This window comes from Saccostrea cucullata, unplaced genomic scaffold (assembly GCF_032062105.1).
Source record: "Saccostrea cucullata isolate Sc308-1 unplaced genomic scaffold, CSIRO_AGI_Scuc_v1 ctg142, whole genome shotgun sequence".
Taxonomy (NCBI): domain Eukaryota; kingdom Metazoa; phylum Mollusca; class Bivalvia; order Ostreida; family Ostreidae; genus Saccostrea; species Saccostrea cuccullata.
Window position 1 is genome coordinate 44,948 of NW_026939327.1, and position 72,089 is coordinate 117,036.

Sequence of the window (72,089 nt, forward strand, 5' to 3'; positions counted from 1 at the left end):
CAGTTGTCCTCCCTTTGATCTTCCATGACCATTTTGAAAATCTCTTTGAACTGTACCGTACCAAAAATGAATATCCACCACTTCTCCTCTTCCTGAACAATTTCTTTGTGGCACAGAATGGTCTCTACAAAAATTTCAAAAGTAAAAATAAAATAAATTCTTTAAATTCTATGAGTTATAAAAGTTACTTAGGTATAATCAGCAAACAAATGTATGCCCAATTCACTGACACAGATACAATACAAGATAAAACTAACGTTATATATATTATACTAGGTGTTTTGAGGAATCGTATGATGTAATTTGCAAAACAATTACACTATTGAAAGATATGCTTCATAATAAAATCATAAAAAGCAATTTTTTTGTTATTTTGACAATTAAATTTGGAATGTTCAAACAATATATATTAATTCAGATTGGCAAAAAATTAAGAAGATTCTGATACAAATACATGTATATTGTTTTTGGACAAAAATACTACAGACAAGTAAACAGGCAGAAAACAGACATTGCGATTCCAAAGATATCCCAAACTTTTGGGAAGACTATAAAAAAGTTTATTTAACAGTGTGTAGTTACCTTAACTTTGAAGCAAGCCTTGGATCTTGGGATTTGTTCTTTATCTTATGAGAGGCTGACTGTATATTGAACCTGTAAGACAAATACTCACAGTCTCACACAGTAGATATTTTCTAAGAATACATTTTATTCAAACTTAAACGATTAAAAACAGAGAGTACAAGTTTGTAGGTTCTCTATAGTCTTAAATATATCTAACATTTAACCCGAAACTATAGGCACGTGCACCATTCACTAGTGTTGGAGGGAAAAATAATTGTCAGTCAATGAATACATAGATGTAAATATTCAATGGATTAGCTAGCTGATGTTCTTTCAACACACATGCACATGCCTATTTAATTATACCGTCACTGTTATAAATTTTTAGTTGAAATTCAAAAATCCAATTTATCCCCCCTCTCCCAAAAAGTTATTGTATACTATATAGTTTCATAGCCTTTACAGCCAGCAAAATCTATTCATACTTTGCATATTTTAAGTGCACTGGATTAAAATTATAATGTAGAGTATTGAGTTGAGTTGAATTTATTTTTGATGAATTAAGCCATGCAAACAATTTAGAATTATAACAGAACAAAAAAAAAAAATAATAATAAAGAAATATTTTGTCATAAAGAGAATTACAGATACTTTGATTTTTTATTGCAAGTATTTATTTTTACCTTCAATATTGTGATGATGCAATCGTCTGTCAATCAGCTTCAGGATCAATCGTCAGTCTTATCAGCTTCGGGCTCTTTGGACTGAAAAAAAAAACAGCACTGTGACACTGAACTCAAGTTGCCGAATGCATCTATAGGCCATATAAACAAACATTTGTCATTAAGTTGTAGAAGGAATCCAGACTTGATAACGATCTCGACATACATAACGCCAACTGACATACAAGGTTTCTACTTTCACTTTCATATCAATACGTAACAAAACGAAAACAAATTTTAGTTTTAAAAAGTAGTAATGCCTTTAGTCTAACATGTAATGTTTACATTCATTCAGAAACAAATTTTATCCAAACTTACTTACAGATCACGAACGTTAGGTTTACGAAATGCATGCAAGTATTGAAGTAATAAGAATATTATATGGAAAGTTCATACGCACCATAATGAAATGATATTGAAACAATATGAATCAAAAGTCTTTAAAATAATATTGTTAGGAGATCACTTGCCTTTTCCAAACACCCAACACGTCTGCTGCAGCAGTGACGTCAAAAATGACGTATATTTTCATCCGATAAAAGACAAAACCGGCCCGGAGAAAAATACGGAATTATTTTAATTGTACTTAGCCGAACCCAAAAGATTTAAAATGAAAAGCAAATTAATTTATTCTTTATCTATTTTGTCTGGGAAATGCATTATAACAGAAAAAAAATTGTGAAAGGTTTTTTTTAGAAGGAAAAGGGGGGGGGGTGGGTAGGGTAAACAGAGTAGAACTTTACATATAATTAATTACTAACAAATTCTTTTGAATTAATGTACATTTAAATTTAGCTTTTGATATATATTATTGAAATTGCAATTTTACTTCAGTATAACAAGGACAGATAAGTGAACACTGTTTCATATGATTCTCATATGATCAGTTTCATATGATTCTCATATGATTATTGTCAGAATATTCATATGATTCTCATATGCAGGATCTTTCATATGAGAATCATATGTATATTACTTCATATGATTTACATATTGTAATCATATGATTCTGATATGATTTGCCACATATGATTCTCATATGATTGTATATACATATGATTCTCATATGATCCACATATGAGCCTCATATGAAAGGTAACATATGTGGATCATATGTGGCTAAATTGCCTATGTACAAACAAAAAGATAACAGAAAAAAACAGACAGACTGGGCAAAAATAATATATGCCCTGATCATCGTTCCGGGCGTATAAAGGAGAAAAAATATAGAACATGATTATTATATGCCTATTAAACTTATCTTTGTTGCAATTTGCATGTGTTGAATGTTCATACGCACGAGCATATGAGTGATTCTGTAAGTGCTGCCAACGATGACTTGAAATAAATGCACGTGGTTAAATTTATGTGTATAACATCTGAGGGTAGAAGAGAATTGTGAATAAATTTGACAACATGTATCTGCGAAGTTTATTGGGCTCTAAATTTCTCTTTATGTGAAAATTTACCCAATTAGGTAAATAACAGGCACGTACCATCGTTTTTGAAAGTTGGGGGGAGGCAACCAGAGAACATTTTTTTACTTACCTGAAAAAGTTGACAATCAAAAAAAAAAAAATAAATAAATAAAAATAAAAAAAAATTAAAAAATAAAATTTAAAGAATGTAAGGTTGCCCGAACTCGAAAATCCTATTTTGTGTGAGTGTGTGAGTGGGGGGGGGGGGCAACCCTATACTCTGGTAACGAGTGGAGAGAGGGAGGGGGCAACCATCCTTTCAATGAACATTTACTTTAGTAAAGGTAATGTTTGGGAAAATTGGAGGGCCCCTGACCCTCCCTGTTGCTACGTCCCTGAATAATCATTTTGAAAAAAGTATGTAATTTAATAAACCTTAATCATTCATGCATTTTGTGATAAAGTGGGCACTTAGCATGTGTATATGAGCGCACAACTATATGTACATATCTTAAAGTTTACATGTTAAATTTAGAATTTAGCGTATGAACAAAAACAAAATGTGTACAAATATGTTATGATCACAGCAGATGTCTCACATTTTATGACATTATCTAAATTCATATATATATGATTTAAAAATGGTCTAGAAATCATATCCTTTAAATGTCGTTTACATGAATTCAAAATAAACCATAATGTATTCAAGCATTTGTTGAGTATATTATTTTTCAACAAAGCTATACATTCTTCGTATTTAGCGAGTAACATATATAATTGCAATAATATCAGTGATGTTCGATTTTCTATGCACTTAATATTTATGACACTTTTGAACGACTTTTTTTCTGATATCTAAAAGAGGGAAATAAACCAGCGAAGCAAATCATCAGTGTATTATGTTGGACATTCAAAATGTCTCAGAGTGTAAAAAGCAGGACATACAATGTATCAAGTTACAAAAAATAACTTTTAAGCAGAATATCTAGCACAACCTGTATTTAAACGTTGCACCTAACCCAGCAGGCACAAAACGTTGTTAAACGTTGAATATTAGTTGAAGTTGGGTTTAGACGTTGATAAATCTAGATACAATATTGATTCAACGTTGACTTTTTCAACGTTGAAAATTTAACGTTTAATCAACATTGAATTCAAATTGAGTTGATTTGTGGACATTGATTCAACGTAGAATCTTCGCTGAGCGTGCCAATCCTATTTCTCGCTGATAGATAATTCGGACTATGATCTTGTGTCGGACTATAACACTGTCGGACCATAACGAGGTCGGACTTGACAAAGTCACACTACTGTATATCATTACTAACTATTATAACTAACAAGCATGGTAAATGTAGAAATTTTGCATATTCAATGATAAGTATGAATCCAGTACAAATTTGATAAAGTACGAATTAAGAGGATATGCAGTAAGACATCCGAAAATATGTATAAAGACAGCATAACACAACCCTCAGGACTCAACACCAAGATTTGATTAAAAAAAATACTCTTTAAAGAAAACAGTTCGGCATGTCAGAGTACTAGTATCATTGAAGAGACATAATTTATCGAAATGCATCTCTGGTACATCAAAAGGTGTACCGTATAAGATTTGCATCTTACCTTGGAATTTTGTCATGTTCTGGACTATTTTATGACCACATGTGAAAATACTAAACGTTTGTAGATCCTCGGGTTTTGTAACATGATTAATTTTTAAAATGTATTTTGGTGAAAATTATTGTTACACAGTTAACTATTGATAGGAAATTAAACACTTTCTGTTTACAATATATATATTTTTTTCATGTGGTGATCTTCCGTATGTTTTTATTTACGGGGCCCCGACCGTCTGCTATAAATTTCACCTAAAAAAGTCTTAAATTTGTAAATATTGATTTTTATAAACAACAATAACATTAGAATCACATGGAAAATAGTTTGAAGTATAAAGCGCTGCTCATTTTTTAAGAAATGATTTTTATGTGCAAATCATGAAAATGAAGAAATCGAACGCAGAGAATAGAAAGAGTAACGATTTATTACCACAATATTAAATGTAATATATGAGGTGCATATGAAAATAATACTTTCTATTATACCTATTTAGATCATGTTAGAAAACATCATGAATCGATGTTTCCTAAGTCGGAAAATCACAATGTTGTATGTGGTTGTAAGAAAAAAGATATATCTGTGATGAGGGGTTGTCTTTCTTCTAAATATTTCTTCATGTGAAAAAAAGTTATTCTAATTAAAATACTGTATTAAGTATTTGAAATATTTAACCATTTTAAAAATGGTACTTAAAAAGATACAACTTATTCAATTTATAAGGCATTTGTTTTTGGATTTAAATGTTTTATTGTTAAATATAATAAAACAATTACAAAAAAAATTGCAAAAGAAATAGAAAGTAATGTTTCCATCATATGTTTGATCTCATCAAATTGACTACTCAGAAGTCTCAGGAAACTGATTAAGAAAACTGTGAGTAGTACTTCTATTTTGTACTTTGAAAGTTATCTGTCTTATCAGAGGGTCGCTATCCCTTCTACAATTATGAAGGCATCTTAGCAACCGTGCAATGAAACGGTTGAAATATTAAGTAAGTATATTATTACTGTATGACACCCCCCTTTCCAAAAGAAATAATTGATTGATTGATTGTATACTGTTTAACGTCCTTCTCCAGAATATTTCACTGATATGGAGACGTCACCATTGCCGGTGAAGGGTAGCAAAATTTAGGCCTATGCTCGGCACTTACGGCCTTTGAGCAGGGAGGGATCTTTATCGTGCCACACCTGCTGTGACACGGGGCCTCGGTTTATACGGTCTCATCTGAAGGACCGCCCCATTTAGTCGCCTTTTACGACAAGCAAGGGGGTACTGAGGACCTATTCTAACCCAGATCCCCACGGGGTAAGAAATAATTGAATAAATGTTGAAACAACTGTCTTTCAACATATAATCAACGTTGATTATCAATGTTGATTCAATGGTAAGACTTCAACGTTGATACAAATTTTCAAAATCTAACATAAATCAATGTTGAATCAACATAGAAAAACAACGTCGATTCAAAGTTTATTCAATGTTGTGTGCCTGCTGGGAATCTTTTTCATATTTTGTTCAGCTTTTAAGTTAGCTAGAGGAAAAAGAGGACAATAAACCACCCAAGCAAATCATCAGTGTGTTGTATGCATATAAAATAGTAACAGAAAGTTGACCATATCCAGTTCCACGAAAAACGCTTAAATTTGAAATATCTAGCACATCGAGGCTTCATAACCGCTTTTGGTTATTGCATGATTCGTGATAAAGAAGTCATTAAGGGCAGGCCTGCTTCTTAACAAAAATGGTAATAATTATTATTCTACCGGATAATTTATATCATTTTAAGGTAAACTACTTTAGAGTCGAAATTCACAACAAACATACAAAATGACTAGGCTATTTCTCGTAACCATGCACAAAAATCATGAAGAAAACTATTAAATACATGTATAATATTTTTTCAAGTCAGTAAAATCTACAAGAAACATTAACAATGGAAAGCTATTTTCCGACTGCATAATACTATTGCATATACTCGTATAAATACACAAATCATATAGAAAAAAAACGAAACGGATTTTAAAAGCTATACATGGCGTATTTGAGCGAAAAAAAATCGAGATGGAATAAAAATATACGTCATATTTTATTTGGTCAAACTATGATTTTCGCTGATTCTGAATTTGAATAACCTCACTCTTTCTATTTTTAAATGGAATTTATGATGGGAAAGACGTAGTTTTTGTCCCCTTGGGCCTAAGAGGCTGGTTTAAAAGCATAAAAAAAATCAATGCAATTCTCTGCATATCTGTTCTTTGATCCTGGACATCAAGAAACCAAATTGTTAACATGATTGTAATATGGGCCCTCTAACAAAATTGTAAAATTCAGAGTCAGGTGTCCTCGTGCTAGATCGGAGCTTCGTACATGACAGAATGCATTATTTCTCAATGTCGTTTCTGAATACGGTATTAAGCAAACAGAATAAATGCATGATATGATACTTAAGGTTGTTTTATTTTATTTTCAAAATTGTGACTTTGATGACACCTTGGTCGGAAAGGTTGGTGCTAAGAATGGTTATTATAAATAAAGTCTTCAAAAATAGTAAAACAAGTGTCCCTTGATATGTTTTTTACGAAGGAGAAATCCTACTCTAAAGTCATTTTCAATTTTCCAAAATAGCTCTAAAACCAATATCTTGGAGGGAGTTCCTATTTTAAAGGTAGAAGTACTGTGAATAATGAGTTCACTAAATGATACCCACGCCTCCAATATGAATATAATGGCATTGTCCATGTTTTGCTATGGACAACTCAAAATATGTGTGGGATCAAAAAGTAAAATAGGAGGTACACTATGGCAATATGTCATAAAGATTATGTGAAAGTCTTATCAAATTTAATTTATTGGTATGAGAGGATAAGAGATGGCTACCCCTAAGCGTTACAGACGGACATCCTAATTACTGTATACATGCAATCTCCAGCTTTTCAAGCATGGGTATAACTAATTTTTCGTAAGATTTCTGAAGTGAAAGCCTACTCCACAATATTGGTATATGTAAAAAAAAAAGCTTGAGAAAGGACATTTGTCTATCATGGCAACGTTGCTTACAGTTAAATGTTGACGTAACAGTGCAGGGAAATAATTTTGTTACAGCATCAATGCTGATTTTGGTGCTTCCTATGCTTGCTGATTTTGATGCTTCCTTTGCTTGCTGATTTTGATGCTAGTTATCCTTATCCTGATCCTGGTTTGATCCTTATCCTGATGCTGGTTTGAAACTAGGTCAATGCTAGTAATGCTACCGGACGTAGGATTATCCTGCCGGAAGTGGATAATTCAAAAACAGCATCGCTATTTTAAGCTATTAAAAATAATTTTTGGGGTAATTTTTATTTGTAATTTGTATTAAATGACTTTCCTTTATCTGTTTTCACTTTGGTCAATGCTAGTTCTATCCTTTGCTTGCTGATGCTGATCCAAGTAATGCTGTTTTTTTAAATGCTGATGCTGATGCTAGTTCTATCCTGATCCTACTTATGCTGATCCTGATGCTGGTTTATGTAACAAAATTAGTTCCCTGCACTGTATGTCAGATTTTTTTCCTGATCAGTTTTATTAAATGCACACTAAAATGCCACCACTCATTTTGGATTATAAATCAGTTCAGCTCATTCGTTCTCCATTTATCACAATGAGTAATGATTGTTGATCATGACCGAAATTTCACTTTGAAATTCATACATCAATATATCAAATAAATAATAATTTAGGTCTGAGGTGTGAATTCAGAAGTAATTTCCGTGTGTTCAGTCTGTTACATTTTTGTTTGTTTCACTTCTTTTTTATGTCTTTTTATATGAATAAAATGAATTGGAAAAAAATGCGAACGTCTACTTTTTTGTAAAGTTTGTAAGTATCTCCTTTCAAGATGGCGTAGAAGTGCACACATGGATTGTATTTACCTGTACCTTCAATGTGAAACTAACGCTTCAGTGCCTCATAGGTATTCCATATACGGAAAAACCCAACAGGTAATGCTCTTTCTCTACATGGGGAATTTTAAAACATGTGATCAAGCATCGGTGATAGTTAATTATCTCATCCACAAACTAATGTGATAATCAAATAATTAAAGTGGTAAGTATCAACTTAACACAGTTTTATACATTTACCTTTTTACTACTCTCTATTCTTGTAACTAAATAATCAAATACAAATTTCCGATTCAAAAGTCCATGACTCAATTGTGAATTCCTTTAAAAGAGAACGTACGTCTTTCGAAATGATACAACGGCTAACGAAAAAAAAATCGTCACCGCTGCAAAAAATAAATATTGGTTTAAGGTTAAAGGGTACACTGATGTTAAATAAAGGCATGCACGTAAGTCAATTTCTGAATTTTCTAATTTTGAAGCAAAAGTTGCTCGAATCTCAAATAGCCAAGCCTGTGCTCTATATTCCTGATGTGTAACGTGAAATGCACCTCAATTAAAAAAAATCCACCAGAATTGTAGACATTGATGGGAATATCCTACTTTAGCACCCTCCTGTGGTTTCAAGTAAGCTTTGAGTCAAAATGTAGTTGTGATTTTAAAACAAACATCAATTACCATTACTAGCCATAAAGTCCAAAAATGTTAACTTGTTGAAATTAAGAGTTGTTAATTTTACGTCTGTTTCATTGACATTGTTATGTGAAATCCGCCTTTTAGTTTACTTTTCCCACTTAAAATACGCTTGAACCAATTGTTATATCCCTACTTGAAAAGCGGGAGGGTATGCGTCTGTCACATTTTGAGGTACCCACATCTAATCTGCAACTCCTCTTATACCACTTAATGAAATTTTATGAAACTTTTTAAAAATCTTTATTATATACTGTCATTGTGCACCTTTTGTTTTACTTTTTTTTCCTACAGAAAACATGAAAACTGCTAATATAATATTTATATTGTAGGCGGGGTATCGTTTAGTGAGCTCATTGATCATTATAATGTAACTCTAGTTTGAATTTTTATTAGTGTATGTTTATTCCTTTAAGAGAAAAACAAAAGCAAAAATAGTTCTGTCTACCCATTAAGTCCATGAGCCACTTGGGGTGGTCGGTACCTTTCTTGGTGAATAAACGTCATAGTGATATTTGGTAAGGTATACCCCTAACTATTCGTTATTCGTTGTGGCTTCCATGCTGGAGGCAGAGTTATTGCCTTTTATTTGCTCAAATTAGGTATTTTGAGCAAAATATATTTGAAACCTGCAAAATATCTGTCACACAGTTGCCAACCGTGATAAAAAGTTCTACCAGAGTTACTCTTAGATATGATGAACATATTAAAAGAACATTAACTAAGTTACTAGCCGTGATTCTAAAAATAAATGCATATTTTTACCACTTTTATTAAATAATTACATGTACCTAAAAAATTTGTATAAAGAAAAAGATAAGTTCCAACGCAAATATACTAGTTAAGTTATTTGTCTGTCAGTGACGACATTGGCCACTGTCTCATCTTCGTGGGGGAGGGGGATGACCTGAACGGTGGGTGCAGAGTTGACTTGTCAGGCCTATCCTGAGTTTTTCGACTAGAACCACGCCCCCTTCTTTGCAAATCTCAGCTGGGATGGTACTTTGCCAGTAGACAGCAGACTAATTGCTTTCTGGATCTCATCCAACGTGGGAACGGCGTCCAGTGACTGGTTGATGGGAACCTGGTCAGTCGGTTGATGGCTTTGTCGTTGATGGTAGAGGGCGGATCAGAACGCCATTGAAATGTTCCACCCACCTGTCGAGTATCTTTTCCTTCTCTGTGGTGAGTGTGAACCGGTCATCACTGAGAAGAAAGGATGAGCCTTATGGAGTTGGCCCGTAGACTTTCCCAAGTCCACAGTAGAATTTCTTCCTAGGTCTGTCATGAGATTCGGCGTAGCTGTGGATCTCGTCGGCTTTGGTATTCAGCCAGGAGACCTGCATATCCCGAAGCTTTTGCTGTGCTGTACTACGCTGTGAGCGTTCCTCAGAGAGCGTCTTCTTGGCTGTGGAGGTGGGATCATCTATATGAGCCTTGTAAGCGCTAAGTTTGTCCTCTAGAAGCTGCGTGATCTCGGCACGGCTCTCATCAAACCCGTCTTTGTGTGTTTTTTTTTTTGGTGGAGGGCCCAAGACACTCGAAGGCTGTATTGTGCACTGTTATACATGTACGAAGTGTGTTCCATGCTGCTTCTACGTCGTAGTCATCCATCACAGTGGAGTTCAGGTGTTCTTTCAGGGTGTCAGCAAAGTACTGAGAGGTGGAAGGCAACTTGAGCTTATCACAATTGAGACATTTTGAAGCCTAAGTCTCCTGAGGATGTTTCCTGAATTTGATCCGGAAGTTGAGAGGTAAAGGTTTGAGACTGTGAGACCTTGATCTGTCCAGCGCTCCGTGCCGTACATAGCCTTGGTGAACAAACGAACAGTATGTCTGTCTCTCTTATGACAAGAGAGAGGTTGAGATTTGAAACGTGTACGTGTACGGGTACGTCCAGTAGGGGAATAACCTAAATTATGTGTGTATTACGTCATCAATTTTAGTGACGTCAAGATTGTTACATTACACGTTCGTAAAACTTGTGCATTGGAATCTACACGTAAGTGAAAACGTGTAGCTTTAATAATAAAAATTAGCCAATTTTAGTGTGAATATGCACTTATTTTCATGTAGTTTTGTTTATTAGCTGACGACAAGAAACCGTCTAAATAACGGAAACAGAGACACCGATCGCGGTGTACACGTACATGTTACACGTCATAAAGATCTCAACAGACAAATTAAAAAAAACCGTGTACGTGTACGTCAAAATATATACAAGTACACGTAGGCGTACAAGTTAAAAAAATCTCAATCTCTCTAATGACGTAGTCCAGATCCTTGTTTTCTTCTTCTTCTCTTTGTTATTTCGACCGCATGTGCAGGGTCCCTATCAGCCGCGGTAAACTGGTTAGGGAATGGTGGAGCAGGCAACGTTTTAGATAACTTTTCTAATCTGCTCCTCTTCCCATGGAGGTGAGCAGTGCTTTCTTAAAGAAGGTTGCTCAGTTGCACAGGTGGCTGTCGAACTCCAACGATGCTCTAGTCGGTGAAGAGGACAGGTGCCGCCTGTGTGCAGGTCCGCAAGTACCGACTTTGAGTGAGCCCGCACCTGTCATCTTCGTTGCTTGCCTGTCGCCAAAGGGCTTTCGGGTGGACGACAGAAGAGATGGAAGATGATCAATGACCCCGATGAGTTTGATTAAAATGAAGAAGGGTTGCGCGTCACTGACCTCAGTCTCTCGCCCGCAACCATCTAGATCCAGTGGCAAGACAGATGTCAGGACGTATGGAGATGAAGACAGATACAGCGGATGAGCAAGCCCTCAATCAACAGGTTTTGAGACACGTCAGCACTTTGTGTAGAGAGTGCTCTCCTAGAGGGATCTCCCTTAAGAGTGTACGGGTTCCCTCTACCCGGAATAGTGGAAGGAAGGGGCGTCAGGCCATTGCAGGTCGTGAGACACAGCCCACTGCCCACAAAGCACATATATGATTGTGCACATATGTTGCTTAATTTTGATGTCAAAAATATATAATATATTACACGTTTAACTTAGATGAACATACAAGTGTACTATCACAATGGTTTAGCTTGAGATTAAATATATAAAACATTTTAGGTAAAGACACTACTTGAGATCTGACGTATTCACAATATCTTTGCTAAGTAAATAATGAATATACGCACAGGGCACATAAAGGGAATTTTCTTTCAATTTGCATTTTTAGGATAGGGATAAAAATTTACCATTAAATCAGGTTATATATATTTGTTACTTAAATAATGTTTTGAAATGATAATAGATGATAAAAATGCAATATGATTTTGGTGTGAAAATTGTCACAGTAGTAATTTCTAGTAATTTCTTTCCTTTGATCAAAATTTCAAAATTGCGTATTCCAATTTTTTGATCAAGGGTAGTTTTATATTCCTTTATAATTTAGACGGCTCATAACAGAGCCAATATTGAACACGAGGCCCAGGGGCCACAGCGCCAACCTGAGCACATCAGGCTTGAATTTACTGCCCCCCCCCCTTCCAGGCGATCGTCATTTGAACAAACTTGAATCTACACTACCTGAGGATGATTCCATATAAATACACCGGGTATCACTAATCATTGCATTGAAGAACTTGAAAAGAAGAATTTAAAAGGTTTCCCGATATATCCCTATGTAAAACTTGGGTCGGCCATTTTGGACCCACCCTATTCCCAGGGCCGGGGCATCATGATTTTTTTAAACTTGATTCTACACTACCTAAGAATGCTTCCACATGAGTTTCATCTTTCCTAGCCCAGTGGTTCTGGAGTAGAATTTTTAAAGATATTTCTTATATATTCCTATGTAAAACTTGGGTCGGCCATTTTGGCCCCATCCTTGCCCCGGGGGTCATGATTTGCACAAAGTTGAATCTACACTACCTGAGGATGCTTCCACATGAGTTTCATTTTTCCTGGACCAGTAATTCTGGAGTAGAATTTTTAAAGATATTTCTTACAGTACCGACCACACCCAACCTGACACCAAAGCAGTCCCAGAAAGCAGTCCCCGGGACTGCTTTGGGACCGCTCTGGGACTGCTGTGGGACTGCTCTGGGACCGCTGTGGGACTGCTCTGGGACCGCTATGGGACTGCTCTGAGACTGCTATGAAAAGCAGTGCCAGCTGTCCCTGGGACTGCTTTCTGGGACTGCTTTGTTCACTCATGTGTGAAAAAGGTTCTGAGTGACATGATAGCTCCGCCCCCTTGTGTATTCTGAATTTGCAGGCTCCTTGTTGTTTTGTTTACTTGCAGTAGAGAGGAGTTTAAACTGTTTAATAAGCAAGGATTTCTTACATTCTTTTAATAAGTAGAGATTATTATAGTTAATTGATATTTTCAAGGACTGTATATTTACATAAATTAATAAATAAAAGAATAAATAAAAAAAAAAAATAAAGTTGATAAATAAGGAATTCATGAGAAAGTTTTATCCCTAAAAATAAACTACAAGTTTATGAGAAAAAAATAGCTACATGTGAGCCTTTTTTAATTATTTAATGTTAAATTTTAATATATACTCAAAATTTGCATTGGTACTAATTAAAAATAATCATTACAATTAGATATAAGATGTCTTTTATTAAAAATGCTACACATTTTATAAGGACCACGCTAAAAAAGAGTATTCTGTGTAACCCTCAAATAAAACCCGACAATTTATTAAATGACCATGAAATAAAATTATGCTACTATTCTCCCATAACATAAACTATGTGAATGATCATTGGGGGAATTAATGAATTACTGGTAGCTTTTAATTAAAAACAAGTTTTTTAAAAGAGTACATGTATATTTATTTTTTTAAAAAAATGAAAATACCGGGAACTGATTTAATTATTTCTTTTTTGTTTTGCTAGTGTTTACCTGGCCGATTAATGTTTATAAGATGGTATCAACACCCACTGTTTCAATCGCCTTTGGGCAGAAAAATCGATACATGTTATTTGAGTATTTGTATCAGTGTTACACATCATTGAACATGCTGGTAAACAATGACCCTAATTTCAATTTCTTAAATGCGAAAAAAGTGATAAATAAAATGTGTTTAAATTTCTTTCGGGATTAATTAATTTTGAACATAATCTGAAGCTTCCATTCTGGTGATTTACAGATGTACACTCTAACATTTACAAATGAAACACTTAAAACTGAGTTTTATAGAACTAGGCATTAACGATAATTAAATTATCATGTCAGTAAAAATAATGACTGAAAGATAATACTTGGCAAAATTAACAAAGAATATGTTTACAAGCCCCAATGCTTAAGAAAACTCTAACTTTATAGTATCCCGATAGTCTAAATTGGCCATATAATGATAAGATCTATTTAGATCTAAAGCTTCTTCTGGTGGAAAATATTTAATTCATGTTTAATATTCTGTATAAAAAATAAATATGGGAACCAGTATCAATCACAAAAGAATTATTAATATACCCAAGAATTGTGATTAAATATTCATGATCAGTGTAATTCATATATGTACATGTAAGTGTGAAAGCCTTCTTCCTCCAATAAATATGATTAATAATTATTTCATTTTTCATGCGCGTACATGTTCTGTTCATAAATGACCTTCGCGTACATGTAAGGATTCCTGGCATACTACCCAGAATCAATTTCTACTGCCTTTTATAGTTCCATTGTTTATTAGAAATCTCATTTCTGAGTTAGCTCCGCCCATTAAATTAATAAACCCCGCCCACTGGGACTGCTGGGACTGCTTTCTGGGACTGCTCGGACTGCTCTCTGGGACCTCTGGGACTGCTGGGACCGCTCTGGGACTGCTGTGGGACTGCTCTGGGACCGCTGTGGGACTGCTCTGGGACCGCTGTGGGACTGCTTTAGCAGTCCCAGAAAGCAGTCCCCGGGACTGCTCTGGGACTGCTTTGTGTCAGGTTGGGTCTGGTCGGTACTGTATATATTCCTATGTAAAACTTGGGTCGGCCATTTTGGCCCCATCCTTGCCCCGGGGGTCATAATTTGAACAAATTTGAATCTACACTACCTGGGGATGATTCCACATGAGTTTCATCTTTCCTTACACAATGGGTCTGGAGGAAACGATTTTTAATGATTTTTCTTATATATTCCTATTAAAAACTTGGGTCAGCCATTTTGGCCCAACCCTTCCCCAAGGGGTCATGATTTGAACAAACTTGAATCTACACTACCTGAGGATGCTTCCACATGAATTTCATCTTTCCTGTCCTAGTGGTTCCTGGGAAGAAGATTTTGAAAGATTTTTCCAATATATTCCTGTGTAAAACTTAGGTCGGTCATTTTGGCTCTACCGTTGCCACGGGGGTCATGATTTGTATAAACTTAAATCTATACTACCTGAGGATGCTTCCATATGAGTTTCATCTTTCCTAGCCCAATGGTTCTGGAGAAGAAGATTTTTAAAGATTTCCCCTATATATTCCTATGTTAAACTTGGGTCGGCCATTTTGGCCCCATCCTTGCCCTGGGGGTCATGATTTGAACTAACTTGAATATACACTACCCGAGGATGCTTCCACATGAGTTTCATCTTTCCTAGCCCATTGGTTCTGGAGAAAAAAATAAAGATTTTTCTTATATATTCCAATGTAAAACTGGGGTCGGCCATTTTGGCCCCATCTTTGCCCCGGGGTCATGATTTGAACAAATTTGAATCTACACTACCTGAGGATGCTTCCACATGAGTTTCATCTTTCCTGGCCCAGTGGTTCTGGAGGAGAAAATTTTTAAAGATTTTTCTAATATATTCCTATGAAAAACTTGGGTCAGCCATTTTGGCCCCACCCTTGCCCCAGGGGTCATGATTTGTACAAACTTCAATCTACACTACCTGAAGATGATTCCACATGAGTTTCATCTTTCCTGTCCTAGTGGTTCCTGAGAAGATTTTGAAAGATTTTTACTATATATTAATTCCTATGTAAAACTAGGGTCGACCATTTTGGCCCTATCCTTGCCACGGGGGTTATGATTTGTACAAACTTGAATTTACACTACCTGAGGATGCTTCCACATGAGTTTCATCTTTCTTTACCCAGTAGTTCTGGAAAAGAAGATTTTTAAATATTTTCCCTATATATTCCAATGTAAATCTTTGGTCGGCCATTTTGGCCCCACCCTTGCCCCGGGAGTCATGATTTGTACAAACTTGAATCTACACTTACTGAGGATGCTTCCACATGAGTTTCATCTTTCCTAGCCTAGTGGTTCTGGAGATTTTTAAAGATTTTTCCCATATATTCCTATGTAAAAGTTTGGTCTGCCATTTTGGCCCCACCCTTGCCCCGGGGGTCATGATTTGAACAAACTTGAATCTACACTACCTGAGGATGATTTCACATGAGTTTCATCTTTCCTGGCCCAGCGGTTCTGGAGAAGAAGATTTTTTTTAAAATGCCATTAATTTTTAACAAATTCATGATTATCTCCCCTAGGAAAAGGGCGTGGCCCTTCATTTGAACAAACTCGAATCCCCTTCACCCAAGGATACTTTGTGCCAAGTTTAGTGGAAATTTGCCCAGTGGTTCTTGAGAAGAAGATGAATATGTGAAAAGTCTACGACGACAACGACAACGACAACAACAACGACGACAGACAACGGACAAATTTTGATCAGAAAAGCTCACTTGAGCCTTCGGCTCAAGTGAGCTTATAATAACTGAACAGGGTAATAACATGGTCTGCATTCAAACGAATTTTCAAGAAAATATCATCCGAAATAAGATAAAAATTGCATATTGGAAAAACCAAACTTTTTCTTTAAAAGACACGGCAGAGAGAACAATCAAGTTGGGTTGGTCTATATAAACAGTTGATACACCATCAAAGCCACAATCAATTGAATGCTATCACACATTTTCTGCAGGTAGAGATATATGTCATTCAAAAATTAAATATGAAAATTATTCACCCGAGATTGTACTGATACCGAAAAATTCATGGCCTGGCTCATGGACTAATTTCCCAGAGGCTGTAGTTTGCCTTCAAGCAGTGAATAGCACAGTTGCAGTGTTGGAAGATAATTTGGCAATATTAATGTAAAATATCTCGGACTTTTCTGCAGAGTGCCAGCTTGCAGCAATCTAAATACAGAAGACCGTTGTTTTTTTGCAGTTCCCTCGTGCAATACGTGATTTTTTAAAATAGTTTATTCCTGATTTAAAATATTATACATGTATTCAGATTTTGTTAAATGTAAAAAAAAAACTCTACTTTTCAAATTTAATAATGAAATGATGTTATAAACTATCTAAAAGAATCTTACCTCCCAATCAGATAACTGAAATGTCGTACTTTTCTTTTAAAATCTGAAATTTAAGATGTGAAAAATAAAGGAAATAAATCTCAAGATATGTTTACAGTAATGGAACGTTTAGAAACTGAAAAGTCACTTGTACTTTACGTTCGTACCATTTTAAAAAAAAAAATGTTTGTACAATTTTTATTTCTTGTTAGTACATATAGAAGAAGCGTAGTATAAAACCTTGCAGAAGTAGGACAATGTATCCACGCATAGTTTTAATAAATGAAGTAATGAATGACATGCCGAGGAAATTCATCAAGGAATAATTGAAGATGGGTTTTTTTAAATTGCACAGATCCTTTCGCAAACTCACCGAGTCTTTGTTAGAAAAGCATTAAAAAGGACAACAGCTACGTTGGGACTGTTCAGACGTAAGAACAAATCCAAAATATGTGATGTATAGCTCTTTTCATGGAGGAAATTGTCATGTTGTAAATATCGAAGTTACCAGTTGGAAGTAAATACAAAACTCACATGAAAAAAATTGATTCGTGTGGTCAATTGCATGTTTACAGGTGGCTGTGCTGGAAAGCCATTATGGTAGAATTTACCGTTTTCTCAGGAAGATATCCATAGGAAGTATTTTTTAAGGGAAAAGCAGATTAAAACAAAGATTACATTACAACATATTCAAATAGTTTAATTAAGGGGGATGTACAAGCCATATTGGATGTAGTCTGGTGTGAAATAAGAAATACCAAGAATGCACTTAATACTCGTCTAAACTAGTCCAAAGCTACTCAAGGTGCTAATGCACTAGTTACCTACTGTAAGAGACCAAAATTAGTAAATAATTAAGTTTATTTTGTTTTAATTAGGAGGAAATTAAATATGGTAGAACTGCACAGCTACAGCATTCACGAGATGATAAATGCATTGAAAATGGTGTTAGTTTGATTCATTGATAATATGGCTACAACTATTTGTTTCGCTTTTTTCTTGTCATAATCAATAATTCTTAAAAATTTGACAGAATGGTTATTCTGGAATAAGGAAGTTCCCAATCGAGTGGGCCCAAGGTGGAAGTAAATACAAAACTCACATGACAAAAGACTTGATTCGTGTGGTCAATTGCATTGTTACAGGTGGCTGTGCTGGAAAGCCATTATGGTAGAATTTACCGTTTTCTCAGGAAGATATCCATAGGAAGTATTTTAAAGGGAAAAACAGATTAAAGCAAAGATTACATTACAACATATATTCACACAGTTTAATTATCAAGATACAGTTTATCATTATGTGTTTCTGTACCTGTTATAGTAAGAAACGAAGGGACCTCTCTGTATATTTCTTATCCAGTACGTTTCTCTTCCGAATCAGAAAAAAAAATAAATCGTATAAACGATTTTTTGAATCGCTCAAACGATTTTCATTTTTTTTCAAATTTTTTCTACATTGTCACTATGAAATGAATACGCCGTTGCAAATAACCGAATTACAAAACAAACCCCCCAAAAATTTAGAATAGTAAAATACTCTAAGAGTTCCTTGAACATTTTAAAAAAATTAAGCAATTTTTCAGCTCTCTGTAGTCTTCATCCCCATCTGTGTTTAATTAAATACATGTAGCTAGAAAAATATTACTGTGTCTCGGGGTATGCCCTCACCACCGGGTCGATAGAAAGTTTATCAATTTAACGATAGAACATTCTATCCAGTGTTTAAAAGGTCCTTAAAAGGTTTTGTGGCCTTATATCTTCGACGCTTGCGTCAAGATTATTTTCTTCTTTTAATATTTTTTGTTTTCAAAAACATTTAAATCCGCCACTTTTACTTGCACCTTATCATTAGAGCAAGACCGAGTATTTAAATGCAATCTATTTATAAATGTATACAGGGCACATAGGCAGCGTACCGACGCTGGCAGTCATGGCTGTGTATTTCAGAGCTTACTTTGAAAGGTACTAGGGACAGTAATATAATATATTACTACAATAAATGTACATGACAAGTTATGTGACCTAAAATGAAATCATTTTAGAATGCTGGAGCAATAACGTAAGTACACATCTTTTATTTAATCTTATAAAAAAATCAACTTTCGTTTTCATATTTTTCTTTTAATACGGATATTATAATTATTTGCTCAAGCAAGTATAATGTATTTTCATAATTTGGTGTTAACGAGTGTTTAATATCATATCAGTCTTAATTTTTATAATTGCTTCATCACTTAGAAAGTAATGCATTTTAATTAATTCAATAAGGCCGCAGAACATTAACTGGCAAATTAGGTGATGTGCAGCATGCGTCATTTCCGTCTTTTACAGACAAAACAATAAATGATAAACGATGAAATGGGCGGGTCCTATAGTCCAATCCAGACTTTGCAAAAGTTGTTTGTGGCCCTTTGCTGGGTCAACCAAAAGGTCAAAAGGGAAAGAAACGTCCTCTTTATGCTACCAAATATATGGGCGTGCTGTAATTATTTTTTCCTTTCAATGTGTGGGTAGCCCCATCTTGGGGCAATCAGTACACACAAAAGGTAGAGCTTTTTAAAGTCAAATGACGAAGTTACAAAACTGAAAACTACAAAGGGCTTATCCCCTAAGATGGCGGCCAAGGGACATAACTTATGAAAAGTGTGGATTGGTCTATTCGAAGCGGACGACCGAGAAAGATTTGGATTGAAACCCTGATTTGAAATGCATTTCAAACTTACCAAAAGTTCATTTCATTTTATTGATAAATGTACTCCACTTTAAAATATACTTTTTTGTTAATGTTAAAACGTCTTTAATTTCACTGCACGAAATATATTCTGTTAATTTGTATTCTTAGTGGATGCAAAAACATATACATTGTCACTTATTCGGGTCTGCGCTCTGCTTATTTAGGTGAAATAATACATGTTTTTCTGTCATTTTTCTATCTACAAATGAATTAATATTTTTAGGGTGAGCAAGTATTTTAAATTCAATAAATAACAAGGGATTCTGTACAATCGGGGGCCTCACTATTTTTGTGTGAAACACAAACAGCTTGTGGCCTAACATATTGCAAAATGACCCAATGCTAATTTCATGTAATATTTTTAATTGCAGAAGTCATTATGTCCTACAAAGGATTTGGATATATTGTGGATTCCTGTCCCCTTAGTAAAGCAAATACAACAGAGGCAGCTTCCAAACTGAACTGTATTAATGACGTGTTTGGACGTAGTCAGTATGTCTGTGTTCCCAATGAAAACCTGACAGCTGTTGTAGAATTCTGTTATACAAAGTCTATTGTTGGACTCTATCAGGCTGGTAAAAACATTAATTTAATAATTTTGTGGAACTTTCCTCTCTCTCTCTCTCTCCTTTACCACTAAATATAAACAGAAAATTCAAAGTCTGATATAAATTAATCATGTATGATGAGGTATTTTTAGAGTGATAACTTTTGTATTAATTAAACTCAATTAAGGATGACGTTTACTCTGGTTTCTGAAAACAGTAAAGGAAATTTTTATAAAAGATAATATGTGAAACCAAAATAAGTTCTAAATGGATAAAATAAATTAGTTTAAACTCAATATCAATTTCAAAATTAAATATTTTATTATTTGAACAAAAATAAACAAGACAAAAGGTTAATGTATGGTAATGAAAAGGAAATTTGGACTATATTTTATGCTTTTCCTTTACAAAAGCTGTAATATTAATTACAATGTAAAGGTTATATGCATTTTTAAACATCATTTTGCAAATATTACACGAAATTCTAACTATAATAATGTTTACATCTAAGGCTCAACCTCTAATCGCTTCTTTATATGAAGCAACGTTTTTCTATTGCTATAATATTCAATTATTTAAACAATTGTGTTGCTTTTTATATTTCGTGAGTAAATAAAAAATGGTTTTCGTGTTAAAATTGAGGTATTTTCCGCGAAATACATGTACATGTACTAAGGGGCCACTAGCATGAAAAGTAGGTCATTGAGCATAGTAATTTGAGATTGAAATTTAACAAAAAATTCATGATATGATTGATTGATTGTATGTTGTTTAACGTCCCTCTCGAGAATTTTTCACTCATATGGAGACGCCACCACTTGCCGGTGGAGGGCTACAAATTTTGTCCTTTACTCGGCACTCAGGGCCTTTGAGCAGTGGGGGATCTTTTTCGTGCCAGCACCTACTGCGACAAGGGGCCTCGGTTTATACGGTCTCATCAAAATTCATATGTGTACAATGTGGAATAGGTTGTTTACCGTTCTAATCAGAGATATATACTCACCGCCAATGGAAACGCAACACCCTTATTTTAGGATTAAAATTATATACAGGTTATAACTATGTACCAAAAAAGTAAGGACATCTTTTACTTTGCCAAATCAGTTATTTAACGGTTGAATGAATTTCTTTCCATTACCGGAAGTCGTTTTCTTAGCCCTCTTAACAGAATTCAAAATTTTCCATTTTTAATAAAATTCTAACAATATTTTGGGTTTCCAAGGTTTTGAAACTGTTAATCTTAAGTATTGTACTAAAAGGCCGGGAAAAATCCTTCTTTCTCTACCAGATGAGATGCCTATATTTCCTCAAAATGACTGATTTTCATTGCAAATACTAGAAATTCTCAAAATAAATAAAAAAAAAAGCTGCATATGCAAATATACACTATATAACAGTCCATCAGGTTCATGTGTTTCAATAGCATAAATGGCAGTTTCTTGACCGAAAGTCAAAATGTTGCTACACTACGCCAGATTAGAGAAAATTCGGCCGCAAATATGAGAAATATGTAGTTAAAAATGCCCAAGAATATTAATTTCGCTCAGATTAAGACAATTATAAACCTAATGCATGGTTGAAATCGGGCTGCATTTGTTGTATATGGCGGACTGGTACGTTTTCATTAAAATGTCAGAAGGGGGGATGTTTTAAGATTTAACGGGTATTTTTTTCTTTCTAAGATCTGAAAATAACATTTAATGTTTAAATGGAGCATTATTTTTTTGTAAATTTACTTTTTACCTAAATATATTCATTTTTGATGTTATCATTAAACTTTTGAAGGTAACATATAACTCATAAATCATCCCCCCTTCTTGCTATCAGTCATTTTGAGGAAATATAGGCAGAACACCCGGTAAAGAAAGAAGGATTTTTTTCCCGGCCTTTAGTACAATACTTATGATTAACAGTTTCAAAACCTTGGAAAACCAAAATATTGTTAAAATTTTATCAAAAATGGAAAAAAATAAAATCTGTTAAGAGGGCTAAATAACAACTTCCGGTAATGGAAAGAAATTCATTCAACCGTTAAATAACTGATTTGGCGAAGTAAAAGATGTCCTAACTTTTTTGGTACATAGTTATAACCTGTATTAATTTTAATCCTAAAATTAGGGTGTTGCGTTTCCATTGGCGTTGAGTATATTTAGTCATTGGAATAAAATCTTTATCTAAACTCGTTCTTTTGCAAACTCAGGGTATTGTCTGAAGACAATAAAAGATGGATATCTGGACCAGATCAGCTGTAAAAACTTCACGGAAGGTTGCCCAACCGCGCCTTACAGAAGTACAGAGCTTTATAAATGTAAGAAATTGCCCAATCACTTAACATAAATTAAAAAAAAATCAATTTCATTTGTTTTTTTTACTATACTGTAAAACTATTTTTTATTGAAAAGTGGAAAATTTGAAATTTGGAAGATAAGAAACTTTGGCAATCTACTGCCACTGTTTGTGAAGTGTTAATCGAGAAAGTTTTGGTTTCGGGCACTCTTAACTATTGCATTGGCACCTAGACAATGGAGAGTAAAATACATGAACCTATATTTTCAATATAACAATTAATGGCAATCACTTTCCAGGAAGCAAATTTATTTTAAAAAATCGGGGATTGGATTACTTTTGTATCCAATTCTAAACATTAATAAGTGCATCTTAATCAAATGGTCTTTAATTACCGAACTTAAAGTTAAATAAACAGCCTTATCGATGTAAACCAGTAAAAATGTTTTATGAAGCCAATTATTTTTTTTTCATTTTGACAACAGTGTACTTGTATTTAAGGAGGAATGCCACACCAACTTTTTATTTTATAGGTCTCTGAGTCAACCTTTTTAAACAATGGTTTCAGCATTGAAAAGCCGACATTAGGTCTTAATTATTTTATATGATTTTTTTTGTATTTTTTCTAAGAAAACGAAAAAAAAATAATTACATCCAAATTAGGTGATTCCCTGTAAAATTTTTGCTGTAAATGAATGAAGCACATGAATACCTAATAAAATATGTAAAGAAAGTCTGATTAGACTTTTAATTTTTTTTATAAAAAAATATTTATGAAAATGAAACATATAATTTGTGAATATATTTTAAACTTGTGGTTAAAATCTCCTTAAAACCAGCCATAATTGGGGAGAACATGTTCATTAATCATATTTATAAAAGAAATTGAAACGAAGTAGCCAAATTTTAGAGAAATTATTTTTTTTAAATTTTGGCTAATCTCGATCAAAATTAAACCGATCCCGACCATAATTGTACAATTATTGGAAATAAATAACACTTTCCTAAGAACACTAGTCTGATTAGGTGTTATAAGGGTTAAAACATTATAGAACCTGACAATAAAATAGATTTATTCATTGTAAATCCCTGAAGAGGCAATAGATTAGCATTTTATTCATTTTGTGTTATTTTTGATTGGGGTCAGTTTAATTTTGATCGGGTTAGGTCCAAATATTAAAAAAATTAATTTCTCTAAAATTTCTCAATTTCGTTTCAATTTCTTTTAAAAATATGATTGACAAACATGTTGTCCTTAGTTGTGACTAGTTTTATGGTGTTTTTAGCCATAGGTTTAAAAAATATTTACAAATAATGTGTTTTATTTTCATAAATAATTTATTATAAAAAAAAAATTAAAAACTCTAACCAGACTTTCTTTTCATATTTTATTAGGTATTCATGTGATGCATTCATTTACAGCAAAATTTTTACAAGAAAGCATCTTATTAGGATGTAAATAATTTTTTTCATTTTCTTTGAAAAAATATAAAAAAATTCATATAAAATAATTAAGAGCTAATATCGGCCTTTCAATGCTGAAACCATTGTTTAGAAAGGATGACTCATAGATCCATAAAATAAAAAAAATGATGTGGCATTCTACCTTAACAAGATTGCTCAACAGACATTTTGAATTTGACAAATAGAAACTTGGGACGACTTAGACAAATTTCTTGAAGTTCCACTTTATAGTAACTTGATTGAATTTCTTCTGCATAGATCCAGCTTGCAGTCGTCTTAACACGGAGTTCCGATGTTTTGCTGCTGATTCCTTGTGTGTTTCGTAAGTTTTTTTTAACAAAAAAGGACAAGGTAGGGCAAGGGCCATGCAGGGCCCCTATTTGATGTAAAAATCAGAACACTGGTTAAAGTTCGATAGTTTAAAGTTCATTACTTAAAATGATGCTTGTTATGAAACCAGAATAAGTAGGATATTTTCTCGAATTCTAATTGAATTTTGTCATATTTGAAATACTTTTCTCTTTGAAAAACAGAAAACACAATTTTGCCTATCTGCAATTTATACACATAAACTGCATATGTTACTAGTGTATAAAATCTTGAAGATCGGCAAGCTTGTGTTCTATATTTTTCAAAGCAAAATGAGCTGTAAAGTCGATGAAAATATGCATAAAAGAGAGTAAATACAAAAATTGACCTATTTTATGTCATCTTTATAACTTCTGTGTATTACAAAAATTAGAACAAATAATCATTTTTGAGGTGAGGATAAAAACAGGTTATTATTTATAAACTGTTACATCATTCTAAATTCTAAAAAAAAACAACATCAGGGGCCAAAAGAGGACTTAGGTACCTTGTCATTTCTTATCTTTAACTTAAGTTTACTACTAGTGAATCAGTTATTTACTATAATAGTAAATATAAGTCCATTTTACCATGAATTTCAGCTAGATATATTTATTTGTTATACTTTCTGTTTTCTGGTATTGAAATCAGGATTTCCTTGAGTATATATTTTGTACAAAATCACAGTATTAACCTTTTTTAAAAAGGGTTTTTATCATGCATCGAAATGTTTTAAAAAATTAAACATTCTTATATTTTTGAAACATATAATTATCGTTTGATTATAAAATCATGTTTTAAACTGTCGTATTTGAGTCATAATACGTATGTAATGTAGGGTCTTCAGATTGAAAATCTCCACTAATTAGATAGGGATCACGTGGTACTGAAACGTCATAGGTGTCAATGGGCAATTGGACCTCGTAAAGCGTATCGTAAGAAAACATCTACCGTATAGATGTTTGCATGAAATAAAAAGAATACACCACTAGGTTGGAAGAAATTCTGATATTGACAATATAACTTTTGGCTATGGATGCTCAATTTTATATATATTAATTTCTACAACAGAAAAATAACCAAAAAAACATACCGTGAAAGGATTATACATAGGGCATGGAAGACGAAACCGTTAATGAAAACTCCTGACTTCGATTAAATAGATCGAATTATTTACGTTTAACTTCTTAAATAATTATAAAAATGGTCGTTCTACGTTTTTTCTTTGTTTTTTTAATAAAATATACACAAGCTGATCTTGTATTTCTTCTATCTGTTCCAGCAATGAACATCATTTGATAGAAAGGCCACTTCGATCTTCAATGGCGCCGTTCGCCATTACGATCTTCACAACACACAGAGCATGATGTGTGTGCCGGACTTTTAAAATGTCTATTGATAAATTATATTTTTTTGAAAAATACTATTTCCATTAAATAGATATTTTACATAATACAGAATGTGGGATCGTACATAAACGAATGCTCTGAATGAAGACAAATCAATGCACCGACCAAGTCCCTGGCAGGTAAAAAAAACTTCCTAAAACCTTTCCTGTGCTAATTTTTCATACAAATGCCACAAATTATATCTAATTATCTATCAATTAACCAATTATCATTTATTTAATTTCTAGAAGGGTTTTAAGATGAAGCCATTGAGTCGTTTTGTAAACACGATAAGTACTTCGCTTGACCAGGACTGACACCTATGACGTCAGAGCAATGGCGCACAACATCGGCGATCAAAATATGCATATTGAGAAATTTAAACTTTGAATCGCTGAAACACGCAAAATATTAATTTTCTAACCAAAAAATGGATGATTTTAATAGCATATAAACCTTGTTATATAAAAAAATCATGATGCATGATAAAAACCCTTTAACTACATGTACTGTAAACCAACTATTATTCGCGTCATTTTTTATTTGCGATTCTTCAGTTTGAAGACTATCCGCTAAGATTAATTTCCGCGATTAGGGACATTCTCTATCGGGTGAATCACAATATAGGGGACAGTAAGGTTGCACTTGGGGGTAAAAATTTAATGTTCTCGTTTTGACCCAAAAATATTTTTTCTAAAAAGTACAGTATCTAAAGGATCTCAAGCATAGACGGTTTTGTGAAATTCACATTGGAACTTTGTTTTTTACAAGCTGATAATAACCTCATTTTCACAGGTTACGGACACTACAAGTGTTGTTTTCTTTGAAATAAATATATAAAACTGTTTATATGCTCTATTTTTTTCAAATGCTTACAAACAAAGAACATATATAGATAAAAAATAAGGACAAAATTTTGACTAAAAAAGGTGGCATTGTACTTTAAAATTTAAACAGTTCTTACTTCGTACATTTTTGTTCAAAATGATAGTATTTCATTTCATGTGAACTCTTTAAAACCAATATAGATAAAGAAAATACTATTTATAAACAACACTTTTTACGCGTTTGGTGAAATATAAATACTTCCATTAAAATGGGACATTTTATTTTTATAAATTTTCTAAAATAATTTGATAGCTTCATTAAGTTACGGACATTACAAAACCCAAATATTTATGATAGCCGTTTGGTTTGTGGTACATTGTAAAAAAAAACATTTTATAAACTTCTGAACTATTTTAAATCAGATTTAAATGATTATTAAATACAAAGTATATACAAATTAGATATTGTTTTAAGTAAAAACAATAGCATATAAACCTTGTTATATAAAAAAATCATGATGCATGATAAACTGTTTATCCACCCACGATGACATATAAAAAAGTTAGAAATTATTATCAGTAGCTACATAACCCCTATTTCTTGTGAATATTGCTTAAATTGGTTAGTTGCTTATTAGGTAAAATCTTAAAATGTGTTAAATGCAAGTATGCAAGTAAATTTGCATTCAAAATGTTAAACAGTTGGGAAACTAATGCCAATAGAAAAAAAATCCACTTTAGGAAATCCTGAAACTTCCTTCTTTCACATAACTACATGTATTAATTACTGAAGTGCAAAAGAAAAGTTCTATTATTCATTAAAGTTTTATGAAAACTATTTAGAATGTAGGTACAATGATCAATGAAGTCAATTCACCAAATTTAAGGGTTATGGACACTACACAATACTTTAATTTTTCACAGGTTTGTGGATAAAGTTTTTGTTTTTAAGCCCTTTTCCTATCTTTTTTCAGCATTTTATTTCTCGTGTCAGTTTCTCCTGATTTTTTTTATTCTTCTTATCTCAACTCATCTGTTACAAGCATACCATAACCAATATACTTTGAATAGAAATATACACATGTAACTTTTGACAGGTGTTATGTGCAAGTAGAAAAGTCAAACCTTGAAGAATAAAGCTCACTAATATTTCTTCAATTATTTTTTCTTTTCTGTGAAGCATTCTATTTTTTTTCAAACAGTTAAATATACAATACTTTATCTGAAATTGGTGTAATGTTAGTTGTTTTCTTTTTTTTGAAATTGTTTGTAGTGTCCTTAACCAAATTACTTCCCAACTGTTTAACATTTTGAATGCAAATTTACTTGCATTTAACACATTTTAAGATTTTACCTAATAAGCAACTAAACAATTGAAGCAATATTCACAAAAAATATGGGTTATGTAGCTAGTGATAATAATTTCTAAATATTTTTATATGTCATTGTGGGTGTCCAGTCATTATTTTAGTACTTGCAGTAAAGAAAAAAAACACGTGATCTAAAAGAATTCTAACTAATAAACACCTTTTTATCTCTAAATTCAATAATACACTGTTTCAAAAATTTATCTGTAAATTCTATGGAGAAAAAATAAGGATATTTCATTTTTCAACTTTTGGTTACGGACACTACACACTCTACAAGTTATTTACAATAGGATAAAACTATACCTTAAATAAAGGAATTTCAAATAGATTTTCTTTAATGTCACACCAGTTGACTTAAACAATGAAAAAATAATGACATGCTATTTGACTTAAATCCTAGAATGTCAATAGAATCTGCCAATATCAAGGTGATGTAACACCAAGGATCTTGTATATGAAAATGGTGCAATCTGGGTTTCCCAAATTAGTTGCAATATCAAAATGAGGGAGAAAAATAAAGTGCATTGACTAACTTGTTAAACAAACTTCTGACCCTTGTGAACAAATTTGCGATAGTGTTTTAACACCGCCTGTTTCAAACTGCCTCAAATTCAGGTTACGGACACTACAGGGTTTTGTAGTGTCCGTAACCACATTTGTAATGAAAACAGACAAACAGTGCTGATGATCAGGAAAATTACGAAACATCTCAGCATCTATATGAGATGCCTATCTAGGAAATTAGTAAAGATATTTATAGAGCTTTCCAATTTCACAGATTGAGAGTGGTTACGGACACTACAGTTTTTTGTAAAAATTTAATTTTCCACATTAAAACATGATGAAATTTCATTTTAATTGTTACAATAACCCCAATTTTTTCTGTAAGTAACAGAGCATTAATACTGTGATTTTAGATAGAAATCTGAGAAAATAAATGATATGGACATATTATTTGGCATATGAGAGGGGTGAAATTATGTCAAAAATGTATAACATTGCACCCCTATTACATTTTCTTTCATATCTTCAAAAATTGTCATTCAATCCTTAAAATTCAAGCACCAAAATAATTTGTAAAATAAATTTAAAGTCTGATAATGATCATTGGCATGAAGATTTATGATATATAACAATAATTTCAATTGAAAAATGGTTTAATTTCAAAGCGCAACCGCATAACGCTAAAAAAGGTCATTTTTGGAGTACATTTATTGCATTTACTTAAATTCTGTTAAAGCTAGATCAACAAAATTTTGCACACAAGTCCTTTATAAGTATGCCTTTAAATGAATTATGATAAATTACATGTAAAGAAGTTAACATTTCTAAAAATCATGTATAACAATGTGGTATTCTTAATGCGCCTATATTTTGTTTCACCCGTATAAATCCTTAGCAAAATGAATGGTTCGCGGCGAATAATATTCGCGAGTTGAAGGAGGTCGCGGAACTCGCGGATATTTCTTACACGCGAATAAAAGTTGGTTTACAGTATACTTCAAATGTACACAGCATTTCCTCTTCAAGTTTCATGGTAAAAAGAAGTAACGAAGTATTCATTAATGTTTACTTTAGAAACTTTAGTTCACTTTTGTACATTTTTGTTAGAGTGGCTTCATTTTATACAAATACAAATACAGTTTGATTTTATGAAGTTGTTTAATAAAAATAAAATGAATCCTTTTTAAATTAAGAGATATTAAACTAGGGTGACCGGAATATGCTCAATCTAATTAAATACCCACCTTAAAAGAAAATATAAAGGATTTCAGTTTTCATGTGATCTAGGCAGTCCTGTGACTTAAAATGCAAATTATTCATTTCATAACAAATAACCGTGAGAAATTACCAAGTCTCGGAAATAGTATGGGCTTACAAGTATATATCCATTTCCAGCATGAGTATATTGACAATCATAAGCGGGTCTTCTCTCTTGGTAGCATCGTTTATTCAATGTGAATAAAGTAGGGATGTCACCCCTTTTAAAATACAGGTCGAAAGTTAACTTTATTTTAAAAATTCACGAGTAATATAATTTTTAAGATATTCAACTGTCTTTCATACAGTAAGTTTGCGTTCTCTCATACCAAATTAATTTACAAAATTGTTTTAAAGAGGACAAATCTCTTCTTCAGCTTGTCTTCACTGGGCAACAGGACAAACATCATTTTAAAAAAAATATCCCCCCCTTCAAAAAGCAATATATCCAATTAATGAGTAGATTTATGTCTTCAGAAATTTCCATGATATGTGTTAAACCTTACAGCCATTTGTTACTCGAGAACGATTGAGTCAACCATTTTTTGTCACAACTGATCTACTTACTGACTTTAATTTCTGATCATTTTGATCTGAAGTTTGGTTTTGTGAATATGGAAAGAGTTTGTTAACTTCCTAGTCACTCCTCCTTATAACTTATCAAATACATGTGACCACCCGATCTCTTAAACATATGAGTTAAATGACTTATTTCTGTTTTAAACTGTTATCTAATTTGAAAACATTTGTCGTGAAAATAAAAAGAATTCAATGTTTATATTATGATCCCCAAACTTATATTCTTTCAATACATTATTTGGGTTGGTAAGGCATTGAGCTGTTAAATTCAAAATTATTCACTTCATTAAAGTGAGAGACTATATAAAATGTAAAAGCATATTACTGTAGACGTTTGAATTGGTATTTATCATCCTTGATACATGTAACCTCTACAAAAGAATAAAATGTACATGCATAATTATGTATTTTGAAATCTAGTTATTTGATTTTTAACTCTTTCTTTCAATTAACCTACGCCTAAATAGCTATAATAGCATGAAAATTGAAATCCTTGCAGATGACCTTTATAACGATCACTGTTTACATGTACATGTATTCAAATGCCTCTAGGACTACTACAGATGACGGATCCGTTGACGTAGGAGTTATCCTCGATGTCGTCCTACCTCTCCTGGTACTGGTGGGGATTCTGATAGCAGCCTTTCTATTTAGAAGACGTCGGCAAAAACTAAAACTAAAAACTAAACTAAAGCGTCGCAAAAAGATTTTAGGTAAATCTGTTTTCGAAATATACTAACCAATGCACATATGAAAAGTTGAATTATTATATTGTATATGAAGTGCTTGCACAATGAAAAAATGTAAAAATTAACCATCGTCCTTTTTTGAGATTCATTCATAAGATGTGCTCTCTATCATAACGAAAATGTAATAGTTTTGACTTTTGCAAATGTTCGGGAAAACAAATTGTTTGAAATTAAATTGGACAATTCCCTCGTTTTAACAACTTGTTTCAGACGTCTCAGAGTACATATAACCTGGTTTACTGACAAAATCTAAAAATTAAAATTATACTGCGCCAACAATTGTCTTATTATGTATCAGTTTCTTTAGTGTGTAAAGGATAAACATCATGGATGATTAATTTAACCAATATATACACTACAAAATGGGAGAAAGGGTACCTAACTCCAATAGAGAAAATTACTTTTACCTTTATTAAATCACATTTTAATGTCATTATCAAATCCCACTGAATCATACTGCAAATAATTAGAAAAAATATTCTTCTCATTTCTATGGAATAATTCAATTCATGGGGTTAAAAAATAGCTATTGTTAAAAATTATGAAGATGCATGGCCGGAGAATTGAAATATAAAACCTTGTTATTTATATCTTCTATGAAATTATTTTGGATAAAACAGCTCGTTTTTACAAATTGGGGTATGAAACATCATATCCAAAAGTTTAACTTAGACAATTATTCAAACTGTGGAATTGATAACGTCACAACTTTTCTGAAAACGTTGAGAAATAAATTTTGAAGAGACGTTTTCAAATCCTGGATAACATTACAAATTTATGAGATAGCGTCTGAGATTGCTGGTGACTCATCACCTTGTCTTATAACCCAATGTTTCCTACTAGGGAGGAATCTTTTTTATAATAAACACATGTTTGACAGCAACATTAGACGTGAATGATATGATTAACGAAGATGATTCTTTATCGATTTTTGAATATTTTCGTAATACTTATCCCATGATTAAGGTTATTTTAAAAAAATGTAGTATTATAATTCAAGCTAATAAGTCTTGGATAAAAACTTCTGGCCTTGACATACATGTAACTATCAATTAAAAAGCTAGATACTCTATTAGGTATGAGAGATATTTACAAGGTGATGAAATGTCACAAATCCAAATGACAATAAGGGATGGAAAAAAATTCCACTAAATACGCTTCCGATTAACAAAAGACTGTAAACTCTTATTCTTTCAATATAGAATAAAAAACAGAATTTTAGCATTGAATTTATTTTTATTGAAAATTAACAAAAATGACTCTAAGTACTGCAATTTTTGTCACTCAAACCCAATATCTAGAACGCCCTTTATGGAAATGTGAATGTACACAAATATTTCTAGAGAAATTTGTTCTTTTTCCTGCAAATTAGACTGGTCTAGTCATCATCATTAAATATGTACGAAGAGATCTTTTATTTTAGGTTACATTGAGAATTATACTGATACTCAAAATACTATTTTACTTTGGCTAAAATATTATGTTTACACATCATGATGTAGTAAATAACCTTTGAATGTATGTTCTGCAATAGTACAACAAACGTCTTACTATATGCCTAAATTAAGGAATTAGGTCATTAAATATGAAAATGAACTTATGAAAGTTTGTTATTAAGCCAAACAGTAAGGCAGAAGTTGTTTTGTAGGAACATTTCAGAGCATAACTTTAATGAAATCAACAAGATAGATTTTTTCTATGTTGGTTACTTATCATATATCTGTCCATTTTGCATGTAAAATAAAGTAAATAAAGTAAGAAAATGCCATTTAAATTAAAATTAAAAATATTGCAATACATATCGCAATACAGTAATGTTATAAAAATCGCAGTATATCGCAATACGATATCTCGGGCTAATAACAATCGCATCTTTCACAGAAATACTTTAAGTCCCTTAAGTCAAGGGTCATATCACAAACATGATTTAAATAGCCCAAATCATCATGAGCCATATAGCATAGAGGTAACCGCGTTAGTCTCAATCTAAAAGCAGTGTGATTCCTCGGAATTTTATTTCTCGTGTTCGAATCCCACAAATACCATCTTATATTTTTATAAAAGAAAATATTTGTACGAGATTTTTTTTTCTCAGAAAAGGTATATCTCTAATAATTTCACAAATTTCAATAATGAAAAGTTAATTGAAATACTCAATGCACAGATTGAATATGATTTCTTAATATCCTACGGCATTTTGCCCGCCTTGTTCACCCATCTTCTTAGATACTGTACCCAGTGGAACAGATGGAAAATTTTTTATTAATTCTCTCTCTCTCCTTCTCCTCTCTATCTCTAATCTCTTTCTTTTTCTCCTCTTTATCCCCCTTTTTATTAAAAAAAAAACCCACAGCATATATTAATTAAAGTATAATAATGTAAAATACATGTGAAAAAAAAAACTGATTATTTTTTTTTACCCCATGTTAACCTTTTTGAAATTAAAATGCATTTTTCAAAAGTAGGACAAGAGTAGCTCAAAACAATTTTATGTTGCCATGGATAAAAACTTGCTTTAATAAGTCTATACATGCAAAACATAATTAAAAGCCATGACATGCATTGTGCCACCCATTGCCTAGTTTTTTTTTCGGTGGACGGCCTCTTTTAAGTAGAACATATCTTTACAAAGGATCCGCTGTTTACTTACCAGGAAGGGAGATATTGACGAAATCTACTTAAATTTAGATTTTTTCGGGCCTTCCTAACCATATAGTATTTTCCCCCGAAATGTTTTGGCTCTGTTAGGGCAGGTTTCCATGGGAATATGGATTTAGGGAAATGCTATTTTACAACACCGGCGTGGTGGTCTGTTAAGGAAGAATATTAATTCAATGGTTGAACATTTATAAAAAGGAAGATTGCTTTGAGGAAATAAGGCCGTCGTATCTTAATAAGTAAATGTTTCAATAAATGATTTAAACATTGAAAAATATATAGAATGTTCCACATTTTCATTTTTTCTCTCCAGAAATATGGTTAGGTGTTTACAATGTGTGGAGGACAAAGATATCAGGTAAGTATTGGTGTACGATGAAAACATACATTTTAAAATTCTTTGTAATGGTCACTTGAAACAAGCATTCTGTGAGTATTGCATAAGCAATATACATGTCCCCTACCGCATTCCCCTTTTTCTTTAAGATGTCATTTTATATCATACAAATGTCATGTCCGAGGTGAAACTGCAAGATTTTAAAGTTGTAAATACCTTAAAAGTAATAAACTAATCCACATTAAGAGGAAAATTTTACTCATTTCTCCAACGTATTTTCCTCGCTTCATATTTATGTCGACCATCGGAACTTAGCACAGTTCACACCCGATCTTAAGTAAACGATTATGAAAAATATTCAGAATGCCACAATTCTGTCAAAAATCAATGAAGCAAAGGAAAATTAAAACTTGATAAGTAACCAATTAAGATACACTCATATATCAAAATTCAGCTCAATATGTGCAAACGTTTAGAAAAACAACGCGGAAAACCAAGTTGGACAGACAGACGGACAGGCAGACAGACAGAGGGAACGAACGGACGGACGGACGCAGAGGAAATCTATAGTCCCCCCAATTTCACTGGTAGGGGACTAACAAGGATGAGTACATAATTTTCCATCTTATATAGATCAAACTTTTTCTTTTTCATGCGTTAAGCATTGAAAAAAAAATAACGTTAAGTGTTAATGTCTTCTGGTTATGACATTTACGGTATAGTTTATTAATTACATAAAAACTCTAAAATCTAAGCTTTATTACCACTCTTTAGCTTTGGAACGTAGAACAACTTACAATATACATATTCATGCATATATATACCCATGACTGGGGTGGGTGGGGGTTAGGGGTTGTTCCTTATCACCTCCACATTAGTGTTAAATAAAATGACCTTGGCTTTTTCTTGGATACACGGGTCCCTTTTTAAAAAGTTAGAAAAGGCATGCATCTGTTCAAGATATACTGAGGAGATCGTCGTCTAATACCGCATTCTTTCGATATACTTGTCGCTCTCTGCATGATGACTGAAGAAGTTGATCACACTGATTGCTTATAATTATATTGATAATCATATACGATTCATATTGTAGAAACAATACCATTATATACACAAACAAATTACAGAAGAATTTGAAAAACGACATATAAATCAAATTTTACGATTATTTTTTTATCATTAATAAAGAACGATGATAAATATTATCTCACCAAATGTTTTAGATGAGTTCCCCACACTGTCTGATGACGAGGTGTCCGTGTTATTCTGTTTTCTGTGTTCTGACTCCGGTCCTCCTGACTTCACTGACACAGAGTGGCTGGACTTGCTTAATGAGATACGATTGAATGTGTACGATAAAACTAATCCTGTAACACGTGAGGAAGCACAGCAGACTCTGGACAGACTGAAGTCACGTGATTATCTCTGGGAAGATAAGGACAAGATAACAAAGGACACAAAGGATGAGACAATGTATAGGATAGCATCAATAAACAGTGGTATACCATTCTCTTGCTGTAGTTATGACACAGCCAGTGTATATCTGAGATCACGGAGATATAACAGAAAACCCAGAGAGAAGTGTGTCAGTAGTCCTGGGTGGGATGACTTTCTGATACTCCGTCTACAGATGAACATATTGACTCACGTCACCATGGAGTACACGGATATATATGATGAGATACACCAGATATGTAAGTCTTTTGTAAATTGTACTGTGATAATCTTTTTCAAAATAGAAAATGATTTTTTAACTGACTGAAGTTATCAATACAAAAGAGTGATAGATATAAGATATACAGATATAAAGATATCAATGTTTTCTTTTGAAAGGGGGGAGGCTTTTGTAAATATTGATTTGAGAGGCGTATACCTAGGTATAGATTTGTTCATTACATACATGTTATCTTAATATATAAAGCGGGTTCACATTCGATCATGTTTCTGATAATTTTCACTCGCAGGTATAATTTTGTACTTGTTATGATACATTATATTCCTTTCTTTCGGCAGTGAATGTCATATTTCAAATACTAAAGGGGTGTGGAGATAAGCGGAAAGAATTTCTAATGGATCTAAGAAGAGAAGGGGAAACTGTACATTACAGAGGGAGATCACAGGACAGTGTAGATCACGTAACGTGGCTCTGGAGATACGGGAGACCTGACATCGTGAGATCCTGTATAGGTCTACATCCACACTTGGACATTTACATCATCGACAACAAAGCTTACAGGAAACCAAGTAAGAAGGAAAATATAACGATAAAATCTTCATAAACATTAACAGGGGACTACAAAATCAACAACCGACTGGTAACACGCTCTACTATAAAATACGTATCCGGTACTTAAACCCTCTTTTTAAAATCTTTAAAAGTTGCATGCATTAGTTAGATGTATAAAACTGCAACAAGTGTAAAATAATTCCTAGCATTTATTTATGAATATAAATTAATTCGCCTTTTAGATATATATACATTATGTTAAAGTGATAAATACATAAAACTATTAATAACGTAAAGTGCATAATGTTTTATGAAACTGACAATTTCATTTAAAGTTAATTTGAATTACTAAGATTCATTGACTCATTGCATGCTTGAATAATGATATCATTTCTAATATAAAAGATCAAATAATGTCTACCTTCATGTTGGTATTTTTCATTGTATATTATTATACAATATGTGCAGTTTGAAAAAGTCATTAAAATTGATGACATTATTGCAGCCCGGAGGACCGGACTGCTCTATACATAAAGTTTAAGGGTTGGTATATTGGGATTGGGGTGGGAGTAGTAATTTTAGAATTAAAAGTTTTCTAAACATTGAAAAGATTGTTAATCAGAATGTTCTTTCTATTTGTAAAATACGAGATACATAATATATTTATTTTCATAAAGTGAATCTGTAAAAGTATATATGTATTTCATATTTAATATATAAAGATGCTTATTATTTACTATCGAAAGAACGACAGGTCTTTTTTTTTTAGAACATTGAATTCTACTGCATACAAACGTGCTCTGTACAGTTCGTGTTCTTAAATTGAAAATTTATACATTTTTAATATACAGGTAGGAGATGCATGTGTCTAACTTCAATTTATATTTTATGCAGCCAACATGTAATTGAGGAATTGATTAATTTCAAAATGGTATCGTTTTTGTTTGATTTTTATCCGACTATATTTTTTTTTAAAACATGGCGACTATCGTTTCCATCAATTAGACGCATGCCTTTTTACAGATATCAAAGGGGTTTGGTGATCAAGACTCACTTCCATTGTTTACGTTATATATTTCACGGGCGACAATTGATGATTACATCAATGTTTTCTTGTTTTATCTTGTTTTAGCTCATCTGTATCAAATGCTCAATTTTACAAACTTTCACACCTAAATACTAATTTATACACTTATAGGATCAATCTGTAAATAATGAAAAAAAAGCAGAAAATGAATCATTATGATATCCAATGTCGAAATGTAAGATTGCTAGGCGAGGATATCATATATTTTGTATTTAAGTTTACCTTAAAAATTTTCAGTGGATTACACCATCTATTCAATAGGTGCACTGTGCTGGGCGCCCGCGTGGCGTATTGGTAAGAGCCTATGCTCTAGAATTAAAGCGTATGGAGTTGATCCCTACTTAGTGGGTTGGAATCCAATATGATACGTTGAGATCGGTCTTTTGGATAAGACTTTATTAAGCGAGGTCCGGTGTCGCAAAAGGTGCTGGCACGAAAGAGATCGATCCCTCCCTGATCAATGGCCTTGAGTGCCGAGTATTCGAAAGAAATTTGTAGCTGTCCACCGGCAAGTTTTGGCGTCTCCATATAAGTGAAACATTTATGAGAAGGACATTAGAAAACGGTGCCAGAAAATCGAGATCTTTCGTAAAACTTTCATGATAAAGTGTAGACTCAAGTCTGAACGACTTATGTTCCCTTCCTCCCAAACTACAACAAAGGACAGAGACAGGTTTGAATGGGAATATTTAGACTAGGAAAAATAAACTTTCTATTCATTCAGAACACGGGAACATTAAGTATCAAATTGAAAATACTTTGAGGTAGTTTCAAATGAAAGTCACTCATTTTAACAAAGGGTTATCCCAGCAGGCACACAACGTTGTTTAAATGTTGAACACTGAATTCAAATTGAGTTGAATTGCCAACATTGATTCAACGTCGAACGCCTTCGCTGAACGGGCCAATCTTATTTTTCGCTGATAGCACAGGAGCCTGAAGTTTAAATCGTCAAAAAAAAGAAAAAAAAATCCGGAAAAAAATTTCCTACCATTAACTAAAAAAACCTCAAGATGGCAACGTGTTTTGGGGGGACCCACCTAAACAAATAAATCAGGGCTTGACCAGAAAAATCTCGCAACTAGTTTAGTATTCGGAGTGTTTGTCCTATTTATTCAAGTTAAGAAATCAAATCTACTAGACGACTACGGGCTGTTCATATTTGAGAAGGACATTAAAAAACGGTGCCAGAAAATCGAGATCTTTCGTAAAACTTTCATGATAAAGTGTAGACTCAAGTCTGAACGACTTATGTTCCCTTCCTCCCAAACTACAACAAAGGACAGAGACAGGTTTGAATGGGAATATGTAGACTAGGAAAAATAAACTTTCTATTCATTCAGAACACGGGAACATTAAGTATCAAATTGAAAATACTTTGAGGTAGTTTCAAATAAAAGTCACTCATTTCAACAAAGGATTATCCAAGCAGGCACACAACGTTGTTTAAATGTTGAACACTGAATTCAAATTGAGTTGAATTGCCAACATTGATTCAACGTCGAACGCCTTCGCTGAACGGGCCAATCTTATTTTTCGCTGATAGCACAGGAGCCTGAAGTTTAAATCGTCAAAAAAAGGAAAAAAATCCGGAAAAAAATTTCCTACCATTAACTAAAAAGACCTCAAGATGGCAACGTGTTTTGGGGGGACCCACCTAAACAAATAAATCAGGGCTTGACCAGAAAAATCTCGCAACTAGTTTAGTATTCGGAGTGTTTGTCCTATTTATTCAAGTTAAGAAATCAAATCTACTAGACGACTACGGCCTGTTCATGGCCTGTTTTCCAGTTTGACAGCTCATCCTGGACTCCATGCCACTTAACTGGAAGTGAACTCCGAGGTGAATAAATAATGTAATTGAAGAAAAGAACTAAATAAAAATGCATGTAAAACTTCATGTACAATTTTATGTTACCATACGTGATCAATAAAAAGATATATGTTTCAAACAAAATAATGCTTTATAAGGGCGCTTAGTCTAACTGTTTGGCTCTTTGTCGACATGGCTTTTCAGTGATTTAACTTTGGCGCTTGTAAAAACTGAATTATCTGTCCTTGGTACACATCGTCGTACAAGTAAGAAAAAAAACAAATAACTTTTTAAAGTTGTCTTAAATATATTTAAAATAACTGAATAAAATTACGTTGAACAATTATTTATTTTATTTCATTTGAACAAGTTTTCTTAAACGTCAAATATACACTGCGAGATTCTCTTCCGGTTTAGTGGCATGGAGTCCGGGATGAGTTGTCAAAGTGGAAAAGGGGCTAGGAACGGCCCGTAGTCGTCAAGCAGATTGAAATTTTCACATTAAATGAATAACAAAAACGCTCCGGAAACTGAATTAGTCGAGAGATTTTTCTGGCCAAGCCCAGATCTATTTGTTTAGGTGGGTCCCCCCAAAACACGTTGCCATCCTGGGATTTTTTTAGTTAAGGGTAGGAAAACTTTTTTCCGGAATTTTTTTTTTGACGATAAAAACTTTATCGTTTAAACTTTGACGATTCCTGTGCTGATAGATAATTTGGACTATGTTAGTGTCGGACTATAACACTGTCGGACCATAACGAGGTCGGACTTGACAAAGTCACACTACCTCATATCATTACTAACTATTATAACTAACAAAGATGGTAAATATAGAAATTTTACACATTTAATGATAAATATAACAAAACCCTCCGGTATCAACACCAAGATTTGATTAAAAAATAATCTTTAAAGAAAATATTTTGGGAAGTTGGAGTATCATTGAAGAGACATAATTTGTCGAAATGTATATCTGTTGCATCAAAAATTGTACCTTATAAGATTTGCATCTTATCTTGGAATGGTTTCTTGTTCTGGACTATTTCATTACCACATGTGAAATACAAAACGTTTTCAAAAGCTCGGGTTCTGTAACATGACTAATTTATAAAATGTATTTTGTTAAACACTTACTGTGTACATTATACATTTTCTTTTTTCACATACTATTGATATACCGTATGTTTTCATTTAAGGAGTCCCGACCCTATGGTTTAAATTTCACTTTAGAAAGTTTAAAATTCGTAATATTAATTTTCATAAATAACAATAACATTAGAGCCAAAAGGAAAATAGTTTGAGGTATAAAGCTATATGCTTCTTTTTTTAGAAATGATTTTTATTTGAAGATCATGAAATGAAGAAATTAAACACAGAGAATAGAAAGAGTAACGATTTATTACCACAAAATTTAATATTATCCATGAGGCGCATATGAAAATAATACTCTCTTACTATTATACCTATTTACATCATGTTGGATTATAACAACATGACACCTTTCCAAAATAAATAATTGAATAAATGTTGAATCAATTGTTTTTCAACATAAAATCAACGTTGATTATCAATGTTGATTCAATGTTAAGTCTTCGAGGTTGATACAAATTTTCAAAATCTAACATAGAATCAATATTGAATCAACCTAGAAAAACATCGTTGATTCTAAGTTTTTTTCAATGTTGTGTGCCTGCTGGGATAATTAAATATATAAAAAAAAATATCTCAATCACTCACTGCAAGTTCAATGTTACAATTGGTCCATGAGTAACTACATTTAACTAGTTTACCTAAGCCAAAGGTCTGTCGTCGTTATTTTTCTTCTAACCCTTTTCACAATTTCATCTACCCTTCTACAAAGAGTTCCCATGCAAAACAAAAAATGATAAAGTATATCAAAATATTAAGAAAATTTTTATTACAAAAGGTCCATGAACCACATCGCTCTTTCGCCACTCTGCCATTTACCAGATTTCCTGCTTTGTAAAACCTTTCTTGACCTTGACAATCCTAGCTGATTATTATTTAAACAATTCAGAATCTACACTACTCCAAGATGATTCCACGTAAGGTTAACACAGGAAGAAACAAGACCTTTCAGTTAAAAGTGAAAGGCGGCTTTCAGTAACTTTTCAGTAGCCATTCAGCCACTGAATGGCACATACATTTCAGTGACCTTTCAGTTGCCTTTCAGTCACATTTCAGATACCTTACCTTTCAGCCACATTTCAGTGCACATATTTCCGTCAACTTTCAGTGACCTTTCTGTTGACTTTCAGTGACCTTTCTGTCGTCTTTCAGTGACCTTTCTGTTGTCTTTCAGTGACCTTTTCGTCGACTTTCAGTGACCTTTTTGTCGTCTTTAAGTGACCTTTCCGCCACCTTTCCATGATATTTAAGTCTAAATTAAGCGATTTTTTTCACTAGCGAATTACTTTATAATCAGATATTTTTCCTTAATAATGAAGCAATAATTTGAATAAAGATTTATTATTTAATCTTAATTGTTTTTTACTTATCGTGAAAATCGGTTACCTTAAAATATGTCAAAGTAATTATTATAATTTTATAGAATATATGAGACTTATTCAAAATCATTTTTGATTTTCTAGTTACATTTAGAAAACAAAAATTCTTCGAGTGATAAAAATATGATGATTCGATAACCGAATCAAAATTTAAATAAATGCTGCATATCATTCTTTAGTGCTTATACGAGTATTTTTTTTCATGGAAATATTTAGTTTTGATTGACGAGACAGTTTTTACATTATTCAAACCACTTCTAGAAGACCCCAAGTATAACTGATCATATTTCTTTTCTTAATTGTCAAAACTGCAGGATATTTAGTTTTTGAAAGACATTATTTGAAATTCATTTTACAAGAATGAATAAATCGTTTATATATGCCTCTTGAAGAAAATAATAAATATAGTAGATTTTAGCTTTCTAAATTTATGATATTAATTTAAAAATCATTCTACTAAGTTTCTAGATAGAGAATTTACAACGATCTCAAATCTTTGACACAGGAACAGGTGCCCGTCTCTGATAATTGTCATAATCCCGATAGGAGATGTGTAATTAATTAGTCTGTCCCCCAAATCCGCGCAACTAACATAGATTATGTAAAATATATACCAGATATATAACATTACAGCTCCTCGATGCAACGGGTGAACTGGTTGTTCCATCAATTTCTATAAATTAATTGATTTTAAATAAACATTCCTCAGCAAGAAGTCGTAACGTAATCGATAAGGTCGCGGACACCCAAGCAGGGCACCAGTGTTCAATTCTGGACATGGGAGCAATTTTTATGCCCCCGTAAACGAAGTTTCGGGGGCATATGGTTTTTGTCGTGTCCGTCTGTCTGTCTGTCTGTCTGTCTCTCTGTCTGTTTGTCCGCAAAAACTTTAACCTTGCCCATAATTTTTGGTCTAGAAGAGCTATGACATTCATATTTCACATGTGTATTCCTTGTGACAAGACCTTTTTGGGGGTACCACAAAGTTGACATTTTGACCTTGGAGTTTCAACCACTTTTACACAAAAATTTTAAGGATTTACTTTGGCCATATCTTTGAACAGTATACACCAGAACATTAATACTTGAGATGTATATTGTATGTGGAAAGACCTTTTATTTGATACCAACAACCTTGAACTTTTGACCTTGACCTTGGATATTTTTGTACTTGGAAAAAACTTTAACTTTGGCTATAACTTTAATCAAAGTCATGAAAAACTCATTTAGTTAAATTAGAAATATCGAGGTTCAGTTTGTGTACATTCAAGCGTTGTTGAACTCTTTGGAGGAAATGGGTTCATCTTAAGTCAATCCTAGTTTTATAAACGAATTAAAGATGAAAATATCATTTAATCTGAAGAAACAATAAATAAAAAGAAAATAAATAAATAATTTTTTATGTCCCTTGATGTAGGATGAGAGAAATAAGAGATACACGTATGTAGAAGTTTCGTAATTTTTTATGCGTCCGGATCGATATATCCGAGGCGTATCTTGTTTATGTCCTGTCTGTTTGTCTGTTTCTCTGTTTGTCTTGTTTTTACCTAAACTAAGGATTGATGATTTATATGAATATTAAGATATTAAAATCCAGAATACAATTGATTTATTTCAGTCCCTCTCCTCATTTTCTTTGAAATTCTGTAGTAGGACAGAAGGCGCATGATTTTTAAGTCATATGGTATAAATACATGCTAAGTTGCATTCAATGAACATATAGACTTTTATTTCTAAGGGGCATGAATAGGACAATTTTTTTTAAAAAAAGATCATAATTTAGACTGTTAAAAAAGAGGAAAATCTTCAAAAACTTGAAAAAGGCCACCATTGGTTTTCATGCAAAACACCCTTTTGGTTGCGTAAATTCACGTTCTTAACTCTTTTAAGCTTAATATCAGACTCAAACTGCTACTGGATAGTCATCTATGAGGTGGGCAAATTACGTAAACTCTTAAGATACCATTGACAATTTTTGCAAGCGTTCTTTTTCATTTTATTGAATTAAAGAGAATTTTTTTTCATGACGCATTTTTTGCGTGCATTTTGCAAATGTGTCCGCTACAATAGTTTTGAAAAAAAAACACTCTTATGTCCATTAACTAATTGTATGCATAATTAATAAGTATTGTAAAATAATAAGAAAAAAAAAGTGGATGTTTTTTTTTTAATTCTTCGATTAAAAAAAAATGATTTAAATTGATATGAATGCAAGTTGTACGTCAGAAATCTGGATGTTGTCTGCAATCATGCATGTATACATTTCCAAACTGACGTAATTCAACGCAACTGTACAATTATAGATGCTCCAAATTTGTATAAAATGACTATGTACATATTACATAAAAACATTACAATTGTAATAAAGTGTGCAGTTTATTATATAATTTTTTTATGAACTGTATAATTTGTATCGTCAGTCTTGGTAATGTTGTGTTTATTAATTTCATAGTACATTAAAAAAATATTTTATGCTTTAAAAAAATATTAAAAACGTCGTACATTTGGATTTGTAAAGTAATGATAGCTTTGAAAACTCCATGAAATTTATTTTTCTTTATTTTTATTTTATTTCAGGCAAATATCATAATTATTCTGAAGACGACAAAAGTTTTCTCTACAGTTTACTGTTGTGTGACAAATACACTTCTGTTGTAAATGGAGATTCAAGTCAAGTCAAGTCAATGTTGACAAAGATGCGTGAACGGTATTTCGAAAAACTCTCTCCATCTAATGATATTGATTTAAAACAGCTTCAGCACGAGGTCACTGAAACCCAGAATGATGAGGTAACGTTTGTGTCTGACGACATCAGACATGACGTCATGTACGCCTTTGTTACGGAGTGTCTGGTGAAGGACAGTGATCTTGAGTTTTTCCTGACCACGGCGTCACGTGACGTGATCTCAGAATACTGCCGGTCCTGGAGGTATAAGAGGAGTGAGGGAGAGAGATGTCTGTATATACCGTACAGTCCGGTCAAGATGTACGACCTCTTCATAGACAAACTAAAGCTTGACATCATCACACACTGTACTGTGTCTGACGGGAGGATTCATGAAAGGATCAGTAAACGTTGTAAGTATTTTTAAAAGACAATATATTTTTTTCCATTTGCCAATTAAAATTTAACCAATAGGAAAAAAGCACTCATACATGTAGTTAGGGAATTATAGCACAGGTAAAATTCATGCAGTTGTATTGCTCTAGCTGTATTATATTAAGCAATATATTTAACTCCTAAAATAAATCATTATAATGGTAAACGACACTCTCAACTTTCATGTTTACACAAACACTGCTCTCATCTTAACATTTCAGGAAAACTCCAAATCACTGTATTACCCCTACTAACGTTATTGTGATTTAGATTCAGGACACGTTGTTTATGTTGATCTATTCAAAGGTTATAGGATAGAACCGATTTTATAAATAAAATTGGCAGTTAACATGATATTGCTATAGCCTGTTTCTTTTGAAAACATGTCCTGTAATAAATGTTTCCTGACCTTTCTGAAAGACTTTCATGATTTTCAACTGACAAAGCCTGGCTAAAGGAGGGGATGTTAAAATAATAATACATCATACTTTTCGGCGAAAATTAGAGTTCACTATAGTGACCGATTCGCTGGTAAAAAAATGTACATTATCATCTACACTGACAAACCTTTGTTTGCCTTATATGGCTATTGGTATAATTGCGCACAGAGGATCTTACCACGAGCAACTTTCCAATCGTTGAATGAATAGCAACGTTTATGCAAAATACATGTTTACATTTTACTTCGAGCACGAAGTTCAGGTCAATGTATGATCATGTTAATGGACTGCAAGATAAGAAGAAAATGTTCTTACGAACAAAATACAAAAAGATAAGAAACAATGAAAGATTTTAAGGGCGTTTTTAATTTGTTGTTAAATGGAAATAAAAATGTTTAATAAAGTGTAGTTAAAGTCTACCTTAGAAAACCAACGCTTCAAGGCCTGAAGGGTAAGAACAACTAGTTGCATCTCTTATGTATTTAAATGGACAAAACTTTGTTTACGTTCGTTATCACGTGTTCGGCAAGGGAATTCACTTTGCAATTGTAATTACCGATAGTACAACAAAGGAATTAATACAGAGTACAGACACGCCATACTCTTGCAGTATGACTTTCAGAAACCTAGACCTCCGCCGTTTATTTATCAAATGAATTGTTTGTGATTATAAACATGAAAATGATATTTTTTAAAAATGCTTTTCATTTAACACAAGATTTTCCCTTTTTCAAGTGTAAAATTCAATTCCTGTAGTATTCGTACTAACCCAGAATTCAATACTCATTCAGCTGATTGGTCAGTTAAAATAATGCTGGTGCCTCATTTGCTAATATGACGCCAAAAACATAGTCCCGGTTCCCATGCAAAAAATATTTGTCCAAAAAGAAATTTTAATATATGACTGTAGAGAATTGTATTATAGAGGAAATGTAAGTTTGAATGAATGTAAAAGAGATCGATTGATCATGTACATGCATGCTACATATATATCATCAGCTGATTCTAGGGTGGTGAAAACTGAAACGCAAGATAGCTTTTCTATTTACCATGCCTCCACGTGCTAGTCAATTCCTATTCACATTTCCGTGAATAATATACCATATCTCGCTGAAGTCTCGCTAATTCTCGCAAGAGCCACTGCCAGAGCTACCCTGAACTCATCAGGTTTTATTATTTGCTGAACACCGAAAAATAAAAGATTCCGAACACATTAGCAGGGGTGTGTATAATGGTTCTTTATTTATCATTTGGTTAATGTTTTTTGTGAAAATTATTAAAATCTGTCAGGTGTCTGTTAAATTTTTTTTTAAAAATGTGATAATTCGGTTGAAAAGGGATTTGACAAAGCCACCTTCATAGGTTGCAGTATATATTCTTCTATTTATTACTAGTATATCTATCCCACGCGTTAGATGCGTGTGATTGTAGCAAAGCAACTAGGGTAGAAATGAAGATACAGACCTTTATTTCTAGTCGGGTCGGACAATATCAAGGACAAGCGCGTCCCGATTCCAACTCCTTAAGTGTTAAAAAAATTGTATTTATAGACATAGTTGAAAAGTTACAAGTTTGAGTAAAGTACATGACATGATTTAATTTGATTTACAGGTAGAGTTACTGATTACGATTTTAATTTCAAACAGTAATAAGGTTACATAGAGCACATTCCATCTGGTAAAATCACTTATGGCTTATTAAGATAATTAAATATTTCAAAATAGATAAAACTGACAGATTGAAGCAAATTGTAAATAAATTAATTAAACACATGTGTGAGAACTTTGAATTGAACACAGATGTGAGAAATTTGAATTGAAAAAATCCAAAGTAATTGTCAAAATATCCGATGGTACATTTTCATTTGTGACAATACCCCGCTAGTCCCATTAAAAAAAACGACATCGTGTTTTGTTATGGAATAGATTATATTCCAATAATTCGAAGCAAAAATGCATTTATTTCAACTTGTCGAGCTTTTTTTCCTCATTTCGACAATCTTTTTGTTCAATTCAACAGAGTAAAACAACAATGTTTGTTATCACAAATACCAATAATGTCAATTCATTTACAATTAAATGCTAAAAATTTAAAATGACACAATTAAAAAAAAAACAATTGGAGATGAAGTACTTTTTAGAATTTTTGTAATATGTACGTCTGTACGTAAAAATTCACTCCAAAACGAAACATTCATCTGCGACGCAGCGACACTCCCTATGCTCTATGTTTTAAATGTCTATCAATAAATTCAAGTAAACATAATGAAATGAATATTTCAGTGTTAATTAAATTTGTATTAATGTATCTTGGTATATTGTATTTGATTATATGACGCCAAATATGAAAGATATCGACACTGTGGCATTACTTCTAGAACAGCCCTCGTATATGAAAGTGTTTGTCTCGTTGAAAGTTGGACAAAATTTTCTTTTTGGTTTATAATCCCGTTTACTGTGTCGACATATTTCCATCTCTTTCACTTTGAGGTTTAACTGTTGAATTTCCGTTTTAAGTCCAAGATGGATGTTTTGGCTGTCCTGGAACGCTATATTTCTCAAAGTAAATGACAATATGTGTAGCTGAGCTTTGTTTTTTTTCCTAAACGAACTTTGTCTCTTGACTTTTGCCTACCGAAACGATGCTCTCAGATTGGTTCAGTAGTATCTGCTATCATGGTCATCCTCACAGGGGAAGAGAGGACACTCATTCACATTCTTGCATGCTGATCATGACGTTTACATCTGTACATGTAACACTGCTCCATTTGAGCACGGCAACATGGTCCATGGAGGATTCGACATCGGACACAAACTTGGTGATGACCCTGAAAGAAATAGTCTTCAGGTCTTCATTGTGGTCCGAGACTGCGATTTACATATAGCGGCCTGTACGAAAGCAAAGATGTTTTTTTTCCTGAAATTTTGGAATTCTCGTAGACAGTTAGGGGAATCGATAGGTAGAGCTCGCTTGGCTGTGAAAGGGAGTCGTACCCGGTATTCTGCATCTTTTATAACCGTCTAAATTGTGCATTTTTTATTTTGTTGTATAAGATGGAATTCCAAATATGCAGCTTTAACAGATTTATTACGAAAGGGGACAGTCTCCGCTAATAAGCGGACGAGAGCACAGCATGGCTGTCTTGACGAAAGCCAACTGAAAGTGAACTATTAACACAAAAATTCAAATTACATTCAATAACATAATATTTACAATAGATTGTTTTTATTTATCACTCGATTATATCAATTATTTGTATTGTCTAAAGATAAATGTTTAGTCTCGTCTTTGACTCTGAAGTTTTTGACACCTGTTATATTTTATCTACCCGGAGACCCTTTGTTCATTGTACCGGATTAAAACATTTACATTTTTACACTAGTGTCCTTGGTCATATGTTTTTAAAATGCTTTTATTTTTAAATCTTCTCTATTCGTGGATATTAGATAAACTGACCAAATACTAAGTTGGATGAGCAAGAGTGTCTTTTCAAGAATATTGAATTTGAGTGATATGTGGTTAGGTTGGGGTTCTATTGATGATATACTAGATAAGTGGTAAAAATGAATTATTTGAAAACTCTATATCTGCTCTTTGGTTTAAAGAAACTAGCTAACTTTGTACGGAGGTATGATCAGCAAGAGTGCCTTTTCAAAATTTGTGAAATTTATTTCCCCAGGGACAAGGTTCTGGTGTTAAGGCACGGTTCTAATCATTTTTATAGTAAAAATCTATTAAATAATAAAAATTTAATGATCATAGTTTCATAGTTATATTGATGAATGGGAAGACAGATAAGTTGCAAACTTATTCGTCTGTTGATCGTAATTAATTTATTTCTTTTTCTTTTGGGCAACTAAGGTTTATTTATCCGTGGATAGATCCTTATTATAATTGTTGTACTTATGTTACCGTAAAGGTTATTGTGCTTCTGTGTTTTCATATGGTATAGAATTGGAAACGCGAAAACGCGAAAATGGTTTTGTTTCAGTATACGGATTTATATAAAGAAAGTATGCATTCTCATGTATATGTATACAATGTAAATGAAGTTCAGATAAATTGTATTTGTATTATTACATCTAAATCCATTTATTTCTTCATTTATCTAATAATTCCATGTATAAAGACATTAAACAAACATTCAGCACAGAATTATTCAACTATGTTTATCTTTTTTAATTAAGTAAATATACCAGAAGAAGTACTAAGATGGGATATCCATGCTAGAAGAAGGTTTTTGAAAAACATCAAGGAAGAAAATGTGAAAATGTTTCGCGCTAGGGGAATGATAGTTGGATGTGCGGGCGCAGGAAAAACAACTCTTCTTAGAAAGCTTCACGAAAGGACGAGAAAACATAAAAATAGAGCAAGAGCAGAGAAAAGAACTCTTCGTAGAAAGTTTCAAAGAAGAAATAAAACTGATAAGGATAGTACAGGGTCAGAAAACGCATTTCTTCTGAAACAGCGTCATAAAGCAGAGGGCACAAATGAAGATAAGCCAACTGAATCAACCGTAGGTCTTGAGGTCCATGAAGATCTGTTTGTTATCGAAGACAGCAAGTTAAAAGGTTACTCTTTGCTCTTCACATATATGTGTATTTTTAGTTGATATATGTCAACGTATTAAAGGTACTTGGACACTATTTTAAAGTTAATATTTTCTCTATAATATTACGACTGAAAATGCAAGGACGTGTCGATCAAACGCGCCAAAACACACACACACAAAAAAAAACTTAAGTTTTAACAACTTTAAAATTAAATAAGATTTTCATTTGATTTAAGTGTAAAATGCTATTAAAATACATAAGTCGCAATATTATAGAGAAAATATTATCTTCAAATCTGTGTCCAAGTTCCTTTAGAAAGAAAATAGAGTGACGTCTTATCAGATACAATAAAACTCGGTACTACATGTAGCAAAACATGGAGAATCTCTTACATGGTGTGTAATTTACTAAATGAGAAATTCTTGATTTCTATACAATGAGTTCTTTAATCTAAATAAATCCAAATTTCCTCCAAAGATATTAACGAAATATGTTAAAATAAAATCAAATATGATCAACATGGACAGCAAAACGTTTGTTTAAACAACATCTTAAAAACTAATACTAAGAATAATGAATGGCAGTTCAGTTATTTAACTTTTGAAATCTTTACAGAATGTTTTAAAATATTTTACAAAGCATCCCTAACAAAAAAATACTATAGTAAACTATAGTTAACTATAGTTTACTATAGTTAACTATAGTACCAAAGTTAAAACTTTGGAACTTTGATTTACTATGGTGAAAACTTTGGAACTTTGATTATACCCGCACTTTCGAAAGAAAGTTCGGGTATATTGTTGTTACTCATGTCCGTCCGTCCGTCCGTCCGTCCGTCCGTCTGTCACACTTTTCTTCCCTGAACTCCTCCTACATTTTTCACAGTAGCTTAGCTTAATCATCCTTTGGGAGATGGTTGGGGGTGTCATGTAGATGTGCAGTAAGGTTTCGGAATTTTGATTTTGCCCCAGGGGATCAAATGGGGGTCGAAAAATGATGTTTTTTATACAAAAAGCCCCTTCTTCCCTGAACTCCTCCTACATTTTTCACAGTAGCTTAATCATCCTTTGGGAGATGGTTGGGGGTGTCATGTAGATGTGCAGTAAGGTTTCGGAATTTTGATTTTGCCCCAGGGGATCAAATGGGGGTCAAAAAATGACGTTTTTTATACAAAAAGCCCCTTCTTCCCTGAACTCGTTCTATATTTTACTCAGCAGCCTAATCATCTTTTGAGAGATGGTTGGTGGTGTCATGTAGATGTGCAGTAAGGTTTCGGAATTTTGATTTTGCCCCAGGGGATCAAATGGGGGTCGAAAAATGACGTTTTTTATACAAAAAGCCCCTTCTTCCCTGAACTCCTTCTACATTTTACTCAGCAGCCTAATCATCTTTTGAGAGATGGTTGGTGGTGTCATGTAGATGTGCAGTAAGGTTTCGGAATTTTGATTTTGCCCCAGGGGATCAAATGGGGGTCGAAAAATGACGTTTTTTATACAAAAAGCCCCTTCTTCCCTAAACTCCTTCTACATTTTACTCAGCAGCCTAATCATCTTTTGAGAGATGGTTGGTGGTGTCATGTAGATGTGCAGTAAGGTTTCGGAATTTTGATTTTGCCCCAGGGGATCAAATGGGGGTCAAAAAATGATGTTTTTTATACAAAAAGCCCCTTCTTCCCTGAACTCCTTCTACATTTTACTCAGCAGCCTAATCATCTTTTGAGAGATGGTTGGTGGTGTCATGTAGATGTGCAGTAAGGTTTCTGAATTTTGATTTTGCCACGGGGGGTCAAATGGGGGTCGAAAAATGACGTTTTCTTATGCAAAAAGTCCTGTCGTTCCATAACTCCTCATACATTTTTCTCACCAGCCTAATCATCTTTTGAGAGATGGTTGGTGGGGTCATGTAGATGTGCAGTAAGCTTTCGGAATTTTCATTTTGCCCTTGGGGTGGGGGGGATGGGGATCAAATCAAGGGTAGAATTTATATATATATATATTTTTTTAAACATATATTTGACATGTTTAATCACCCTGCTTTCAATAAATTCCCTTATATCTTATGCTGCAATAGCTTTAAACCATGATCATTTAGAAAATGATTGGTTTGTTTTGTGTATGTGTAAAATGGTTTCAAAATTTGAATTTTCATATGGATGGCAAAAAGGGGCTGGAAAAATATGGCACCTCCCTAACCCTGGTGGTCATGATTTGTACAAACTTGGATCTACACCTCTTGAGAATTTTTCCATATTAATCATGCTCTTGGTGTTCCTGAAAAGAAGAACTTTAAAGATGTGTTTCCTTTTATTCCTAAATAAAACTTTGATCCCTAATTGTGGCCTGACCCTAGCCTGAGGTGATGATTTGAAAAACTAGAAATATGTCTATAGGACATGAATGTCCCGCCAGATGTGTATTACTAATGGTACATTAAACAAGAGGCCCATGGGCCACATCGCTCACCTGAGTACTGAAGCTAAGAAAAAGTAGAAATTGGTTTATTATTGAAAAGTTAAAATCCAAAAGTAATCCCATGATCAATCATGGATTTGCTTTTCTTCAAAGAATTTTCCCATATATTTCTATGTAAAACTTTGGTCGGCCATTTTGGCTCAGGTGAGCTAAAAACTAAAAACTAAAATTTGTATTTGTGTATAAAGTTTGATGAAAATATCTTAAACAGTTTTTTTTTTTCAGAATTGAAACTAAAATATAAATAAATTGGATATAGATAATAAATTCTCATCAAGTTATGTATAAGTGCATGTTATACATAAAAATGTCTTAAATTATTTCTTAAAAACTAAGCAAAATACATATTAAAGAGGAGGGAGGTCAAGGTCACAGGAATGTGCAAGATGAAGTTTTTGATGCAGCTGAATAGCTCTCACTAATACATATTAGCTTATTATGTTTGATAAAAATATCTTGAATGATTTAATGAAACTGAACTAAACACTTTGTTTTAAGAAAAGAGAAGTCAAAGGAAAGGTTGTGGTCAAAATGTTGTTCTAGCTGAAAAGCTTACATCAGTGTGAATTTACTATTATCATATAAATTTTAATAAAAATATAATTAATGGTTTATTTGAAAATTAGATAAACACATATTTTAAAAAGTGAGGTCAAGTCAAAAGAAAATTCAAGGTCAAAATAAGTTAATGCAATAATAGCTCTCATCAGTATGTATTAGCATATGAAGTTTGATTAATATATCTTGAACTGTTTATTCAAAACTGATCTAATCTAAGACAGTGAGGTCAAGATCACAGGAAATGTCAAGGTAAAAAAGAGTGAAGCATTGTAAAGCTTTAATTGCTTACATCAGTATGTATCATCATGTGAAGTTTCATTACACAACTTGAATCATTATGGTTTCTCTAAAATAAAGCTAAACACTAATTTTAAGAAAAGTTAAGTAAAGGTCAAAGGAAAGTAAAGGTAAACAAGATGTGTTTGTGAAACACTATGCGCCCGGCGGAAACAAAGTTCAAAAAATCGATTTTTAGCATATTGGTCACAGCCAAGGTCACAAGGTCACTGGCCGTGGTGTCATTTGAAAGAACTTAATCAGTGGAGTATGCATCCCAAATATGAAGTCCCTATCTCCTATGGTTAAAAAGTTATGGCAAAAAGTGTAAAAAGCTATTTTTAGCATATAGGTCACAGTCAAGGTCACAAGATCATTGACCTTGTTGTCAACTGAAAGGGCTTTATTAGAGGAGTATGCATACCAAATATCAAGTCCCTATCTCCTATGGTTAAAAAGTTATGACAAACAGTGGAAAAAGCTATTTTTAGCATATAGGTCACAGTCAAGGTCACAAGGTCATTGACCTTGATGTCATTTGAAAGGACTTTAATAGTGGAGTATGCATACCAAATATGAAGTCTCTATCTCTTATTGTTCAAAAGTTATGGCCAAGGTTAAAGTTGACAACAGACAAACAGACAAACAGACAGGACAAAAACAATATATGCCCGGGATCTATCGATCCGGGCGCATAAAAAATATTGCCACCGTTGGATAGTTTACATCAGTATATGCATCAGCATATGAACTTTGATAAAATATCTAGAAAGTAATTTCTTTGAGCTCAATGGAAAGACAGATGGAAGGGTGGAGGACGGACATGACAAAAACTAATACATGTATTCTTAATCATGGCGTTGCATAAAAAACTTGAATATACATTATATGAGGATGTTTCCATATCAAGATTATACATGCAAATTCAAAGAATTGTGGTCCTTTGCTTTCTTTGTTTAAGGGACAGTATCCCTCTGCTCCACATTTGACGACTTTTTTTAAAAATTCCAAACATTGATTTTCAGCAACAACTATAACATTCAATTCAAATAAAAAATAGTTTGAAGTATGAAGCGTTGCTTACTTTTTCAGAAATAAATGATATGTCAAATCATGATTTGAAGAAAATTTGATATGGTCATTAGAAAGATCAATTATTTTTAATCTCACAATTAAATTAGAAATATGAGGTATATATAAAAATAATATTTACTCTCATACCTATTTAATTCCCTTTAGAAAACATACTGGAGCGATGCTTTTTAAATCAGAATATCAAATTGTTTTCTGTGCATGTAAAATAAAATGCATTCATAAGCAAAGCTATCGTTCCATTATCGCCCTTGAAATTCTTTTGTAATGAAATAAAATATTAATTAAATGTTTATAAACAATTCTGCGGCTTTTATTTCTGTACAATTAAAAGACTTTCACGTTTAGAAATAGATTTTTAATCAATTTACACCATTTAAAGGAACTGAGTGTAAATGTTTTAGGTAAACTATTCAAAATAATTTTTGAATATACTAGCAATAGAACTACAAATCAACCTCTGATCAATGGGTTAGGTTTGCTTGAGTTAACAATAAAATGGTCCATATGATATAGATTTGTAAACTCTGACATGACAAATTACTGAATTTCATGACAAAATGTCGGCAGAAAGTTATCTTTCTTATCTGTAGAGTTATCTCTCTTATCAGAGTATCAATGAACCTTAAGTGAATGGGATGCCATAATTTATGGCAGATTGTGTATCAAATATGCATCCCTATCATATGTCACTTTATGAAAATTAGGTCAAAGGGGGGAAATCATCGCATGCTCTGAAATATTTTGTTGCAGGTAAAGAACATGTCAAATATGAAAGACCCATCTCTTTTCAATCAAAAGTTATATATATATATATATAAATATATTATATAATATTTTTGAAAAGTAGGTTAAACTTCTAGGTCAAGATCAGAAAGTCAAAAGTCATGATATATTTAGAAAAGTCTTTTCACATGTAATATACATGTATAATTTAAATGCCATATCTTTTCTCTTTCAAAATGATTAATTTAAAATGTTATTTTTTAGAAAGTAGGTAAAATTTTGAGGTCAAGGTCTCACTTGGGTTAAAAAATCATAGTACATATAGAAAGTTTTGTGGTAATGTACATTTGAAATATGAAAGCCCTATTTCATATTATTCAAAAATTATGATCAAGGTTAAATTCATTGTGACAGATGCACATACTGTCAAAGATGGCCAGACTGACACTGACAAATAAGATTTAATGTTCCCTCCCTTTCCCCCAAAACGGGGGACAATAATGCCCTTGCTGTTCTTGAGAAGAAGATTTATGATGGAAAAAATCCCCTGCATATTTCTTAACGCAAATCAATATTGTGTTTTTATATCACTTAATTGTTTGTTTGTTGTTAAACATCCCTCTCAGGAATTTTTCACTCAAATGGAGACACCCCCACTTGAAAAATAATGAGGACAAGTCAGATTTGAGGTCAACATTCATTTTAGGAGTTTTCAACCATTAAGACGTAAAGAGACAGGAACTCGATCCTTCCCCTCACCCCATCCCAGACCCCTGTTTATATTCATGACATGTATGCAAACTACTGCTTGTTTTACATTTTTAAAAAAATATGTTAATAGCCTATATACAAATACTTTAATGTGGTCCATCTCTTTGAATGATTTTCATTCCTAATTCTAGGAGGATAGGTTGATGAATGAAATGTCAAGCAATCTTATCATTGATGCACTTTTATTTCATTTAATGCAGTCATATTGTGAACATTTCCAGTTAGAATCATTAGGAGAGTGGGGATGACCTCCAGGGGGTTCAAAACCTTTATACCCTTAAATTTACATAACATAATTCATGTAACACAAAAAGCGCAAAATTATGTATGGTCAAATGGAAAAAGTTTCCCACTATTTAGGAGTCACATGATCATTTGCCATTACTGTTTACAGGGACTGGAAGTGTATCTTGAGATCTCCCCCCCCCCCCCCCGAATTTGCAGGACTATAATATAAAAAAGACTTTGGATGCCCTCCACCCTAGAAAACAGACACCACCATAACTTCTCCTTTTATTTGCTTCTCAGGAAATTCTGGTCTGGAAGTCCCCCCTCCCTCTCAGAAAAAAAATTCTGTATTTTGTAACTGAATGTAACGTCGATAACGGGCGATAACTCTTTAGAATGTGAAATTCGTCTTATTGCAGCATCGGATGACCTTTGATCCTTTGAACTTTAACCTAACCAGTTGCATTTCAGACTATTTTACCCAACTCTATACCAAAACATGTACTTACCGACTGCCATAGCTCCAACTTCATGAAATATAAACCAATTAAACACAAAATAATTCCAACTGACATACATGCAATGATGTGTACACAACACTAGGCCTAGTACTGCACGTGCAGTGCTATCTAAAAATGATAATGGTAAAACTAGTACTTAAGTTAGGTACGTGACGCAAGCCCAATGTGATGCAGGTCTTCAGATACATTTACAGTATAAGAACAAATTTAAAATTATTATTTACAAAAGATGTTTTATCTTAACTTTGCCATCTAGGCCTATTTCCAAAAACAGGAAAATAGGGTGTGTTTGCGTGTGTGTGTGTTGATGGGAGAAGGGTGGGGGTTGACTAAATTGATTGGGTATACATGGTATATGGCAGCTTTCAAGGTGTTTCTGCCTAATCAAGTATAAAAAAGTTTGTACATTTTGGAAAAAATCATCAAAAACGCTTTAAACTAATTTGAATAATATTTGTTGTTGATCTATATGAGAAAATAGATTTAAAAAGTTCCACAAAGTTCCAATTATGGGCCAAAAATTTATAAACCCCCCTCCCCTTGTTTCAAACCTAATTTACATCATTAATTGAATTCTGTTGTTTAATTTCAGACTGGTAATGAATTATGAATATGAAATACATGTACCTATAAGATCGAGGCCCATGGGTCACATGTTCACTTGAGAATATTATGCTCAATTTGATGAATACATGGAGGTCCTATTATGTAAATTATTTAATTATATTGACTTTTTCTTTGGTAAAGCCTAATTTTAGAGGAGTGTGCATTTAGAGGCAAACACCTTAGTGCGGGTATTACTGTCTCATGACAGCATCTAGTTTACTATGGTGAAAACTTTGGAACTTTGATTTACTATGGTGAAAACTTTGGAACTTTGATTTACTATAGTAAGAACTTTGGAACTTTGATTTACTTTGGTAAAAACTTTGGAACTTTGATTTACCGTAGAGAAAATTTTGGAACTTTTATAAACTAAGGTAATAACTATGGAACTTCGATTTAATATGGTAAAAACTTTGGAACTTTGATTTACTATAGTGAAAACTTTAAAAAATGTACTATAAAACCCGTGGAATTATGGTTTTTATTCTCATTTTGTGTTTATGAAATGTGAATAAGATTTATTACAGCTTCGATGAACGATTTAAAAACCCGAATCGTCCCCTAGAAGAACGAAGTACAAAAAATGAATTTTAATGAATAAATTGTCCTTGCACCAATAAATAAGAAATATTTATTATTTATGGAGAAAAGAAATCTATAAGATTAAAAAAGTCCGTCATTTAGAATCAAAATTTTGCGAAGGATTTTGTAGGGATCCCACAAACTTTGCATTTCTATAGATTGGCACTATCGTCACCCGCTTTTGTCAAAGCGCCAAAGCGAGGGAGATATTAAATCGCATTCGTCTAATCTCAGTCCGTCACAAAAAATTTAACATTGCCCATAACGTTTGATTTGATCCGTCGTCAATTCAGTGTGTAACTAAAGGATTAAGAATCGGTATGAAAAATGTCTGTCAGCATTTGATTTAAAGTAGGTCTATACTCGCACTTCGTCATTTACGAAAAGTAAAACCCGCGCATCCTTTTTCCGAGATGAGAGTTTTTAACTATATTGGTTTGACTTTTACTTAGCGTTTTAAATATCCGGTAACGATTTTGCTTGAAGTCGGTTGCGTCAACAAACACATATTCTAAAGTTTAGGGATATATTATATTAAAAAGAAAAGGCTGGGAACAACTTTTGATTGACAGAAATAAATACGTAATAAAACGATATTTCTGTAAATGATGCATGTTTTATATGCAGCGTCGAAAACACGGACCATATTCATGCTACATCAGAACATGTATCAAACTATCGAGGCCACTATTGTTTGCGGCCAATTTGAAGCTAATAGTGATAATTCGGAAGGAAAGTAATGACTACGTTTTGCATTAGAATTTATGGATTTACAAATCAAACATTAAAAAATTTACTTTTAATAACAATAATTGCATAAAACACATACCCTGCTTACCCACGAATTCCAATGCAAAATTATCTTTTGAATAAGTATTTGACAAAAGTTGATTCACTTGCAGCATACTTTGTTACTTTCTGTCACAAAATCATCCAGTTTCTGAGAATCAGTGAATTACTTTCATTTACATCGTCTCCAATTTAAAGACAAGTGTGTTTTATTATACCCGCACTTTCAAAGAAAGTTCGGGTATATTGTTGTTACTCATGTCCGTCCGTCCGTCCGTCCGTCCGTCTGTCACACTTTTCTTCCCTGAACTCCTCCTACATTTTTCATAGTAGCTTAATCATCCTTTGGGAGATGGTTGGGGGTGTCATGTAGATGTGCAGTAAGGTTTCGGAATTTTGATTTTGCCCCGGGGGATCAAATGGGGGTCGAAAAATGACGTTTTTTATACAAAAAGCCCCTTCTTCCCTGAACTCCTCCTACATTTTTCACAGTAGCTTAATCATCCTTTGGGAGATGGTTGGGGGTGTCATGTAGATGTGCAGTAAGGTTTCGGAATTTTGATTTTGCCCCGGGGGATCAAATGGGGGTCGAAAAATGACGTTTTTTATACAAAAAGCCCCTTCTTCCCTGAACTCCTTCTACATTTTACTCAGCAGCCTAATCATCTTTTGAGAGATGGTTGGTGGTGTCATGTAGATGTGCAGTAAGGTTTCGGAATTTTGATTTTGCCCCGGGGGATCAAATGGGGGTCGAAAAATGACGTTTTTTATACAAAAAGCCCCTTCTTCCCTGAACTCCTCCTACATTTTTCATCAGTAGCTTAATCATCCTTTGAGAGATGGTTGGGGGTGTCATGTAGATGTGCAGTAAGGTTTCGGAATTTTGATTTTGCCCCGGGGGATCAAATGGGGGTCGAAAAATGATGTTTTTTATACAAAAAGCCCCTTCTTCCCTGAACTCCTTCTACATTTTACTCAGCAGCCTAATCATCTTTTGAGAGATGGTTGGTGGTGTCATGTAGATGTGCAGTAAGGTTTCGGAATTTTGATTTTGCCCCAGGGGATCAAATGGGGGTCGAAAAATGATGTTTTTTATACAAAAAGCCCCTTCTTCCCTGAACTCCTTCTATATTTTACTCAGCAGCCTAATCATCTTTTGAGAGATGGTTGGTGGTGTCATGTAGATGTGCAGTAAGGTTTCGGAATTTTGATTTTGCCCCGGGGGATCAAATGGGGGTCGAAAAATAACGTTTTTTATACAAAAAGCCCCTTCTTCCCTGAACTCCTTCTACATTTTACTCAGCAGCCTTATCATCTTTTAAGAGATGGTTGGTGGTGTCATGTAGATGTGCAGTAAGGTTTCGGAATTTTCATTTTGCCCGGGGGGTGGGGGGGGTGGGGGGATGGGGATCAAATCGAGGTAGAATTTTTATATATTTTTTTTTAATACATATATTTGACATGTTTAATCACCCTGCTTTCAAGAACTTCCCTAATATCTTATGCTGCAATAGCTTTAAACCATGATCATTTAGAAAATGATTGGTTTGTTTTGTGTATGTGTAAAATGGTTTCAAAATTTGAATTTTCGTATGGATGGCAAAAAGGGGCTGGAAAAATATGGCACCTCCCTAACCCTGGTGGTCATGATTTGTACAAACTTGAATCTACACCTCTTGAGAATATTTCCATATTAATCATGCTCTTGGTGTTCCTGAAAAGAAGAACTTTAAAGATGTGTTTCCTTTTATTCCTAAATAAAACTTTGATCCCTAATTGTGGCCTGACCCTAGCCTGAGGTGATGATTTGAAAAACTAGAAATATGTCTATAGGACATGAATGTCCCGCCAGATGTGTATTACTAATGGTACATTAAACAAGAGGCCCATGGGCCACATCGCTCACCTGAGTACTGAAGCTAAGAAAAAGTAGAAATTGGTTTATTATTGAAAAGTTAAAATCCAAAAGTAATCCCATGATCAATCATGGATTTGCTTTTCTTCAAAGAATTTTCCATATATTTCTATGTAAAACTTTGGTCGGCCATTTTGGCCCCGCCCTACCCCCTGGGGTCATGATTTGAACAAATTTGAATCTACACTACCTGAAGATGCTTCCATATAAATATGATGAATTATGGATTTGTCATTCTTGAGAAGAAGATTTTTAAAGAATTTTCCCATAAATTTCTATGTAAAACTTTGGTCGGCCTTTTTGGCCCCGCCCTACCCCCAGGGTCATGATTTGAACAAACTTGAATCTTCACTACCTGAGGATGCTTCCATATAAATTTGATGAATTATGGCTTTGTCATTCTTGAGAAGAAGATTTTTAAAGAATTTTCCTATATATTTCTATGTAAAACTTTGGTCAGCCATTTTGGCCCTGCCCTACCCCCGGGGGTCATGATTTGAACAAACTTGAATCTACACTATCTGAGGATGTTACTCCATAAGTTTCATCTTTCCTGGCACAGTGGTTCTTGAGAAGAAGATTTTTAAAGAATTTTCCAATATATTTCTATATAAAACTTTGGTCGGCCATTTTGGCCCTGCCCTACCCCCGGGGGTCATGATTTGAACACATTTGAATATTCACTACCTGAGGATGTTAACCCATAAGTTTCATCTTTCCTGGCACAGTGGTTCTTGAGAAGAAGATTTTTAAAACATGCCACCAAATTTTCATTAATTCCCAATTATCTCCCCTTGAATGAGGGCATGGCCCTTCATTTGAAAAAACTTGAATCCCCTTCACCCAAGGATGCTTTGTGGCAAGTTTGGTTGAAATGGCCCAGTGGTTCTTGAGAAGAAGTCGAAAATGTGAAAAGTTTACAGACAGCTAGACAGACAGACGGACGCCGGACAAAATATGATCAGAAAAGCTCACTTGAGCCTTCGGCTCAGGTGAGCTAAAAACTAAAAACTAAAATTTGTATTTGTGTATAAAGTTTGATGAAAATATCTTAAACAGTTTTTTTTTCAGAATTGAAACTAAAATATAAATAAATTGGATATAGATAATAAATTCTCATCAAATTATGTATAAGTGCATGTTAAACATAAAAATGTCTTAAATTATTTCTTAAAAACTAAGCAAAATACATATTAAAGAGGAGGGAGGTCAAGGTCACAGGAATGTGCAAGATGAAGTTTTTGATGCAGCTGAATAGCTCTCACTAATACATATTAGCTTATTATGTTTGATAAAAATATCTTGAATGATTTAATGAAACTGAGCTTAACACTTTGTTTTAAGAAAAGAGAAGTGAAAGGAAAGGTTGTGGTCAAAATGTTGTTCTAGCTGAAAAGCTTACATCAGTGTGAATTTACTATTATCATATGAATTTTGATAAAAATATAATTAATGGTTTATTTGAAACTTAGATAAACACATATTTTAAAAAGTGAGGTCAAGGTCAAAAGAAAATTCAAGGTCAAAATAAGTTAATGCAATAATAGCTCTCATCAGTATGTATTAGCATATGAAGTTTGATTAATATATCTTGAACTGTTTATTCAAAACTGATCTAGTCTAAGACAGTGAGGTCAAGATCACAGGAAATGTCAAGGTAAAAAAGAGTGAAGCATTGTAAAGCTTTAATTGCTTACATCAGTATGTATCATCATGTGAAGTTTCATTACACAACTTGAATCATTATGGTTTCTCTAAAATAAAGCTAAACACTAATTTTAAGAAAAGTTAAGTAAAGGTCAAAGGAAAGTAAAGGTAAACAAGATGTGTTTGTGAAACACTATGCGCCCGGCGGAAACAAAGTTCAAAAAATCTATTTTTAGCATATTGGTCACAGTCAAGGTCACAAGGTCACTGCCGTGGTGTCATTTGAAAGAACTTAATCAGTGGAGTATGCATCCCAAATATGAAGTCCCTATCTACTATGGTTTAAAAGTTATGGCCAAAAGTGTAAAAAGCTATTTTTAGCATATAGGTCACAGTCAAGGTCATTGACCATGGTGTCATTTGAAAGAATTTAATCAGTGGAGTATGCATCCTAAATATGAAGTTCCTATCTCCTATGGTAAAAAAGTTATGGCAAAAAGTGTAAAAAGCTATTTTTAGCATCTAGGTCACGGTCAAGGTCACAAGGTCATTGACCATGGTGTCATTTGAAAGAACTTAATCAGTGGAGTATGCATCCCAAATATGAGGTTCCTATCTCCTATGGTTCAAAAGTTATGGCAAAAAGTGTAAAAAGCTTTTTTTAGCATATAAGTCACAGTCAAGGTCACAAGATCATTGACCTTGTTGTCAACTGAAAGGGCTTTATTAGAGGAGTATGCATACCAAATATCAAGTCCCTATCTCCTATGGTTAAAAAGTTATGACAAACAGTGGAAAAAGCTATTTTTAGCATATAGGTCACAGTCAAGGTCACAAGGTCATTGACCTTGATGTCATTTGAAAGGACTTTAATAGTGGAGTATGCATACCAAATATGAAGTCTCTATCTCTTATTGTTCAAAAGTTATGGCCAAAGTTAAAGTTGACAACAGACAAACAGACAAACAGATAAACAGACAAACAGACAGGACAAAAACAATATATGCCCGGGATCTATCGATCCGGGCGCATAAAAAATATTGCCACAGTTGGATAGTTTACATCAGTATATGCATCAGCATATGAACTTTGATAAAATATCTAGAAAGTAATTTCTTTGAGCTCGATGGAAAGACAGATGGAAGGGTGGAGGACGGACATGACAAAAACTAATACATGTATTCCTAATCATGGCGTAGCATAAAAAACTTGAATATACATTATATGAGGATGTTTCCATATCAAGATTATACATGCAAATTCAAAGAATTGTGGTCCTTTGCTTTCTGTGTTTAAGTGAATGGGATGCCATAATTTATGGCAGATTGTGTATCAAATATGCATCCCTATCATATGTCACTTTATGAAAATTAGGTCAAAGGGGGGAAATCATCGCATGCTCGAAATATTTTGTTGCAGGTAAAGTACATGTCAAATATGAAAGACCCATCTATTTTTCAATCAAAAGTTATATATATATATAAATATATAATATAATATTTTTGAAAAGTAGGTTAAACTTCTAGGTCAAGATCAGAAAGTCAAAAGTCATGATATATTTAGAAAAGTCTTTTCACATGTAATATACATGTATAATTTAAATGCCATATCTTTTCTCTTTCAAAATGATTAATTTAAAATGTTATTTTTTGGAAAGTAGGTAAAATTTTGAGGTCAAGGTCTCACTTGGGTTAAAAAATCATAGTACATTTAGAAAGTTTTGTGGTAATGTACATGTGAAATATAAAAGCCCTATCTCATATTATTCAAAAGTTATGATCAAGGTTAAATTTATTGTGACAGATGCACATACTGTCAAAGATGGCCAGACTGACAGACAAATAAGATTTATTATTACCTAACTTACTATCTAAATTATAATTAGGCATTTTGAACTGTTTCACGGTTTACTTTATGTTTTTGCGTGATCATGAAACAGTGAACTGATTTGACATTCGGTTTTCCACAGAATGAACTGTTGACTGGTTAAAGCGTCATTGTGATATTCAAGCGTTTTGATTATGATCACGACATCACTATTTACCTGCTCTATAATGAATTAAATTTAAACAAAACACACAAACAATAAATTTATTAAGTATTACTTTAAAATAAAAATATTAATTTAGTCTTTATAGTATGTATTCAGCTAATTAATAGACAAGTATGTGAATAAACAATTGTGAAAACTTTTTATTGATTGTTTGTGTGTTTTTATTCCAATTTAATTAATTATATAGTAGGTTAGGTAATAAAACACTTATTCAATTTGACTACTGAGAGGTGAAACAGCATCTTGGGACTTTAAAACATGTTGTGAAAAAGTAGGTCACTGTGACCTACTTTTTGGGGACAGGCATTTGGGAAACTGTTGCCCTTGGCCTTCGGCCTTGGGCAACTATATTTTGGTTTAGGTATTTATTGGCTTAGAATCCCCACTAAAACAAACCTCGGGACAACAGTTTGACTGTTTACCTCGTAGTCATTAAATAAGTGTATAAGTAATTACGATGCATCTTGGGTTTTGAGAAGAAGATTCCAAAAAGTAGGTCACTGTGAAAAAATCCCCTGGCATATTTCTTAACGCAAATCAATATTGTGTTTTTATGTCATTTAATTGTTTGTTTGTTGTTAAACATCCCTCTCAGGAATTTTTCACTCAAATGGAGACACCCCCACTTGAAAAATAATGAGGACAAGTTGGATTTGAGGTCAACATTCATTTTAGGAGTTTTCAACCATTAAGACGTAAAGAGACAGGAACTCGATCCTTCCCTTCACCCCATCCCAGACCCCTGTTTATATTCATGACATGTATATGCAAACTACTGCTTGTTTTACATTTTTTAAAAAATATGTTAATAGCCTATATACAAATACTTTAATGTGGTCCATCTCTTTGAATGATTTTCATTCCTAATTCTAGGAGGATAGGTTGATGAATGAAATGTCAAGCAATCTTATCATTGATGCACTTTTATTTCATTTAATGCAGTCATATTGTGAACATTTCCAGTTAGAATCATTAGGAGAGTGGGGATGACCTCCAGGGGGTTCAAAACCTTTATACCATTAAATTTACATAACATAATAACACAAAAAGCGCAAAATTATGTATTGTCAAATGGAAAAAGTTTCCTACTATTTAGGAGTCACATGATCATTTGCCATTACTGTTTACAGGGACTGGAAGTGTATCTTGAGATCCCCCCCCCCCCCCCCGAATTTGCAGGACTATAATATAAAAAAGACTTTGGATGCCCTCCACCCTAGAAAACAGACACCACCATAACTTCTCCTTTTATTTGCTTCTCAGAAAATTCTGGTCTGGAAGTCCCCCCTCCCTCTCAGAAAAAAATTCTGTATTTTGTAACTGAATGTAACGTCGATAACGGGCGATAACTCTTTAGAATGTGAAATTCGTCTTATTGCAGCATCGGATGACCTTTGATCCTTTAAACTTTAACCTAACCAGTTGCATTTCAGACTATTTTACCCAAATCTATACCAAAACGTGTACTTACCGACTGCCATAGCTCCAACTTCATGAAATATAATCCAATTAAACACAAAATAATTCCAACTGACATACATGCAATGATGTGTACACAACACTAGGCCTAGTACTGCACGTGCAGTGCTATCTAAAAATGATAATGGTAAAACTAGTACTTAAGTTAGGTACGTGACGCAAGCCCAATGTGATGCAGGTCTTCAGATACATTTACAGTATAAGAACAAATTTAAAATTATTATTTACAAAAGATGTTTTATCTTAACTTTGCCATCTAGGCCTATTTCCAAAAACAGGAAAATAGGGTGTGTTTGCGCGTGTGTGTGTTGATGGGAGAAGGGTGGGGGTTGACTAAATTGATTGGGTATAAATGGTATATGGCAGCTTTCAAGGTGTTTCTGCCTAATCAAGTATAAAAAAGTTTGTACATTTTGGAAAAAATCATCAAAAACGCTTTAAACTAATTTGAATAATATTTGTTGTTGATCTATATGAGAAAATAGATTTAAAAAGTTTTAATTATGGGCCAAAAATTTAACCCCCCCCCCCCCCCCCTTGTTTCAAACCTAATTTACATCATTAATTGAATTCTGTTGTTTAATTTCAGACTGGCAATGAATTATGAATATGAAATACATGTACCTATAAGATCGAGGCCCATGGTGACGGGTCACATGTTCACTTGAGAATATTATGCTCAATTTGATGAATACATGGAGGCCCTATTATGTAAATTATTAAATTATATTGACTTTTTCTTTGGTAAAGCCTAATTTTAGAGGAGTGTGCATTTAGAGGCAAACACCTTAGTGCGGGTATTACTGTCTCATGACAGCATCTAGTTTTTTATATGGTTAAAAAATAAAATTGAAAAAACTAGGCATTTCAATTTATTGTTATATTTTTGTGCCTGAATAGCAAGACCCATAACTTTAAGAAATGACATAATCATCAGCAACAAAAATATGTAGTAATATACTCATTTATGATTTCATTCCGCCCTTGAAATTCAGTTGAATTCAAATAACCAAAAATACGATTTGACTTTCTCATTGCCCTGAAAATTTTTCATTTGATTAAATGACACCGAGTCAAGTCACGTCAAGTCACGACACACCTTCGAATACTTTCCAATCAAGTTTTAATAATTATACCCGCACTTTCTAAAGAAAGTTCGGGTATATTGTTGTTACTCATGTCCGTCTGTCCGTCCGTCCGTCCGTCTGTCACACTTTTCTTCCCTGAACTCCTCCTACATTTTACACAGTAGCTTAATCATCTTTTGGGAGATGGTTGGTGGTGTCATGTAGATGTGCAGTAAAGTTTCGGAATTTTGATTTTGCCTCGGGGGGTCAAATGGGGGTCGAAAAATGACGTTTTTTGTGCAAAAAGTCCCGTCTTCCCTGAACTCCTTCTACATTTTACTCAGCAGCCTAATCACCTTTTGGGGGATGATTGGTGGTGTCATGTAGATGTGCAATAAGGTTTTGGAATTTTGATTTTGCCCCGGGGGGTCAAATGGGGGTCGAAAAATGACGTTTTTTATGCAAAAAGCCCCATCTTCCCTGAACTCCTCTTACATTTTACTCAGCAGCCTAATCATCTTTTGGGGGATGATTGGTGGTGTCATGTAGATGTGCAGTAAGGTTTCGGAATTTTGATTTTGCCCCGGGGGGTCAAATGGGGGTCGAAAAATGATGTTTTTTATGCAAAAAGCCCCGTCTTCCCTGAACTCCTTCTACATTTTACACAGTAGCCTAATCATCTTTTAGGAGATGGTTGGAGGTGTCATGTAGATGTGCAGTAAGGTTTTGGAATTTAGATTTTGCCCCGGGGGGTCAAATGGGGGTCGAAAAATAACATTTTTAATACAAAAAGCCCCATCTTCCCTGAGCTCCTCTTACATTTTACTCAGCAGCCTAATCATCTTTTGGGAGATGGTTGGTGGGGTCATGTGGATGTGCAGTAAAGTTTCGGAATTTTGATTTTGCCCCGGGGGGTCAAATGGGGGTCGAAAAATGACGTTTTTTGTGCAAAAAGTCCCGTCTTCCCTGAACTCCTTCTACATTTTACTCAGCAGCCTAATCACCTTTTGGGGGATGATTGGTGGTGTCATGTAGATGTGCAGTAAGGTTTCGGAATTTTGATTTTGCCCTGGGGGGTCAAATGGGGGTCAAAAAATGATGTTTTTGATGCAAAAAGCCCCGTCTTCCCTGAACTCCTTCTACATTTTACACAGTAGCCTAATCATCTTTTAGGAGATGGTTGGAGGTGTCAGGTAGATGTGCAGTAAGGTTTTGGAATTTAGATTTTGCCCCGGGGGGTCAAATGGGGGTCGAAAAATAACTTTTTTTATACAAAAAGCCCCGTTTTCCCTGAACTCCTCTTACATTTTACTCAGCAGCCTATTCATCTTTTGGGAGATGGTTGGTGGGGTCATGTAGATGTGCAGTAAGGTTTCGGAATTTTGATTTTGCCCTGGGGGGTCAAATGGGGGTCGAAAAAGGATGTTTTTTATGCTAAAAGCCCTGTCTTCTCTGAACTCCTCTTACATTTTACTCAGCAGCCTAATCACCTTTTGGGAGATGGTTGGTTGTGTCATGTACATGTTCAGTAAGGTTTCTGAATTTTGATTTTGCCCCAGGGGGTCAAATGGGGTAAAAAAATAACGTTTTTTATGCAAAAAGCCCCGTCTTACTTGAACTTCTCCTACATTTTACACATTAGCCTAATCATCTTTTGGGAGATGGTTGGTGGTGTCAGGTAGATGTGCAGTAAGGATTTGGAATTTAGATTTTGCCCCGGGGGGTCAAATGTGGGTTGAAAAATGACGTTTTTTGTGCAAAAAGCCCTGTCTTCCCTGAAGTCTTCCTTAATGTTACTCAGAAGCCTAATCATCTTTTAGGAGAGTTAAATATTTTGAAAATTATGTAAAACATCAATGTCAAGGGGTAAAAAAGCATCGCATTCTGGGAAACACCTTGAATTTTTATGAGTAATTAATGTACATGTCAAATGTGAGAGTCATATCTCATCTCAATCAAAAGTAATAAGCAAATGCAACATTTTTGAAAAGTAGGTTAGGCTTGACCGCTTCAAGGTCAAGGTCACAGAGTAAAAGTCATGATTTATTTGGAAAGGTCTTATCACAGGTAATAATATACATGCACTATGATATGAATGCCCTAACTTTTCTCTTTCAAAATGATGAATTTATAACAATTTAATTTTTTTGCAAGTAGGTCAAACTTCTAGGTCACATGTAAAAAAAAAAAACCATGCCATTCTCACAGGTAAATACTAATACATAAGTTTAATATGAATGTCTCTTCTCATTCAGTAGATATGACTGTGATGACCAAGGTTAAATTTATTGAGACAGATGGACAGTCTGACATACAAATGTACATATTTCTACATGAATTGGGTAAAATTGGCCCAGTGGTTCTAGAGAAGTTAAAAATGTAAAAAGTTTTCAGACAAACAGATGGACGACATGTCACCACAGACGTTATATGCTAAGGAAACCAGAAAAGCTTAAATGAGTGTTTTGAAAGGGTTACAATATGGTTGCAGTATTTGAAAAGCTGTTTTTTTCATGCAGAGATATGCATGACCAACATATTCATGTTTTATATTTTCTTTAGTAATTTGTTTGTTTGTTGTGAATACATCTCTCTTGGGAATTTTTCCCTCATATAGAGACACCACCAAATAATAAGGAAGACAAGATGTGTTTGTGAAACACTGATGTCCCTGTATGGAAGCCTATGGCGAAGGTTAAAGTTTCTCAAATATATGTCAAACTCAAAGGTCAAGGTCAAAGGGTTCAAATTGTTAGTATCAGAATAAAGTCTTGTCACAAGGAATGCACATGTGAAATAAAGAAATCCCTAGTAATTCTTGTTCAAAAGTTAATTGCCAAGGTTAATTTTTTTTTTAAGTGGTTCAAACTCTAGGGTCAAGGTCAAACATATTCATACCTGTTGACAGTTCACAATGAATACACATATTAAGCATGAAAGCCCTAGCACCTACTGATCAAAATTTAGGCCAAGTTTAAAGTTTGGTATTGTGTATCCTAGGTCAAGCGATCAGAGGTAAAAATTAATGGTACCCAAATAAAAGGTCTTAATTGTCAAAAGAAATAAACCTATAAAATGTGGAAGCCATTTGTATAGCCCATCCCACTAAAAACTTATGGGCAAGGTTATAATTTCTGCAGACAAATAGACAGACATAATATAAACACAAATAAACAAAATATGTATAATTAGTCTAATGGAAAAAAATATACTATTTAATTGGAATCACAAAATAGATTGTTATTTCAGGGACAGGGAGTGGGTAGGGAGATTGGAATCCCCCATCACCCCCCCCCCCTGGAATTTGCTTTGTTATTTAAACAAGACTATATACTGAAGCAAATAGAAAATGACTTTGGACATCCTCCCCCTAACTTAGAAAACATTGACCACTCATTGTTTTTATTTTGTTTATTTGTTTTCAGTTTTTTTTCTCCTGCTTGTCAGGAAATTCTGGGCTGGAATTTTTTGACTGAGATGTGAACCCCCCTCCCTACTCCCGAAAAAAAATTCTGGATCCGCACCAGTATTGCCAGTAACTGAATGTCACATCGACAACGGGAAATAACTTCACAATATGAAATTCGTCTAGTGTGGCATGCGATGATCTTTGACCCTTTTTGAACTTTAACCTAATCGTTTGGGTTTATTTTACCCCCCACTATACTTAAACTTGTACTTACCGACTGCCATCGTCTCGTCAACTTCATGAAATATAAATCCAATTATAACACAAAATGAATTAATCCAATGCACACCAGACTGCAGCCATGTGCTAATTCCATTCGACAAACCTTCGTCGATTCCGTCATCTTATCAGATGAAGTGGGAATCCGCCGAGGTGTGCCAAATGGTGTTTAATCTAAAAATATGATAATGGGTGACGCAACGTGATGTGATGTAGAAATTTACATGTTAACATGTATAGTACAAGAACAAATTTTAAATTAATTCATAACAAACGATGTTTTAACAAAACTTTTCCATCTAGCCTATTCCAAAAAGTATGTGCTGTGTGATTGTGGTGTCGAGGGGGGGGGGGATTAGTGAATTTAAAAAGGTCCTATTATGAGCAAAACATTTATCAAAATCTAATTTACATCATTAATAGAATTCAAACTGGTATATAATGAATTATAAGCATGTAAAATAAATATAAGAGGTTCTGAGTTATAGGTCACAGGGTCTGAGAATTTCATACTTAATTTGATGAATACATGTAAATTATAGAATTATTTTGACTTTTTCCTTGGAAAGCCGCCCAATATGTAGGAGCGTGTATTTAGAGGCAAACACCTTAGTGCGGGTATTACTGTCTCATGACAGCATCTAGTTTTAAATTTAAAAGCCTGAACACAGTTTTATAGATCTTGGCCTTTGTGATAAGATTATCGCAAAGATTATAACTTAACTGTAAGCTGTGAGCAATAAATAAATCCATACCTTACAATGTGAAATGTTCAAACATTCAAGCAAACCAATGTCTATCTTATTCTGTTCAAAAGCAATGCCTAAGCATGCAATAAAATAAGAATCCTTTCAAGAAAAATATTGCATTTATTTACACAAGAACACATTGACAATCAGTTCAAACAACATTGAAATCAACTCACATTTAAGATGTTAAATCTTATGATACACCAGAGTAACCTGGTGACCTAGATTGAAACCTAATGTGATGCTTGTTAGACCAAATTGTGTATCCTATTGAGCTATTCAGCAATCTATTATCATTTTACAAACAGCGTGACAGTTTGCTTGATGGGGCGTGCTAAAATTTTGTGTGCTGGTTATCATTTTACTCATCGATTGGATCAATGAAATCAATACTAATTTGCATATGAAACTCGGAATACAACAATGCCCTTATAATACTGGCCAATCACACTGAAGGGTTGTTTACCAGTACGGCATTTATAGTCACCAGCAACACGTGGTCAGTCAAAGGCCGTTTTCTGTCCTCAAAATAGCTTGTAATATATTTGTTGTGATTTGACCGGATGGGTTTTGGAATACGTATAAGAAAGTTTAAAGAATAGTTTTAGTAAGGCTTCTCTGCTTCTGTTGTACTATGTACGTAGCTCTATCAATATCATCATTATAGGAAGTAAAACTTGCTTTGTCCGTTCACATGTAATTGTTGTTTATTCAATGCGATTGGTCAGTATTGTCAGTGGTATTGCTGGGCTCTGTGTTTCATATGCAAAGTATTATTGATTCCATTGAAATCAAACATCCAATCGATGAGTAAAATGGTAATCAGCATACAAAATTTTAGCATGCCCTATCAAGCAAACCGTGACGCTGTTAGTAAAACGATAATATTAAAAACTATAACGGTTTTTTGTAATTCGCTGTAGGCCTAAGACATT

At 33.4% G+C, this 72,089-nt stretch overlaps 2 protein-coding genes and 1 long non-coding RNA gene across 5 annotated transcripts in view; 2 read left to right on the plus strand and 1 right to left on the minus strand.

The window, feature by feature from the left end:
- Positions 1-1,448, minus strand: part of LOC134252850 (uncharacterized) — a 1,848-nt gene extending 400 nt beyond the window's left edge. Inside the window, exons 1-3 of the long non-coding RNA XR_009989029.1 lie at positions 1,248-1,448; positions 583-654; positions 1-124 (exon numbers count right to left, since the gene is read on the minus strand). The exon at positions 1-124 is cut by the window's left edge and continues 400 nt beyond it. This is a non-coding gene — a long non-coding RNA (uncharacterized LOC134252850). The remainder of the gene's footprint in view (positions 125-582; positions 655-1,247) is intronic.
- A 6,901-nt stretch (positions 1,449-8,349) lies between these two features.
- LOC134252853 (uncharacterized) lies at positions 8,350-31,302 on the plus strand. Of its 3 annotated transcripts, none has more exons than XM_062735399.1 (5): positions 8,350-8,413; positions 20,242-20,445; positions 22,619-22,726; positions 24,427-24,490; positions 30,994-31,302. In XM_062735399.1, the coding sequence occupies exons 2-5, from the start codon at positions 20,250-20,252 to the stop codon at positions 31,178-31,180; spliced, it is 555 nt and encodes a 184-aa protein (XP_062591383.1). In that variant the 5' UTR covers positions 8,350-8,413; positions 20,242-20,249; the 3' UTR covers positions 31,181-31,302. The 3 variants fall into 3 exon arrangements, with proteins under 3 accessions (XP_062591383.1, XP_062591384.1, XP_062591382.1); XM_062735400.1 differs by lacking the exon at positions 8,350-8,413 and adding an exon at positions 19,034-19,098; XM_062735398.1 differs by lacking the exon at positions 8,350-8,413 and adding an exon at positions 19,040-19,195.
- A 1,143-nt stretch (positions 31,303-32,445) lies between these two features.
- LOC134252842 (uncharacterized) lies at positions 32,446-49,992 on the plus strand. Its single transcript, XM_062735387.1, has 6 exons — positions 32,446-32,455; positions 34,162-34,206; positions 35,409-35,879; positions 36,199-36,429; positions 44,418-44,918; positions 49,568-49,992. Exons 1-6 carry the CDS (start codon positions 32,446-32,448, stop codon positions 49,990-49,992), a joined length of 1,683 nt encoding a protein of 560 aa, XP_062591371.1.
- The last annotated feature ends 22,097 nt before the right edge of the window (positions 49,993-72,089 follow it).

Excerpts from the sequence above, each read along its gene's own strand:
- LOC134252853 (XM_062735399.1), top strand. The coding sequence starts at position 20,250 with ATGTCCTACAAAGGATTTGGATATATTGTGGATTCCTGTCCCCTTAGT. Across the intron at positions 20,446-22,618 it reads TGTTGGACTCTATCAGGCTG|GGTATTGTCTGAAGACAATA; the intron begins GTAAAAACATTA and ends TTGCAAACTCAG. Across the intron at positions 24,491-30,993 it reads GCTGATTCCTTGTGTGTTTC|GACTACTACAGATGACGGAT; the intron begins GTAAGTTTTTTT and ends AAATGCCTCTAG.
- LOC134252842 (XM_062735387.1), top strand. Across the intron at positions 36,430-44,417 it reads CAAAGCTTACAGGAAACCAA|GCAAATATCATAATTATTCT; the intron begins GTAAGAAGGAAA and ends ATTTTATTTCAG. Across the intron at positions 44,919-49,567 it reads TGAAAGGATCAGTAAACGTT|TAAATATACCAGAAGAAGTA; the intron begins GTAAGTATTTTT and ends TTTTTAATTAAG.